The sequence below is a fragment of the Eurosta solidaginis genome, chromosome 2 (genome assembly GCF_040869045.1).
Source record: "Eurosta solidaginis isolate ZX-2024a chromosome 2, ASM4086904v1, whole genome shotgun sequence".
NCBI lineage: Eukaryota > Metazoa > Arthropoda > Insecta > Diptera > Tephritidae > Eurosta > Eurosta solidaginis.
The window spans coordinates 116946360-117018448 of NC_090320.1; the positions used below are offsets into that span (position 1 = coordinate 116946360).

The 72089-nt window shown below is 37.1% G+C and overlaps 1 protein-coding gene, 1 long non-coding RNA gene and 1 pseudogene across 3 annotated transcripts in view; 2 read left to right on the top strand and 1 right to left on the bottom strand.

The window, feature by feature from the left end:
- Positions 1-17151: 17151 nt before the first annotated feature.
- LOC137241621 (putative nuclease HARBI1) lies at positions 17152-20140 on the bottom strand (annotated as a pseudogene).
- Positions 20141-29844: 9704 nt separating this feature from the next.
- LOC137242328 (uncharacterized) lies at positions 29845-36196 on the top strand. Its single transcript, XR_010950189.1, has 3 exons — positions 29845-31056; positions 34988-35168; positions 35239-36196. It is a non-coding gene; the product is annotated as an uncharacterized lncRNA (long non-coding RNA).
- Positions 36197-67237: 31041 nt separating this feature from the next.
- Positions 67238-72089, top strand: part of gus (gustavus) — a 336617-nt gene continuing 331765 nt past the window's right edge. For both annotated transcript variants that reach the window (XM_067766117.1, XM_067766116.1), the window contains exon 1: positions 67238-67630. Coding sequence is in view for 1 of the 2 variants with exons in the window: in XM_067766116.1 (XP_067622217.1) it covers positions 67611-67630 (20 nt within the window). In the remaining variant the exon portion in view is untranslated. The remainder of the gene's footprint in view (positions 67631-72089) is intronic.

Sequence of the window (72089 nt, forward strand, 5' to 3'; positions counted from 1 at the left end):
AAAACCTCTAGTGGGTCACATTCACCACTTACCACAGCAGAATTTGTTAGCTACCATTGTCTGTATTTGTTATTTAATAATTCTTTGTACACTTTTTATTCAGCTAATGTGTTCAGAATTTTTACTTTTACTCTCTAAAACTGCAATCAGTGTATTTCTGTGCTTAAATTATGTTAAAAATTGTGTTAAAGTTTTTGGTGTGGTGGAAGTGACCTACTAGAATTTTGTCACGCTCCGCTGTTTTCCACCGAAGTTTGTGCCTGCAGCATCTTTACTCTTCGATCTATCTTTGGCGAAACTACGGTCGATCCGAAGCAGCAGCAATAAGCGGAATTTAATTTCGACACTCTTAGTTTTTTTTGTTTCTTTGTTCGTTTTTGCAATTCAAACAACATAAGAACTTTTTTTTATCGCCTTTTGCCTAAAAATTTTATATTTAAGTATTGTTATTGAAATTACTCATATTTAAGTCATGGTATTGTAGTTTCTCATACTTAATTATTGGGAGTTTCTAACAAACTTTTGCTTTAGATCTTTTTCTTATCGTTTTATCTGGTTCTCATTTTTTTCTGTTTATTTTTGATTTTCAAAGCTAAATTTTTTGTTTTCTTATTCTCTTTGTTAAAGATTATGAGAGGGGTTTTGTCTAAGGCTGAGGTAACGCTCAGTCAATCCAGAGTCGAGTAAAGGTCCCACAAACCCCTACTGAATAAATACACGATATTTATGTGTTACGAACACACGCACACACGGCTGGAGATATTAGGCGGGCAGCAGCTTTCCGTCGCAAGATGGCGAGGGGCGGAGCGGCAGCTAACGGTCGTTGGAGTAGAGGAGGTTCGGTAGGGCGGTTGAACGATCGGGTAACGGTCGGACTGGTACGGCGGTACAGAAGCAGCGGCGGGATAGAAGCAGCGGCTTAACGGCGGTAGGATGGCAAGCGGCCAGTGGCTGGTGTAGCAGCGGCGTGACGGATGCAGCAGCTTAACAGCGGTAGGATGGCAAACGGCCAACGGTCGTCGTAGCAGCGACGTGACGGATGCAGCGGCTTAACGGCGGTAGGATGGCGAACGGCCAACGGTCGTCGTAGCAGCGGCGGCTTAATGGCGATAGGACGGCGAACGGCCAGTGGTTGGTGTGGCAGCGGCGGCCCCAGCAAGGCGGGATGGGCGCGGCGGTAGTATGGCGGACGGCCAACGGTCGGCGTAGCGCCCACGGGATGGAGGCAGCGGCGGCACCAGAGGGGCGACGATGCGAAGGCAGCGGCGGTGGGCTACGAAGCGCGTGCCAGGGCCGGGGTGAGAGGGGAAGTGGGAAGTAGGCGATGGGGTTTACCTGGACAGCGGCGGCTCGTTCCGGGTGGGGTCGGTTGACGGTGTCGGCGGGAACGGCAGAATCGATAGTAGGCGGTCGGTCACCTGGGGAAGAGACTGCGAGGACTGGTTAGTGCGTAAGAGGGGCGGGGCTGTACAAGCCGATACACCGTGGATCGATCCGTGCGCGGAGGGGAAGTGCACCCTAACGGCACAGCGGTAGCCCCTTATGCGCACGCATCGGCTCACGGCCGAAACCAGAGCTGAGGGGGAGGGGTTATATAGTCATTAAGGCGTCGGGCCGCTCAACACCCAGGGGGCCGACGGGTGGCAATAGCACAAAGGCATCCGCCCCGCTCGTCCTTACCTGGGTGAAGGGTGACCCGTTCCATGACGGTGCCCCTACCATTCAACTAGCCGAAGCCAGAGCTGAGGGGGAGGGGTTATATAGTCATTAAGGCGTCGGGCCGCTCAACACTCAGGGGGGCGACGGGTGGCATTAGCACAAAGGCATCCGCCCCGCTCGTCCTTACCTGGGTGAAGGGTGACCCGCGCCATGACAGCGCCGCTTCCACTCAGCTAGCTAGCAGGAGGGAAAAGTATGTCTTTAAAAAGACATCCACTCCCGCTGGCTCACCTGCGAGGACTGAATTGCAAATTTGCAAATTCGATGTTTATATGGGTGGTGCCGCAAACTCGTTGAGAAGTCAACACACCATTATTGTGGTTTTTGTAAGGTAACCCTTACGGTAAGTGTTGCGTGACCATAAAGTCAAGCAATGCTTATTGAACACAACAATAATTCACAATAGGGGTTACCTGTCAAAGCAACATTCACAATGAGGGTTACCTCACAAAATGTCAAATTGAATGGCGCCAGATTTTTACGCGCATTCAACTGGGGCAGTCATCTAAATTTTCGCTAAGTAGTATCGTGTACGCAAAAATATAAGAAATATAGCGGCTCACCTATAAATTTGTGTGACACAAATAAAACCAACATTATTGTAAAAGTACGAGTGTTTTATTTTAATTGTGGTGATCAAATATTTCAACAGTCGTGAAATACAGTGCGTGCATGCAAACGAGTGCATACCTGCATATCAATTTGCACGATTCTATACTGTCTGAGACACATGGAAACCATTTTGGCCACGCCGGAATCGGTCTCGCCACATGGCGACCGTGACCATGCCTGCAGAAAGATGGTGGCTCCGGGGACCTGGAATAATTCCCTGCAGCACAAAATTAAAAGACACAAACACATTTGCTAAAAATTAAGTGCGTGGTGGTTGTGATGCGGTGGTGGTTGTGATAAAAAGAAAATACATACAACAGAAAAAAAAATTTACATAAAATGATATAAATTACACAAAGCTGATTGCAACAAATTTTAAAAAAGAAATTGCATGAAGTAATCTACAATTTAAAACTATAAAATCTAACTACAAAAAATTACAAAATTTCAAAAAAACACAAAATTTCAAAAAAAATTACAAAATTTCAAAAAAAAAAATTAAAAAAAATTATAAAATTACAAAAAGACTACAAAAAAATTTTTTTTACAAATTACAAAAAAAACTACAAAAAATTAAATACAAAATTTCAAAAAGACTACAAACAATTTTCAATAAAACTTCAAAAATACAAAATCATAAAAATTCAAAAACTACAAAAAAAATTATAAAATTTCAAAAACTACAAAAAAAGTATAAAATTTTAAAACCTACAAAAAAATCATAAAATTTCCAAAACCTACAAAAAAAAAAGTTATAAACTACAAAAATTAATACAATTTCGAAAATAAAACTTTTAAATGGTAAATAAAAACCAAAATTACATATACTTTTACAAACAAAACCTACGAACAAAAGTTGCGGTGGTACATGCACAAATACATATATACATGTATGAACAGAAATTTTGAACTTTTGAAAATGCTGTACCACGCCATAAATCACAACCACCCGCTACGTCTTTAATACGCACTACCGTTAATAGCGGTAAAATCATGCCAGTTACTCAATACCATAAAATCAACCAGAAAAGCATACATAACAAAAGTGAGAAGAAAAAACCAGTCGGCAACAGCATCACTTTGGACGGCAACAGCTACATAGGCAAGAAGCGGAAAAATACCAACAACGCATACACCAGCAAGCAGGAAACACAAAGAGCGGTACAGTAGAGTAGATTAGAACATACGTATATATCTAATATTTCATTTCTGTGTACAGACACTTTGCTTCTGTATGTAATCTTCTTCAATACCTGTATACTATGCATGTAGCAAATCAAGTTGACACTTTTGCCTTTGTACATATGTACTTTTTCTATAAACATTTGTATACTATGCATGTAGCAACGAAAATTGACACTTTGTTTCTAAACATTTGTATACTGCGCATGTAGCTACACATTTTTCTTCTCACAATTTAACCAAATATTTAATATAAACATTTAAATATCGAAAACTTTTTTGAATGTACATTAAAAATAATTGTAAATATACGGCCACCAAATGCATATTATCACGCATATATTACTATATTCTTTCTTTTTCGAACATTAATATGGAACTTAAAATTTTTTTTATTTCAAATGCGAACATTGCTTCGTAACAAAAATAATCGGAAAATATTTTTTCAAATTTAAATATTTTTAACCTTTTTGAAACGCAAATTATACATTAATTTTATATGTATAATACCAAAAATATCAAATCTTTTCGCCACAATTTTGCGATAATTATTCAAACCTAATCAATTTTGGAAAATTCTCATTTACTTTAAATATCAATATAGACGGTTACAGTCACATAATGGTAATGGTGAAAATTTATTTTTATAGGTGAAAACTTACTTTTTCTCTTTTTCGAATTACTTCTTCGGAAATTAAACATATTAGATAATACAAATATTTACATATTTTTCTCAACAAATACAGTGCCAACCAAATAGTTTAACAATTCCTTCGAAGTATCACACGAATACAGTGTATTTCAAATATTTCAACATACTTTACATTTGCGACTCTTTTCAAACTGTGCATCATATACAGTGTCTTTCAAATACTCCAACAGTTTTTTTTTCTTTGCATTATTAAACGAATACAGTGCGGTTAAAATATTTCAACATTCACTTGCATTTACAAAGTAAGTCATAAATACAGTGCCTTTCGAATATGCGAATCTTTACCATTTACCAATTAACTCATCGATTTTGAATATTTCGAATATTCTCTGAATTTTACAAAAAATCTTTCTTTTAAATTGCAAACCACAATTACTGAGTGAATGAATAGTTTCAAATTCATTTTTGTATAAACAGTGCCTACAGCGTTAATCTTAACATTTTTTTCTCGAATTTTTTTATAAATCAATTTTTTCTGCTACGGAGGTAAACATTTTCAATAAATGTAATAAAGTTTTCAGATGTCAGTTGTCAGATGTCAGATTTTGATTTCAATTTCAAAAATTTACGCTCTAATTTCACTAAAGTTACTAAACGATTTTTAAATAACCGATCTATCTCAGCAAAAAAGTCAATAGAATATGAAGATGCTTTAATTAAAAGCTATAACGAAATTATAATACATTTTCATAAATTCACATTTTGAAAATCGAGATAAGCCTAGTTTAATAATCGAAAGTTTGTCAAAGTGCAGAAAACAACTCACTAAATGTTTTTCTAGAATTAACTGCAATATTAAAATACCCAAAGACCTTTCTGAATTAATACAAGAAAGCGAATCAAGTTCTGATTTTGATACTGAGGAAGAAATCTCTGATGCACCGACAACTTCAGCATACAAAGCTAGTATTATCAAAAAAAGTACCGTATCTTTTCTTGACGATTTCGCTGGATTTTCCAATTCGCTTCACATAATAATTTAGATACAATTAGCGAAGAACAACCAACGATGGCGACTCCAGAGCAAAAGAAAACTTTTATTACTATGTGTGCATCCATAATTAGAGAAAACTACAGCGGCGATCCGCTTTCACTTGCATCCTTTATAGATAAAATAGTTTTGATAGAAGATATGATGGAAGAAAATTTGTCAAACACTTTCATTTCGTTTATAAAATCCAAGTTAGAAGGAAAAGCGCGTGAGGCAATTCCAAATGAAGTAACAACAATTCAACAAATTAAACATGCGTTAAAAGGTAGAATAAAACCTGACAACTCAAAAGTTGTTGCAGGAAAAATTGCATCTCTAAAAGTTTTTAATAATAATCATACTGAATTCGCCAAACGTGTTGAGGAACTTTCCGATGCTTTAGAACGATCATTAGTTATAGAAGGAATGACTCAGGAAAAAGCGCACGAGATGGCAGTCGAACAAACTCTCAACGTTTGTCGGCTTAATACTCGCTCAGACCTAGTAAAATCAATTTTAGCGTCAACTACGTTTACTGATTCTAAGGATGTAGTCGCGAAAATGATCGTAGGACAAAATAACCAAGCGAGTGAAAGGCAGGTATTAGCGTTTAGATCGCGTTATAACAGGCAAAATAGTAGTTTTCGAGGTAACTTCAGGTCAAATCAATATAATAGGAACAACTTTTCGAGGTACAACAACAATTTTAACAGAAACAACAATAACAATTATAGGCATAATAACAACAATAATTATAGCTCGCGAAGTAATGGTAATTTTCGTAATAACAATAGCAGGCCCGTAAACAGGAACAACAGCAATAACAACAGTAACAACAACAATCGACGTTCAAATACAACAAATAACGCTAATGTTCGCACTTTAAACGCCAACGGCCCTCAGGAGCGAACACTGGGGGACCAGAATCTGAATTAAACAACGTTTTTCAAAATAAATCAATTTATTGTCTAAACCTGAACTACTCAGATTTTATCGAATTGAATTGCAATGACTCTTTTAAAACATGCACTTTCTTAGTAGATACACAGGCTGATATATCAATTATAAAACTGTCAAGTTTAAAACAAAATACCTCCATAAATAACAACAATATTATAAATATAACGGGTGTTACGACAGATACAGTTTCAACATAGGGTACCATTAAAACAGAACTTTTTTATTCAAATTTTTCAATTCCACATACTCTAAATGTAGTAGATGACAAATTCAACATACCGTCAGATGGTATTTTAGGCAAAGACTTTTTGAAAAAATACAATTGCATAATAGACTATGCAAACGAGAGCATAACAATTGGCATTGGCAAAAATATTCATAGAATTTCAATTTTACATAATAAAAAAAAAAAAAAAAAAAACTGAAAAAATCTAAACATCCAGTTTTTATAGACGCACAGGAAATTTGTAGTGGTGTGTTCACCGCAAAGTGTATTGTTAACACTAACAATCCGATAGCAAAAGCGTCACCGACGAGGTAAAATACGTAAGAAATTGTAACATACTTACGGATGAAATCACCAACTATAACGTGTATAAAATCAATGATCTTTCAAAAGATTCGAAAAGGTCAGAGGAATTAAAATCAATTTTAGAAAAACAAATTCCAAACTATGACAAACCAAAACTTCTCGATTTATGTCTAAAATATGATGATATTTTTGCACTAAAGACCGATCGTATGACGCTTAACAACTTTTATGAACAGAAACTACGATTGACAGATAAAAATCCTGTTTACATAAAAAATTACCGTTTACCATATTGTCAGAGAGAGGAAATTAATAAACAAGTTGATAATTTATTGCAAAACGATCTTATAGAACACAGTTATTCCAACTATAATAGCCCGTTAATACTTGTGCCAAAGAAAAATCCAAATGGACGGATATCCTACCGCATGTGTGTCGACTTTAGAGCCGTAAACAAAAAATTGATAGCAGACAAATTCCCACTTGCACGAATAGACGATATTCTTGATAATCTAGGCAGAGCCAAATATTTTTCTACATTGGATTTGTATTCAGGTTTTCATCAAATTCCATTAAATAAAGATTCTAAAGACATCACTTCATTCAGCACTGATCGTGGTGCTTTTCGATGGAAAGTTTTACCATTCGGTTTAAACGTAGCTCCGAATTCATTCTCAAGAATGATGTCAATTGCCTTTTCAGGAATTTCTCCAAACCAAGCCTTTTTATATGTCGATGATCTTATAGTCATTGGGTGTAGCGAAGCTCACCATCTTAAACATTTAGAACAAGTCTTTCAAACATGCAAAAAATTTTATTTGTCACTTTCCTAGGACTCAAATGTTCGTCAAAAGGTCTACTTCCAGACGATTCCAAAATAATTGCAATAAAGAAATATCCGAAACCTTGCGATAAAGATGCAGTAAGACGATTTGTGGCATTCGCCAATTACTACCGAAGGTTTATACCAAATTTTGGTTCAATAGCAGCACCTTTAAATAAACTTAGCAGAAAAAGAGTAGAATTTAAATGGGATGAGTCATGTGATATAGCATTTGAAAAACTTCGAAAATCTTTGATTTTTCCTCAAATTCTCCAATACCCAGACTTCAAAAAGGAATTTATAATTACTGTCGACGCTTCAAAAATTGGTTGTGGTGCCATTTTAAGTCAAAATAAAGATGGCATTGACTTACCAATTTGTTTCGCGTCCAAATCATTTAATAATTCAGAACAAAAGAAATCAATAATTGAGTTAGAGCTTTTAGCTATATTTTTTGCAATAAAACAGTTCAGAACATACGTATATGGCACACACTTTACAGTCAAGTCCGATCATCGTCCATTAGTTTACTTGTTCAATATGAAAGATCCCTCTTCAAAACTTTCACAAATCAGACTTGAACTGGCAGAATACAACTTCACTATTGAATACATAAAAGGTAAAACGAACGTAGGAGCAGATGCACTCTCTCGCATCACAATAGAAGAAATTAAAAATTCAGGAACATCAATTTTAGCAGTACAGACAAGATCACAGACAAAACAAGAACAATTAACGCAACAACAAATAGTCAAAGAAGAAAAAGTTAAGGAAAACATAAAATTACAAGTTTATGATAATTTTTCAAACAAATTTTCAAAGAAAATACCCAGAACAAAATCCCAAATAAATTATGATAAAAGTCGTAAAATTACGAATTTTGAGATAAATGCGCATTTAAAACACAAAAAAACCCCTCCTCCTTTTTTGTGCGAGCGATCATTTCTCACCACATTGTAATTGTTGATGCAACACTGAAAATCATTGACATGTTCACTGAACCAGGTCTCAGAGATACAGATATGTCTATTAGTGACTGTTCAAATACGTAGCTTACATAATCCATTTTTCAGAGCAAAGGCTGCGTGTATTAAAATGAACAATGTTAAGACCATTCCACTGTTTGCATAATACCTCTAACATCAGCTTGTGGTTAACACATATTTGAGAGAATCTCATTTTAAGTGATTAAAAAGTGTTATCAAAAAAAAAAAAAAAATTGCGACAAGCAATAGAATAATATATCAAGAGGAATAAGTAGATGCTGATGGCAATTATAATTTGGCATAACATACACATCAGGGGCGAGAAGAGAAAAGATATAAATAAGAGAAGTTTACAAAGAATAATGAAAAGAGAACTTATGCCAACTTAATAACAAGATTGTAATAAACAACAGAACAAAAGTTAATTGATACACAATAACAATAATGTAAACATTTTAAGCTGTTCCGACAATTTCGCCAATACTTCTCTTATCATTCACTCGAATCGCCGCTTCCCCGTCTCTTTTACGAACGAACACTTGACCACGTAATGAGAATGCTGCTTTTAGATGTTTAACAGCAGATACAGCTGAGCAGCATAATGCTTTATCTCGCGGTTCACTTTGGAGAGACTTTCAAATATGTGGATGTGTGCTGTGCCGTCCACAGCGATATCGTTTAAAATGAGTGCTCTTTTTTTCTCTACAGTACAAAACTACTGACTTCAGTAGTTTACTGTGTGCATATGGGGATTGCAGTTTCACAATAATAGGCAATGATGACATGATACGAAACATTCATTCTCTCTCAATTCGTTTCCAGGAATGGGTCTTAAAGTTCATTCAATTGTAAACATTGGTTCATTCGATTGTAAACAAACTTCATTCGTTTCCAAGAATGGGTCTTGAAGATCAGAGTTGCGTAAACCGCGCAAAAAAAATCCAAGAAAATCGGTGCGTTTTCATTATTTTTCATTTCAAGTGTATTCAACTACATAAGCGGATCAAAAATTTGTAAAAAAGGTACAAGAAATAACAAAATTAAATGAGCTGTTATATTAACGCACGAAAAGAGATAAGTACATTTTATCTTAGCTATCAAAAAATTAAATTTCACGTGTCACGGAAAAATTTTTAACGGGTAAAATAAACTTTTTTTGTATTTGTGATCCTGAAAAAATTCGAGTTTTTTGATATCCCATTTGACAATCTTGAGTAAGTTTTCGGTGAAAATCATAAATTAAACCTTTACCATGTAAAATACCCCAAAGTTATTCCGAAATGCCCAAATTTGATTTTGAGGATGATGGCATCTATGGTCAATGTTATAAAAAATGCACATTTTCACGCGCTCTCAGAGAGCGAGAAGTTTCATATCATGTCATCATTGATAATAGGTGAGGTTGTAGGTATCAAAATGTTGCCGCTATTGTTTTTTTGCTTTTTAGGGGGCACTCGGAAGATTTCTGTTACTGCTGGCATCTCACTTTGCACCAAAGTGCATATGTCAGAGAAGATCTCCAAGCAACTCTTACTCACTGCATTGGGTATGCCGTTTATTATTATGTCGGTAGCAACTGCTTCGTTCTCCCGTCTATCCGACTCATTCCTCAGCATTTGCATAATTCAAATATGTTAAATTATTTATGAATGTGGAAAAATTACACTTTGTAGATATTATTCGATGCCCGCAAAACAAGTAACAAGTTTCCACACATATTTTGACTAGATTAGGAGTATTTTATGAAATTTTGCAATAGGAAAAATTTACAAAACCGACAGCACGACAAAAACACGTCTACTCTTGCATACTTTTTCGATTGTATTTTCAATCATACCGCATTTCCCTGCCGAAGCCGCAAATTTAGCAAAAGGAATGTGACCTTGCGAGACACCTCATCCCTAGAGACCCCCTTATTAGGAGTCTTAATTTGGATATCATGCGGCTGGTAAATGAATATAAACGTACCAAATGGGAGGAGCATCTAATGAACTGCAACCTCTCTGCGGGTGGTGGTAAACTGTGGTCAACCGTCAAATCCTTGTCTTATCCTACCAAACACAATGATAAAGTTTCCATAGCCGTTGGTGGTAAAACTTTATCTGATTCAAAGAAATACGAGAGCGGCTTTTGCCGACAATTTATAATGCATTCTTCTGTAGAGAAAGCCAGACGTCGTGCTAACAGACGAGCCCATAAACATAAACACGACGTCCCACCCATTAGCATCACCCCCACTGAGGTTGAAGCAGCCATCCATAAGGCCAGTCCCTCCAAGTAGATAGGCCACGACGGAATAGCCATGCCAATGCTTAAACACCTTGGCGATGAGGGAATAAAATACCTAACACATGTTTTCAACTTGCCACTGCACAGTGTAACATTTTTCACTTTTAAGGGCTGTACGCAGTTCAAAAGATATATCATATAAAATGACAGATAAGAAAAGCTCAAGAAAAATTTCGTTTGGCTAAATTTCTTACGCAGTACGCAGTTCTAAAGTAATTGCATACATTTTCTACTACTATTTTCTAAAGTTTTTTTAAGAAACAGACGCCATTACAACTCTTTTTTGCAAGAAAAAATGACTTTGCATTTATTTCTTCAAGAAAATTGAGAGTTACTGCAGGGCGTTCAAATACATTATTGCTTCAATTGAATATTTTAATACTAAAACATTTAAAAATGGAAAATATACACCCCAGCCAGCAAAGTCGCCAAAAGCGTGCATTTAACTTTTCTTCAGAATTTAATTTTCTTCAGAAGAAAAGTTAAGTCTGATTGAGGAGGTAAAGGCTAGACCACGTATCTGGAATATCGGCGAACCCTTACATTCCAACAAAAACGCGGTGGAGCAGTCTTGGGAGCAAATTGGTATCGTTCTGTCAAAGTCCGGTAAGTGAATAAAACTTTTCTAGGTAATATCCATTAACAGACGACTAAAATTTGTAGGTGAAGAATGCAAAGCAGCTTGGATTAGTTTGAGGGAGAGCTACAGATATAGGCCAAAGGTGGTTCGGAAAGCTTAAAGCGGGAGTGATGGGGGAGAACCGCTAAGTGAACCATCAGTAAGCGAAAGCGTAGATTGGGAGTTCGTTGCTGAAATGTCGTTTTTGCCAAATGTTTCGTAAAAAATAAAGTAAGCAATATGAATTTTAAATTTATATACATATTTAATTATGTTAATTTCCAGAACGTTTACGTCAACCACTGATGCCGAAGCCAGAACACCTGATGCCCCTAGTCCCCAATATGATTATATAAGTTAATGTTTAGTACAATATTTTTTGGTGAGGGAATCCAAAATTTGGGTTCCTCGAAAAAACAAAACTATACGTTCAATTATGAGTGGTGGCAGCCTCTAGTTTATCCCCCACTAGCCATCCTATAACATATTGTTACGAATATAAGGGGTGCTGCTGTCTCCAAGCCGATGCTAAGCAGTGACGTGAATTCACATCCATAGATCAATCATTATGTATCTACATAAACGAAACAATAATTGCGTCTACACATATGTACCATGTACGTATACGAGCAGCGGAGAGTCAATGCACGAACACATGCATATATCTGAGATACTCCTATAAGTATGCAATGAGAAAAACTATAAAATTGTGCAATTGTAGTTACAGCTGAGAAGTTTGAGAGTTGCTGGACTAGTAGATTCTGGAAGCGCCTAGAAGATGCGAAGGTTGAAATCAAAGAGTATAAAAGGCGGTAATTGTAGCGGCACTGGAATTCAGTTCGATTTGAGTTGTCAAGCAGTTACGACTAAGACGATATCTGGCGAGCAATAGTAGTATTGTTTTGAAAGTCAGTTTCATTTAAGCTATCAGTTTGGTTATTAAGCTATTCGTTGCACAGTTTGAGTGTTATTGTGAAGTATTTTAATAAAGGCCATTTTTCCATTATTCAATATTGGAGTTATTTATTCAACAGTTTAGCGATACGAACCTAGCAAAAGGGCAAATAAGAGGATTTGCAGCAAATTCGTTACAATATGAATGTGCCCGCGGTAGGTATGCCTGTCATAAGAGGCGACTAAAATACCAGATTCAAGGGGTTGTGTAGCGCAAACTTTTCAGGTTGCCAGCGCAAAATAAAGCTTCTCCAAACCCAATTGTCAACCTCGCCTTCGAGCTGCGAATTGCGTTTCACTAACAGACGAGGCTTTGGCGACCCCAAGCTCCTCGTGGGCCTGAAGGTTTAATTGGCCCATATAAATCGTTCCCGAGATGGTTGGGCTATCACCTTAATGGAGCTGCGTTACCGGAGCGTACCGGATCTGTATCCGGCAAAGGACCATCACATCGACAACACTACCCAAAGCCTTCAGGGAGCAACCTTATTGCTACAACAACAACAGGCGTTTGCTTACACTCAGTAAGAGTTTCACCTTTGGATTTGCTCTCATTAACCAGCACATTTCTATTGACTTGTAGTAAAATGCAATATCCTTTCACATTTATCTTTCATACAGGCTCCAACACCGACTTCACGCCCAGCACGCCAATCACAAAGCGAAGAGGTATGGAAGAAGTTTGACAGCCTTTTGCAACAGCAACAAGATCTCATAAAGGGTAGGGAACAATCCTAGTCTGAATCGCCTTTCAAGCAGACCTTTACAGGTTTTGAATATCTTCTTAAACAGCTTCCTAGGCCGGTAGCTGACGAAGCGTGCTGTGACTTCATGAACACATTATTGGAGAAGATAGCCCAGCAAAGACATAGATCGCCCCAAAACTGAATGAACTTACTTTTTTTCTACTATATAAAAAGAATGATTTAATTTATTGAAATACCCATATTATTACTGATTTAATTTTTATGTTTTTATTTATAATTGTCCAGCATTTGGATGATTAATTTTTAAATTTTTCTTCTTTTCAATACAATTTGATTACTTCTTTCGAATAAATACTGAGCTTTCATACAGTTGAACAAAATAAATGATAAAATAAAATTACTTTTAATAATCAAAAACTGAAAATCATTTTTCGATCACTTTTTTAAATCATTTTTTAATAACTTTGATGAATAAATTTAAGATTTTATAAAAATGAATATAGAGAATAATAAAACTTGTTTAATTTTTGATGATCAATAACTGAATCACAATTTGGAATAATTTTTGAATTTAATTTGTCTACCTTCTGTGATCAAAAATTTAAAATAATTTTTCAATCAACGTTCTTAATCTTTTCATACTACATTTGTTGGCTAAATGATGAATTTTATATTTATTGAAAATCGAATTTTTCTTCGTTACCTCACATTTTTTTCAATCATAAAATCCAAAAAAAATTACAAATATACAAAACATTTTCAACCAAAAAGTAATGTAAATGCTGTTCTTAACCTAAGATGTCCCCTAGCATTTTTCCAGATACATAGACAAGTTGTGATATGAGACATATATTACGTTCCATTGGTGCGTGAACCAGAACGGATAGAAATTTAACATGCAAATGCAACAACAACGTTGTGATCCTCATATTTATCTGGTTCAATTTCTGATCCGTATAGCAGTTCTATTCGTTTCGTTTTCTGTAGTAGATTTTTTGACAGCTAACCACTTTTGAGTTGGTAGCACTCATGGCTCAACTATATGGTTGGCTCATCTCTACAGCAATAACATACCTTTGTTCAAATTGCCAAAAATAGCGTGTTGGTGTTAGACGAATGGAATGAAAACATAAAGCTTAACAGCATTTGTAAGTGGTAAGAAAATGTTGTAAATTCGTTGGTTTCATTTTAAGTTTGGCATCTCCTTCTGACAATCCCTACTCCAGTGAAATGAAAAAAATAAAATCAGCTGGTGAGATGAGCCAACCATATAGTTGAGCCATTGTAGCACTGAACTAAATACGTGTACATTTGTGTATACATACATAAAAGATCTCGCCATATTTAAAAGCAAAAACACTGAAAGAGTAAACAACTTGAAGATGATGTAAGGAAAATAAATAGTTTGCTTATGTGCGAAACTATTTAAATGTTAATAATTCTATCAGTATCTTAAAATTTTGTGTACGTTTCTTCTTATTTTCCACAAAACAGATGTTTTATATTAGTGCTGCCAGCACATAAAGTTGATCCAGATCGTTCCAATGAGATTTGCGCCAGAGCCAGAGCTCGATAAACCAATGGAACGGCCTTATTGTAAAATCGTGATTTTTAAAGTGACTTCGTTACCATAACTTAAGATAACCATATGACAGATGATGTTGGGTATTTTAGTCGTGTGTGTATACATCAGTCAAGTTAATTATTGCCTGCGGCTCAAATAGCTTACTTCCGAACTTCGGGATGCTATCACCCCGTGATGAAATATGATATTTATATAGTACTAGTCTTTACCCGCGGCCCGTCCGCGAGGAGAAATAAAATATATGTGCTATTCACGTTGGCCTGCTTATCAAGTTATCTGTTTAAAATTTATTTTTGTCTAATATACATATATTTCTTGTAACAAAGTAAAAAAAAGTACTAAATGAGGTGATAACCTATGGGACACGCTTACGTGAATACTAAAATACAGTTTTTTTCGAACTACGAAAATGCATTTTGTTTTTATGTTAAATTAAATGAATTGAATTGAGGTGAAGGAATTACTATTCATAGAATAAAGGAGTGAACCTACAATTAGCTAAAAATAAAGAGAATTTTTTAGATGAAAATAGTGTTGCTTTTTCGGGTATTTAGTCATAACCGTTCGTTACAGGACTCATTTAAAAAAACTCAAAAATAGAACGAAAACGCTGTGTTAGATTTTAAAGATAAAACATACTGAATTTCAAATACAAACAATTTGCAGCAATTTCATGGTCTTGATATGACCCTGACGGGATTACAAATAAGTTAAATCTAATTATAAAAGCATGTTATAAAGGCAGCACGCGCGTTGAAGCGAATGAATAGTTACAAAAAAAAGTACAGGTAATGCTAATAAAAGCGTGCTAATAAAAACAAATAAAGGAGCGCGGATGGCGATAGGAGACGGAGAGCACCACCGATCGTTTTTCCAAAATTGTTCACATCTCGATCTGTATGAGCCAGATACCAAAAATTATTGATTTAGGAGAAAATTTACATTAATTTATAGCAATATATAGATTTTGCACCAGAGGAGGAGAAGAGGGGGGTAGAGGGTGTCATTGCTCACTTTGTAAGCCCTCGACTTATTTGACCCATTGAGTTTGTAATATTGGTGAAGGTCAGTATACGTAAAATTATAATGTGTAAAAATTATTTAAAAGTAATTATTTGAAGTGGTCGTGGGGCCTCCCCCCATGTCCGAAAAAAACTTCGCCGGTAGACTATTATCTCTATTCCAAATTTTATCAAAATCCGTGTAGCCGTTCTGGCGTGATTCAGTCAAAAAGACGAAAAAATACAATAATTAAATTATAACTGTTTCTAGAGGGCGCAGACCTCCCCTTTTTCAAAAATAAATAGCCAGCAAATCCTTCTAGACTATTGGCTATATGTGTGCCAAATTTCATCTAAATCCGTCCAGCCGTTCTTGCGTGATTGAGTAACAAAGACAAACGTCTGGACAAACATCCAAACTTTCCCATTTATAATATATATTAGATTTAGATATGTTGTATTAAATATGATGGAAAAATGAATCACAATCGAATTCACAAATGATTGAAAACCCTCATTTAATATGCCTGAAAAATGTTATTAAATGTGATCAAAAAATGACTGTGAAAAATATTCTGCCTGTGTGATATATCCGTTACCCAAAAGAAATGATCTATAATTAAATAAAAAACCATTTAAACCAATGTTAAATTCTTCTTTAATGGAATCTTACCTGATATGCATATGTATATCTGTTATTGTTGTAATTTGCTTAGCAATAAACAACGTCAAGTAAAAAGTATAAAGAATGCAATTAGTTTCAAATATTTTGTACATCTCAGGGATTATGCTGGGTGAACTCGCCTGTGCAAATATTAAAAGTAAATGATTAATTTCAATCGTACCTATAAAATATTAAGTAAAGCAGTGTTGAGAAAATTAAATGAAAAAATTATATAGTTTTTCAGTATATTGATGAAAACCCAATTTTACTTACATATTTCAATGACTATCAAGACATATAGAAACGTAAAATTTATACTGCAATTAAAAAATTGAGATAAAAAGTACACGCTACCTTTATGGGACTATTTATAGTCAAAATTAGTAGGAAATAAATTTTAGTCCCACCTATTTTGACATATCGAACATTGAAAGTTAAGACAAAAAGCTGTAACTATATTTCGGCTATTGGTACTCTTCAATGTGTTATGTTTTGGAACTTAACGTGGTAAGTTGAAAACATAATTACTTTTGTCAAAAACCAAAATGTGTAGTCTGTTGCTAATACATACCATGGTTAAACAAACGCCACATCATTTTGCCATGGGACGGATCCCTCGTTTGAGTTAACGTACTCCTTGAGCAAATCCCGTATATATTTTCCATATTCAGATGGCCTTCCATGAAAAAACCTTGATCCGTTTTGGTCCTCCCAGATTTCTTAATCTCCACGTATCCATTCCCCGCTGCTGATTTCATGACCAGAAAATGTGTTCGGACAGTATTCAGAACCAGCTTTGTTTAACAAGAAGTTGTGAAGAAAGCAACACGCTGATACTATTTCCTGAGCACGTTGATAGGTATAAAAAATATTTTCCGCAAGCATAACCATTTTGTGCTTAAAATTCCAAATGCATTTTCAATACATCTACGAGCTCGGCTCAGCCGAGGGCTTCATTATTCGTTTACTCAATGGGTAGGCGTCGTCCGCAACAATGAAATGTGGTACGTTTTTCCCGTTGATATTTGTGTCAGGGGGAAATGGCAACTGGTCTCTTATTATCTTTGAGCCGAATTCAGAGTTCTTGAAAATCTTGGAATCACCTTCACTACCGTATGCTCCTACGTCTACACAAGTAAATTTATAGTATGCGTCACAAGCAGCCAAAAGAACTATAGAGTGAAACCCCTTTCATGGAAAGAAAAAGATATAAATATATTAAATATAAATCTCATGATCACACTATTTATAATCAGGCTAAAACTTTCATGAATAGCCCAATGTAATGCGCCAGTACACGATCTAAATGTACTTAATCTGCTTAGAAATTCGTATGTTCCTGCATCTCCCCTCATACAGCATCTCTGCCCTCTCAGCAACTCCCTTAACCCTCAGGCCCTCTATGTTTTCTACCTCCCTCCCTACATCTTAAGATCTTGATGTATGGGATGACGAAAGATCGTTCAAATATACATCATTTATCCACCCTGTCAGAAAATCAACAAAACAAAATAAGTCTTTAGATCTTCTTTCCCTCGGTCTTACCTTACCCAAAATACAGCATGTCTATCGAGCTTCGCTTTTCTACCCCTTGACTCATTTTCCACCATCCCCTCTCTCTCCCGTTTTCATCCATATACAACCACCAGACTTTCAGCTCGTTTAGATAAAAAAAACTCATAAAAGTCTGTTTATTTATAGCACAACCACAACAATTGTAAGCTATGTCCGTTTTTGGTTATGAAGAGAGTATGGGCATCTCACCTTGTAATTAAAAAATATGCTTCCGCTTTTTGGTGGCGCTTTAATGGCCACATGCTTACCGTCGATGGCACCAACGCAATTTGGAAAATTCCATTTTTCTTTGTAGCCCTTAGTAATTGCGGAGATGGTTTGTTGGTTGAATGGTGGTATTTGGCTCTTCAAATCTGTGCATATAGCTTGACAGACGTGGGATATTATAGTGCCAAAATGTTGCTTACTCACTCTGTAGCAGGAGGCGATATGTCGACCCAAATCACCTGTTGCTAAGTACCTTTTTATATCATTAACTTCATGAAAAAACTTAAAAGTTAATAACTACTTACTCTAACACCATTACTAATTTTGCTTTTTCCGGTATGAAGTCGTTTGGTCTATTGTTTCGCTTCCTCCGTAAATGTGGAAGTAGTTCTTCGTACAAGATATCAAACGTTTGTGGACTCATCCGGAAATTCTCATTAAAAAGGGTAGGTGAGTGTCGCAAGCTCTCAAAATCCGTCTCAAACCTCCCTTTTTGATTTCTCTCAAGGAGGTAAGGGCTTACACGGAACCTTGGTGCTTTGTGACGAACACAATGACTCTTCATTACTTCAGCGCCAGCCATTAAAAGTCCTAGTTCAATGTTGTCATTAAATCTTCGTTTAAGCCAAAAAAAATGTATATAAGTAAATACATCTAAAGGGAACTTACTAGGTGACGATGCAAAACTTAGTTGTGTTGATAGCGGTATCAAATTACGCATTTTGGAATATTTAAAAAAAAAACAATAAAAATACTCTGAGCCAATCCAACACAGCTTGCTCGATCCATAAAGAAATAGCAGTGCACCGCCACCTAGTAAATGGCCTAACATAAACACAGTATAGGAGTTTAAATTTTACCAATGAGCCATATTGAAATTATGGAAATGTTTATTTAATAATTATTATGAATGTTTGTATTCCACTCCCTGAAGGATCTTCCACTGGTTTAACTTATATTTATTTGCAGCTTTTGAAGGTGTTTTTACTTCGTGAACGTTTCACTCGTTAATTTGCTCATTAATTTGCACAATTATTTACCTCCCGACACTTTTTCTTAATTAATATTTGTTATTTTACGAAAACTAAAAAATATACACGAATTTCACCAATTATTATGCAAATACGTTTTGTTTTTATTTCTTCTTCTTTCCTTTACTAGTCCAGCGTTCACAATGAAACGTCAATATTTCTTGGCTACTACTTTTTCATGCTGCAGAAACAATAGAAAATATTTTCTTGTGGTTTTCTTTTGAACTGAACTAATCATATTTTCTACTTTAAAAGCATTTTCCAGTGCCAATATAAATAAAATTTATTTAGATTTCTAAACTTTAGCTTACAGGCTTTTGATTAATATTTAAAAAAAAAAATTTTTTTTTCAATGTCTTATAAATAAAAAGTGATATTTTAACTGATATAAAGTTAGTCGGAGTCAATATCGTCGACATGCTCTGGTTCAGATAATAAGCCAATAACTTCACTCGTTAATGCTCGTCGCTTTGACCGAGGGGTTTTCCGCAAACTTTGTATGAACGGGTCTGACGATATCAGCAATCTGTGCAGCAAATCAAAGTTACTACAAATTTTTGACTTTTTTGTGGTGAAAAGTTCACGATAGTTTGGAAAGTTGACCAATAGGAAGAATAGCAGACACGATTATACTTTTTCCATGAAACAGAATTTTGTGTACGCTCACTGGCATATTGTACCAAGCATATTCCGATAAATATAGTACCCTTGTCTCTGTCACATAGTTGTCAAAAGCTTCAGAATTTATTTGAAACCCACATCCTATGCATGAAACTATTGTATGAAACCTTTTCAAAAGATTGATGTTTATGCCGGTTATGTCTGATGTTATTTCAGGATCTCCAACGAACCTTCTCGCACTGTTGCCATCATATGTGTTGCCAGTTTTTTGCTTTGGCATATCAATCAAAAGACCATCTTCTTTCCAGAATCTATTTTGGATATGCTCTTTCTTATTTTTCATCTTTTCCTTATTTTCTTCGCCCCGCACACACCAGGTTTTCATTTCCATAATGAATACCTACACATAAGCGATGTGTAGCATACATTCCATGCATAGTATCCAAGAATGTAAAGGGGAAATTCCGAAAGAAAACATGCTTTTGTCAACATTTTGGTCTGACACAGCTCGAATATTGTTCATATCTTTTGGAGAAACCCCACATATGTAGCACTTTTGCGATGATGTATATGCCGACAGAGCGTTGCAAACTTTGCCATCAATCATGCACAACACGAATGTTTATTTCACCAGTAAATTTAGGTTATCTGTTTGAATTGTTGTAAGACGAAGACTGGAAATTTGGTCTTTGACAGGTTGCACCTCCTTTGAAATTACATCTCGTGTTTCTTTTGTAAAAACAAATTTTATCGGGCGGTAGTATCTCGTGAAAGATGGATCAGGATTACTCCAAAATATAACCTTTCATTTGTCAACCATTGTATATATTTGAAGGAGTACTAGTGAAATGAAAAACATACTAGTGTCCGATTTGTTTTCTTCCGAAAATTGTTGTTTGTAACAGGTATGCTCAGCTCCATCACATCCCCATTTTATAATTGCATTTAGCTGTTTAACCTCAGGAATAGAAAGCAATACCTCTACTTTTGCAAGATTTGTTTAGTTCTATGCATACGGCACATTGTCATATTTTAGTGAGCTCGTAAACATACATACGTGTTACATATACACATAGACGTGTTGTGTTATCGCTCTGCAAACTTTATTTTGTTTAACCTGATTTTCTGTTTTTTCTGCCAATATTGGTGCAATGGATAGTTTCTGTGCTAAGTGCGATAAGAGTTTTGGCCGAAGTGAGACTCTAATTGTACCATGCGGTGGCTTTTGTAAAAAATTCTTCCATCGTACATGCTGTGAAGGCAACATGTCTACATACGATGTAGAATTGCTAGCTAAGAACCGACATCTCAGTTACGTGTGCACGGAATGCTTAAATGCCTATGACAAGCTTTGTAAGGCATATGACACCGTCTTAGCGTCACATAAAGTTGGCCTGGAATCTGCCTTGCTTGCAATTGATGTAAAATTAAAACTTTTGACTGAACAAATTGCTGAAATAAAAAATGATATTAACATTCATGTTAAATCAAAAGCTAATTCTCACAAAAACAATGAAGACTGTGTGGATGAGACGACTGATGGTATCAACAAAATGTCAAGTGTTGTCAGCTCTCTCAATGCTGCGAAAACATTGCGCAGTGATATTAATAGTTGCGCGCTTACACATGTGTCGTTGTCGCCGTCTCTTGTTCTCCCCGTTCAACAGTGTGTGCAATGCCATTTTTTCGACCGATCACCTGTTTTTGCAAGTATTAATACTGCTGTTAATAACGGTGGGCCATCGTCTACATTGCTTTCTACTGCTAACCCAGATAATGAAAAGAGTAATATGTCTTATGCACAACAGCTCGCGGCTCCAGCTGTAATTGTTAATAAATCTAAATCTACTGTAGCAAATGCCAATGCTGCTGATACTGTCAATGCTCTTGATACTGCTAATTATTCGACTGCAATGTCTAGTAAGAACAAGACTCCAGCTTCGAAAAACAATGCGAATGCTGTTGGGAACAGCACTAATTCTGTTAATGCTGATGATTCTGAAGCTGTTAATGTTCCTGCTATTCAACCCAATTTTGGTAAGGATTGGACTGCTGTAACAACAACCGCACTCGCAGCCCTAATCACAGCCCCTGTTTCTGAATTGGTTGCTTTAGAACCTGGTGGAGGTGACTGCTGTTCCCCCCTGTAGGTCCATTTTTGTATCACGGCTCCACGCATCGCTCACGGAAGCTAATATATCTAACTACGTATGCTCCAAGCTTGGTGTTGAACTTAACAGCAATATTAATGTTTATGAGTTAAATTTTAAGTCTGGGTGTGAGATCTCTTCTTTTAGAATCTTAGTTCCTGACAAATTTTTTGATAGGGTACTCGATTCTACTTTCTGGCCGAAACACTCTGTGGTGCATTTGTTTACTATAAAGTCGAACCGTGACTGCGCTACTTTAAATGCATCAAAAAACTTGCCAGGCAACACTCCAGAAGAGGTACAAACTTAAATTATGTCTTATCAAACGTAAATAATACCTCACTTAGTATATTTTATCAGAACGTTAGGGGGTTGAATACCAAACTAACGGAAATTTTTCTACTGAGTCATAAGAGTTCTTATGATGTACTTGTTTTTACTGAGACTTGGCTAAAACCAACAGTTTTTAATACTGAAATTTTATCGAGTTCGTTTCAAGTGTTTAGAAAAGACCGACTGGCCAGAGCTGGTGGGGGTGTGTTAATTGCCGTTCACACTAGGTTTTCCGCGGAAGAACTAAATTTTCCTGACTTTGAGGATGCTGAGCTTCTTTGTGTGAGAGTAAAACTTTCCTCAACCTATAAAAATTTTATAGCCAACTACATTCCCCCACAATCTGACATTTCCTTATATTTAAATCATTCCTCAATAGTGAAATCTGTGTGCAGCACTGCCAGGGCCTGTGATTCTGTCACTGTACTTGGCGATTTTAATCTGCCATGTGTGTCACCGAGTCTTATCGACGGGAGGCTAGTCCCTACTTCTACTCGCGCTATCCACTATGATTTCCTAAATGAGTTTGCAGATGTTGGACTCTTTCAAGTTAACAACATTCAGAATAAATTTGGTAAATGCTTGGATTTAATTTTCTCAGACGGTTTAAATTGTTTTGTAAATCGATGCGATCCCCTTGCCCTGCCTGAAGATGTGTATCATCCTGCTCCCGCGATGTTTATGGAATCTTATAATTTATCTAAGCGTTCCTCCAACGTAGTGCGAAAGACCCCTCACCGGTTTCTGTTTAGAAAAGCCAATTGGTCTAAAGTAATACTCGAAGTATCGAGAATAAATTGGCCTGATTACGATGGGGTTATTGATGAGAGTATATCCCATTTTAAAAATGTATTATACGGAATATTTAAAAAATTCATACCTACGTCCGAAGCCACTGCTAAATCATCATCGGCTTGGAGAACTAAAGAATTGAAACGCCTGAAAAATCAGAAGAGGCGTTAATTCAAACGTTACAAACTTTCTGGATCAATGACTGACTATGCCGCCTACTAAATTTTACGTCACAAATATAACACATGGAACAGAATTTTTTATAGAAACTATATCAGTAGGATTAAAAGCCAAATTTTTATCAATCCTAAGTCCTTTTACAGCTTTGTTAATTTAAAAAGGAAGATAAAAGGGTTTCCTTCTACAATGAAGCTAAATGATCAGATTTCCAACGATAGCTTCGAAATTGCTAACATGTTGGCGGATTTCTTCGAATCTAATTATTCAAACACCTATGATTATCCGCCATCGAATTATCCTTTCAGATTGTCTCCTCTGGATTCCCAGGCAATCCCATATATATGTACTGATGATGTTTTAACTTATCTGGAAAATCTAAAAATTTCTTACTCTAGTGGTCCGGATCAAATTCCGTCGGTAGTGCCGAAATCTTGTGGTCGATACTTATATCGACCTCTAGCCTGTTTGTTTAATGCGTCCCTGAAGCAAGGGGTATTCCCCCAGAAGTAGAAAAAATCATTCATTATACCACTGCATAAAAATGGAAGCAGAACGTGTGTTATAAATTATAGAGGAATAGCCAAACTCAACACTAATCCTAAGCTATTTGAATTGATTATCACAAAACAGATTGCTTTTAGAGTATCTTCATTAATTGACTTTTCACAACATGGCTTTTGCAAGTGTGAATCAACGGTGGCCAACTTGCTCAAGTTTACAACCTTTGTATCCAACACTTTTAAGACTAATTGTGAAGTTGATATTATTTATACTGATTTTAGTAAGGCATTTGATAAAGTTTCTCATTCTACACTTTTATTCAAACTTAATCGATTAGGATTTCCTCCTTTGATTCTATCTTGGGTTTCTTCTTATGTGCAGGAAGGAAAACAAACAGTTATATTTAATAATTGTTGGTCTCGGTTCATAAACGTAACTTCGGTGTTCCTCAAGGCAGCCATCTTGGTACGGCTTTGTTCCTGTTGTTCATTAATGACCTTCCTAGTGTTTTGAAGAGCTGCAAGCCGTTTATGTACGCTGATGATGTCAAACTTGTAATGCCTATCCGCTCACCCGTGGATAGGGCATGTCTTTAGGCTGATCTGAATAGTCTTGGTGACTGGTGTAATGTAAACGCCATGTCACTAAACCTACCTAAATGTAAGTTCATGTGTTTTACAAGGAAGTCCTTCCAATCCCATGATTATGTTATTGGCGACTATGAAATCAAGCAAGTCACTAATTTTATTGATTTAGGCGTTACAATGGACCCAAAACTCGATTTTAAACTTCATATTGAATCTTACGTGAATAGCGCTAAAGGTACTTTGGCTTTCGTTAAACGTTGGTCTAAAGAATTTAATGACCCATACGTTACAAAAACTCTTTTTATATCATTGGTCAGACCTACTTTGGAATATGCTTCAATAATTTGGAATCCGCGTTATCAGGTTCATTCTGACAAGCTGGAATCGGTCTAGAAACAATTTTTGTTTTTCGCTTTAAAACACTTACCATGGGATCCTTCTAAAAATCCTCCCCCCTATTGCAGCCGGTTGAAACTAATACAGCTGCCCACATTGCAGAGCCGCAGGGAGATGCTTGGTGTCTTATTTATTGTTAAATTAATAAAAGGGTCAATAAATAGTCCATTTTTGATTGGTGAAATTAAGTTTAACGTTCCTGTTAGGCCATCTAGACATTTTCAATCAATTTTTGTAGCTACATGCAGGTCGAATTATGAAATGCACGAACCACTTCACTGTTTATGTCGTGATTTTAATAAACACTGTAAAAATTTAGAAGCCTGCGACTCGTTTCTTGGTATGAAAAAATACCTTTTAACTACATTAAATTTGTAATTCGAAATGAAGCAAAGAACGCTAAACCGTGATATACTGTTCAACCCTCTGTTTCAAATTTGAAGTACCAGTTACTTGTAACTTGTTTGCAAAATTGCGTTGTGATCATTATTTTTATATGTATGCAATCAAATTTACTCTGTATAAATTCTATTCTGTATATATTTTATCTATAATTAATTTGCTTTATTGTCAATTTCATAAATTATTATTTACTAGTCCTTTCATGAGTACATTTTAACACATTTACAACATTTTAACTTTTGCTTACTTCTAAGTTTTTAATTGAAATTGTCAAGCGTTTACTTCAATACTGTTTAAATATTACTTTAAAATTGATGACTGCTTATGTTGTTTATATCGTGTATTACATAGGAGAATTAAGTGTCGGTATAATTGTTTAATTTGTAGACTGATAAATAAATAAATAAAAAGACACAATCTTCGTAAGCTGTGATCAATTAGCAATTCAATTTCAACATAGGTTTACGCTTATTTTTCAGGATAGCATAAATTCTTTGATTCTTTTAAGCAGTTATATGAAGGATATATTTTTCTGTTAACTTCTGAAGTGTGCTGCCAGATCAGGGACTATTCATATGTTGAAAGATTTGAGTCAACTATCATCGCTTTTGCTTGATCTGGTGACAAACTTTTCTTATTTTCTTCCGATAGTCGGGACTTTTTGATTGCAGTTCCTCTTGATGGTGCTGCCGTGGACAACTGCTCAATTTTTTTTGCAGAATTTGTTTTCCCTGATGATCGTAATTCCAATTCCGCTGCCATTAACAGTTGATCATTGTCGACATTGTTCCTTAGCTTTTCGTTTTTTGTGCGCATAGATGACTCAGAGAAGTTTTTTGTTGGCCTCCCCGGCTTAGGAATATCTCGAGAAGTGCATGGCTCAACATCAAGCATATAATCTGTAAAATACAGATTTTCTGATGAATTTTTCTCAATAAATCTACTTGTAGATCGAAAACAACATGTCCATCTCTTACGAATATTATAAGTTAGCTTGATGGTATATTTTTTTAATTTTGAATGATCCATATCTCAGCCAATTATACTAAAAATATGGTTTAGTATGGCCTTGTCCGTTACTCCATCTTTGCTTTTTAGCCAAACTTCAAAGAGTGCATTTCGTGAAATAGCCATAACTAGTTGATGATATAGGAAATAGTATTGTAGACTTGAATTGAGGACATTCTATTGTTAGGTCACTGCGCTTCTTTTTCTGGAACTATATGAAATTCTCTTTAATGTGTATGTATTCGTTCAATGGAATTGTGCGGAATCAGGCAAGTTTTATTCTACTGAAAACGAAAAATTAGACAACTTTAGAAACTTTTAGTGGCTGTCTAAAACAAAAAAAAATAATAATAATAAAATGCCTACGTGGCTGAAACTTACCAATGCTGCTATAAACTACCCAAGTATGTTAAATAAAATAGTTTGAAATCAAAACAGTTATCGAAAAATCAACCGCGTGGCCACAAAGTTTTTCAAACATTTTGGACTGTGAAATAATTTTTACACTTGTTTCAATCATCCAAGTTGCATTACATTTTCTTAAAAGTTGGTTATTAATCTGTTGCATGTCAAAACATTTTTGAAATTGGAGAACATTGTTTTTTGGACTTTTGGCATCCTAAAAGTGAAAAGAGTTACACTGTGCACTGGAATCCTTCGGCATTTACGAAAAATAGAAAATGGCAATGATAATCCCGCTACTTAAACCTGGCAAACCTGTCAACGAAGGCAAGTCGTATCGACCGATATCACTGCTTTCCCCAGTAGCTAAGACAAATGTTCGCCTGGCCACGCACCAATATGGCTGCCGTAAAATGCACAGCACCACCACCGCGCTCAATGCCAGATTAATTACGGGTTAAGTCAACAAAAACCCCATCATAGGACGGTGCTCGTGGCACTTGACCTGTCAAAAGCTTTTGACACAGTCAACCACGGCACGCTACTCCAAGACAAAGAAGGCTCACACCTTCCTGCTTGTCTAAAAAGATGAACCGCTAATTACCTGAGTGGTCGTCAGGCGTCGGCTGAATTTAGGAACGAAATTTCTAAACCAAGAAAAATTAAACAGGGGGTTCCACAGGGTGGTGTCCTATCCACGCTTCTGTTTAATTTTTACATATCAAAACTCCCTTTCCCACCAGAAGGAGTCACAATAATTTCCTTTGCTGATGACTGCACGAATGGATACAGGACCTAGCCCTTCAGTTGTTGAATTAGTTTCTAAAATAAACAGCTATCTCCCCGATCTTTCCGGTCATCCACCCAAAGATCTTAGGGGTAACGTTCGATAATACTCTAACCTTCAAGGCTCATGCCACCGAGATTATTTCTAAAGTACAAAGTCGGAACAAAATCCTCAAGTCGCTTGCCGGCAGCACATGGAAAAAAGATAAAGAAACGTTGCTAACCACGTACAAAGCAATTGGCCGGCCGTTCATGAGCTATGCGCCACCAGTCTGGTCGCCTGGTCTTAAAAATACACACTGCTAAAAGCTACAGGCCTATCAAAATGCCGCAATCAGAACTGTCACCGCATGTCTCCTTATGACTCCCGAACACGATTTACATAGTGAGACCAAATAACTCAATAGGGGGACTCATGAAAGCATATAAACTTATAAGGTGTAAAATTATATCGTTTTGCACACACTGTTATATGAACGCACCTAGTAATATTCTTGATAAACTTGATTGTTTATCAGCTGTATTATTGCCAAACAAAAATTTTTTGATTGTTATACAAATTAAAAATGCCAAGAATAAGTGAAAAATCAAAGCTAAAACGTCTTTACTTGCTGATGTTGGAGATTTCTGATGAAAATGCCTGCTGTAATGTCTGCAAGGGGGACTCATGTAACCGTATAAATGCCTTATAAAGTGTGTAAACGTATAAATTTATCTAGTGCGTAAACGAGCTGTCAAATTTTGTATGAAAAATCATTTACACAATTTGTATACATTTACGCGCACATTTCATTGTGTAAACGCGGTAAACTCAAAGGAATGCAACATTGCAGACACTACAGCAGGCATTTTCATCAGAAATCTCCAACAACAGCAAGTAAATGCGTTTTAGTTTTGATTTTTCACTTAATCTTAGCATTTTTTAATTTGTATAACAATCAAAAAAATTTTGTTCGGCAATAATACATCTGATAAACAATCAAGTTTATCAAGAGTATTACTAGGTGCGTTCATATAACAGCGTGTGTAAATGGATATAATTTTACACCTTATAAGTTTATATGCTTTCATGAGTCCCCCTAATGAAATGTGCGCGTAAATTTATACAAATTGTGTAAATGGTTTTTCATACAAAATTTGACAGCTCGTTTACGCACTAGATAAATTTATACGTTTACACACTTTATAAGGCATTTATAAGGTTACATGAGTCCCCTAATATCAAAGAACACAATGAAATGCTAATTACCAATTTGCACAAGGATTTGCCCGGTGTGTGCACTGGTTGCGCTATTTGCGCAAAGAACTGCGCTAAAATCAAAACGATTTTGATATTTACGCATGTCTGCAAATATTTATTCAATAATAAATAATAATTTTTTTATACAATTAGACCACATGTTTCATTTGTTGCGCTAGTTGAAAAATGAATATTGTGCAGTGCTGCAATGAGTTGAGCTGGTCTTGTAATTAAAATATATATTTTATAAATACAATGGAAAATAAACGCTTATGTGCGAGTTTTTCGACTTATACCGTGAATTACCAGCACTGTGGAAAATAAATAGTGAATTTTTATACAATTAATGCCTTTTTTATACAATTAAAATACATGTTTCATTTATTGCGCTACTTTAAAAATGAATATTGCGCAGTGTTTTTGAGCCGTGTATGTCAAAATTTCCATTTGCACAAATTTCGTCGTTTTATATTTGCGCATGGTTTTTGTGTCATGTATGGGCCGTATAAGGGTCAATTAATGGTGACTTAAGGGCTAATTAAACTTCCTTAACCCTAACGGCATAGTTCTAACAATACCCATATCCATAACCATCTCTAATGTGATCGATTAATGGTGCCTTAACCTAAAAATCGTGAAAATTTCATAAAAATGAAGAAAACGAAAAATATTACAAACAATCCCACAAAAAATTTGTCTCTTAGTCATAACGTATCCAAAACAATGAATAAATTCTACAAAAAAGTTATTAAATTCACCAACTCAAATATTTTTAGGTTATGGATATGGCGAGAAATCAAAAACCACCCTACAAGACGGAAGTAACCAGTTCACTCACACATTCAAAGCTTTTTTCGCTCTCCACTAACACATCGACGTTTCATGCTGTCATCGAAATGACAGTTCATTAATTATTCCGGAAAACATTGAAACGCAAAAAAAATATATTTGTTTACAACGAAAAATATCTTGTGCTTTTAGTTGTGACATGTGACGGAAATTAAAAATTTTGTTCCAGAGAACACGTTTTTGCGTTGGCGGCCTTCGCCCAAAATAACATTAAGTTAATTTTAGTTGTGACATGTGACGGAAATTAAAAATTTTGCTGCAGAGACCATCTTTTTGCGTTGGCGGCATTCGCCCAAAATAATATTAAGGGTAACGTTTTACAAGACGGTACACCACCTAATTTAAAAATATCAAATAATAATAAAAACGGAGATCGAGGCGCGCCTTTTGATTCCACGTTTGATAATTTTTGATAAAAATTAGGTGGTGAACCGTCTTTTAATTCGTTACCATATTAAGTTGTATAGAATCGACGGGATGGCCTACAAGGTTTCATGTCAACTAAATCGCTCCCGATATGGTCGAGCTAGTACCTTAATGGTTCGCGGAACGTACCCGATCTGCATCCGGCAAAGGACCAACAAAGTCGATAACGGGGAGTGTCCTTATCGCTACAACAACAACAACATTATTTACCTTCTGATTTTCATTCATACGTATGTGCATTTTTAAATAATAAAAAAAATGTTATATTATTCTAATAGATAGCATCTCCGCCGGGTTGCGATTCAGCTCAGAATATGCCAAAATCAGAGGAAATCTAGGTAATAGTGCAGTTTACGGTACCCACCGAAATTTGGGCCAAAATTTTCGAGTGAGGTATCAGAAGACGCTTATTCACGTCTAGATCAAGAATCCGAAAAAGGAAAAAGACCCCGGGTCCATCCGAAACCAGAGGTGGGATCCATAGTATTTTTGCGCAGAACACCTTTCTGCGTTGGCGGCCTTCGGCCGCGCTTATAAAAAATAACCCTGGGCTACGCCATGCCAAGTCCGGGTGTGTGGTATAGACGTGGCTACCGCCACGGTGATGCACAATTTTTTTTGTGGGTATAACACAACAACAACCACATTAAAATCGCCAACTTCAACTGCAAATATCTCCGGACAGAGATAAAATTTTTCTTTTCCGCCTTCGGATTATTGTTCTCGAGATTAATACGCGTCTTTTGATACCTCACTCGAAAATCTTGGCCCAACTTTAGGGTGGGTACCGTAAACTGCACTACTACCGAAATCTACAACTAAATGCAGATTCACGAGTCATTTGCCAAGGATACAAGGTACTTTACAAGCAACAAGCTTTGGAATACGGTACCAAACTGGTTGGATGTATTTCCCTAAAAAAGTGTGGAACTACGCATCTTGGTTTGCCAGTATTTGCTTCGGTAATTTATATTGATTTGTAGTGATTAAAAATTGCATTAGTAGATAATGTAATGTGAATTAAAATTGAATAGGTAGCCGGAGCAAAAAAGGCAACTGATCGGCATGTAACTGTTATTTATGTGGCGCCACCGGGAGCTGCTGCTGCTATCCCAGAAGCAGAAATGGCTTTGATTTTTTGCATCACCAAAGGTGTGCCATAACATGATATGGTTCGCGTTAAGCACGCTCTCTTAAGGCAAAAAAATCGCGTCTAGTCAGGCCCGATTGTCCAGGAATCATCGCACCAGAAAGGGTAAGTAAATTGGCTACCATATTAAATAATTTGTCATGCTTTTGTTGATAATCAAATGAAGAATGCAAATACGACAGAGTTCGAAGTTCATGAGAAAACCAATTAATTTTTTTAATTAGCGTTTGGAGAGAAAAATACATATGTATGTATGCATAGAACTGCATAGAAGGGGAGGCATTAATTAATTATTATCAGTAGATTTGCAAGATTTTTGTCATTTTTCCTGCATCGCAGTTGTCATTACATTGCGTTAAGAGAGGACATCAACACCTTACTACCCACAGCCAGTTAAAATTTTTGTAAATTTTGCTCTTTTCATCACTGTTTCAAAACGTGGAAAGTTATATATCGAGCATTCCATGGAGAATGGTACATTTCAGCAGACTTTCGCATTGCCGGCATTATTAATATTCAATCCCTAGAAGGTTTAATGTAGTCATATCAATAGTTCCCGAGATGGTGGGGCTAGTACCACAATGGTGCTTGTTACCGGAACGTAGATAGATAGATAATTTATTGAGGATTGCACAGTGACTTACACATCTCCTTCACAGCACCTCATCCTAGCCGACTTCCTTGATGAACCCCAGCAGCGTTCTTTGCTTGAGTGATTAAATGTGGGAATGCTCTGGCCATGGTGAGCCCATAAACTTAGCCCTACGTCTTAAAATTGCGCCGCAATATAGAAGGATATGGTCCACCGTCTGCTGATCCATCACAAAATCGGTATGTGTTGTTCGATATATAGTGTCTTGTAAGAATAGGCGTTAGGGTTCTTAGGTTATCTTTTTGAGAGACCTATTAATACCCTAATTCGAGTTGTGCTGTAACCCCCTAACAGTAACTTAGATTGACTCAGGCCTGGCATATTGCGCCAGGGTTCTCTCTTTTCCCTCCCTTCTGCTAATAAATGCCCCTGTGCGCCAACTGGCAGGAACGGCTGGGGATCGATGGGTCATGCAGTTGCTGCCTCTCTTTCCGTGTTGTCCGCCTGCTGTTGTTGTAGAAGCAGTGCTTCGCCCCATCCAATAGGTGCGACCGATCATAAATTGTCATCAATGTCCTTTAACGGGAGTCCAAAGAAACTTTCTGTTTCAACAGAGGTGGACCATAATGAGAGGAGTGTTAGAGGCGTTGGTTCCACAATACAGTTAAAGAGATGGTTGGTGACATGTGGGGACACATTACAAGCAGGACAATGTTTTGTATGTCGGGGTTGATTCTGGATAGGTAAGAGTTTAACCTGTTACGTTGTGTGCTCCTAATTGATTCAGCTTTTCTACGCACTGAAGGACCAGTGCTGACTTTATTTCGAACGCCGCAAATGCCTTTAGTGGAACCTGACTGCCTGACTTAGTATAGCAATTGTTTCATTGGGATATCAGCGCTGAAGGTTCAGCTTAGCGCACTAACTTATGGCGAATACTTCCGCTCGAAAATGCTCGGATGTGCTTTTAGAGTTACTGATATTTTGGTTCTGGGTCCGAAAACTCTGGCTCCAATCCCCTCTGGCGTCTTCGAGCCATCTATGTACCATACGATCTTAGGCAGACTAGTAATACATTGCACCCGCCTATACCTATACAGGCGTACCAAGAGACGGAGCAGCCCATTACATATTGGCACAACCAGAGCACTGCTGGACATCCATCCTATATGAAAGCTATGCATTCAAAAGTGTTGGTACCAGTGGCTGGTGCACACCGAACTGAACCAATGTATGCTATATTGAGGCCTGCACAAATACCAAGCTATGTTTATGTAAATAATATTACTGCTAATGTCAATTTGCACGGTTGAGCACATACAGTACCTACGTTTATACAAGGTGGAACACCACACTACCTACATGGCGATGTAGCCACCGCTCAGGTTGTTGTAAGAGATTAATTAAAATATGTTATTCATAAACACTGATTCTTATATTTTCATTATCATTAAACTGTAGACTAGACTCATGACGGGTATTCTTACTGGACACTGCTTTATGGCGTCACATGCCTTTAAATTAGGCTTGGTCAATGATAGCAGATGTAGGAAGTGTGGGTTGGAGGAGGAAACGATCGATTACGTTCTGTGCTCGTGCCCTGCGCTTGCCGGGCTAAGACTCCAGCTGACAGCTGTCAGATCTAGAAGCAGCAAGTGGCTTAAGTTCTAGGAAGCCGCTAACCCGCTGGAGCCATCGTGAGTGCACTTTGGGTGTCCCAAGACAAGTTCCGTACCTGCTCCGAATAATTTGTAGCTATCTAAGCGACAAAGTACTCCCTTTTGATACAGATGAGGGACTAAGAAAGCACAACACCACGGGCGGTGTCCCTCAGGGATCTGTTCTAGGTCCAACTCTTTGGAATGCGATGTATGGCGGGGTGCTACAAATCGACCTTCCCGGAGGCACGGAAATTGTCGGCTATGCAGATGATATTGTCGTAGTAGCATTATGTAATGACGCCGTGGGAAGAATAAAGGAATGGTTGACGAACACGGGGCTGGAGATGGCTAGCAATAAGACAGAAGTGGTTCTGATGAGCTCAAAACGGACTGTGGATGAGTTGGTCCTAACCATAGGCGATTATTAAATAAATTCAAAGCCCTCCTTGAAATATCTAGGAGTAATCATTGACTCAAAACTAACTTTTAGGGAGCACTTCAGGGCGGTGTGGTACAAAGTTTCTAGAGTTAGTGGAACCCTAACGCGAATAATGTCCAACATCGGCGGCCCAAGCGAAGCTACCCGTCAGCTATTATCCAACGTAACCAGCTCTATAATATTATATGCAGCACCAATATGGCACAGATCTAAAATGGCCCACCAAAAAGATATATTAGCAGCCTACCGCATTACTGCTATACGAATATCATGTGCTGTTCCGACGACGCGATCCATGTTTTATCCAGGAAAATCCCAGTAGATCTACTCTCAAGTGAAATGGCCGATCTGTATGCCATTGGATTCAGCCGACCATCTGAAGATGCTAAGAAAATCGCAAGGTCACGAACAATAGTTAAGTGGCAAGAACGGTGGGAAGATTCGAGAAAAGAGCGCTGGACCTTCATGCTAGTCCGGAATATAGCGGAATGGTACGAGCGAAAACACGGCAAACTAAATTACCATCTCACTCAGATATTGAGCGGGCACGGTGGCTTCAAGGAATATCTACATAAGCGTGGGATAGAGGAGGATCCTTTCTGTCCAAGCTGTCCGTCCGAATTGGAAAGCGCAGAACATGTAATATTTCACTGCCCTCGTTTTCACAGCGAAAGACTGTCTGTAAACAGAGTTTTTGGAGAGGAACCTTCCATTAGGAATTTAGTTCCACGAATTTGCGGACAAATAGATTGTTGGATTGCTGTGAGCAAGATGGCCTTTATAGTAATGACGAAATTGATGATGAATGCCGAAAGGGAGCGCAGAGAAATGCGCATACGAAGTAGTGGCGCCTAAATCACACCAAACGTTTATTTTCCTGTCCAAAACAGATGTGGTGCACGGCACTGCTGCTAAAGAAGGATAGGCATAGTCATATCAATTCGTTCCCGGGTTAGTCGGGGAAAGCAATTTTAGCATTAATTTGTCCTTTTCAATTTGAACATCCATTCAAAAACTTCGCATAATAGATTAAACAGTCATCTGTATTTATTTGTTATTGTTTGTATATTCGTAACATCAATCAATTGTCCCTTGTTACAATTTTATGTTCTCTATGAATGCAACAGCAAAGTATCTTTGGGTACCCCTGCCAACGGAAGATGCATAGGCATGGTGGAGGTTCATTTGAAGTTACTTTACCAGGTCCTGATTCTAGTTATCTGAAATATCTCTTGTGCCTTTGGAAAAGAGCTATGTGTGGAGCCCTATTTATGGAACACTTTTCGGCTTATATTAAAAACTTTTAATCTATTCTTACTGATATGAGTTTCTTTTTCATTCTAGGTAATTTGATTTTGACGATGTGAGGATAGAAATATCCCAAATATTCCAGCTGTGGCTGTAAGAACATACATTTGCTCAAATTAGACGAAAACTACACGGTTGAGCATATCCAGTACCTACGTTTATACAAGGAGGAACACCACACTACTTTCACGGGGATGTAGCCACCGATCACGTTGTTGTAAGAGCTTATTTTAAATATGTTATTCATAAACACTGATTCTAATATTTTGTTTTGGTTTTTACTATAGAGCCAACCTGTTATATAAGCGATGTCAGCTATGCCTGTAACTTAAGCGCCTTCAGATGTAATAGTTACCGCGGACGCGGTCACAGGAGTAGTTCACTACGTGGGGATTACACTAGTCAAGGACTTTCAATATCGGAAGGTTTTCCAGCACCATAACAACACCAGCAATATGTGCAATCACCCGAATAAATTGTACAACAAACGTTAACACCACATCATCAGCCAGCAACAACAACAACAATCGCAACAAGTTGAAACTTCTAAACAATTAATGACTAGTGAACCACCAACATATCCGCAATATGCGCAAACATCAACACCAACATATGTCGCCTACTTTGCAACACGGTGAAGATGGCTAAGGCCATTCTGATTCTAATATTGATAAAGGCGAACCATTGGCAAATTTAAAAACTCAAACAGACCACGAAAAATGTAGATGATGGTATTAATTCTAGTACGGATAGTAAAGAATTTAAACCTAGGAAAAAAGCTAAACTTGATAAAAACTTAACCGAAGATGACAATGTTTCTAATTCTAATACTAAGGAAGATAAACCTTTGATAAATATGAAGCTTAAAACAGGGTTATCAAAAAATGACGATGATGATAATGATGTTGATGCAAAGTCCAATGTTGAATATGATGAAAATTATGAAACAGAATATGAAAATAGTATGTGTGTGGATTATAACTTGAAGCAAAACTGTCATATCCGGTACGACCAGAATTAGATGTTAAGAAAAGAGCCTACATAAAGAGGCTCAGTATATTTATGGAAAATTTATCATGAGACAATGCCCAATGTATGTATTTCAATTAAATTCACCACATTGTTGGAAAAAGCATCTTAACTTTATGCATCGTGTAGAGAAACCAGAACATTTACAATTTAAATATAACGAACGTCGTGCAAAATGTTAATTTTGTGATATTCAAGCAGCTACACCAAGCTTCAAAAAATTATTGGACCATGAGATTTCTCATATGCCTAATAGTTATTATTTAAAATGTAAATTATGCGATTGGAATACGAAAATACATTCAAGTATGAATTTTCATTTACGTGTACAACACGCTGAAACAATTGATGTAACAACGAAAAGTTTAGATTTGACTATTTTTCCATATTGTACTCACAATGGTATTTACGCAAACACTTAATACAGGAACATGAGAAATCAGTGGATGAAAGAACATCTTTTCTATGTTTAGAATGTGGTGAACAATTTAAGACAAATACAAGTTTACGTGTACATGTTTATGAAAAGTTTGCTCATTGTACACCACAAGATTTGAACGGAAAGATCTTGAGGGTATGGTTACACCTATGTGGCATCTACAAGCTATTTATAATGACTAGTATGGAATGAATCCGGATATGGAAGAAAACCGAGGTGATGCTTCTTTGGATTCTGGTGATACTCCTGACATGCTTCCTAATTTCGCTACGTCTGATGTTACTATACCTACCAAACTAATATGACTCTGCAAACTGATGCGCAACACTACCAGCGTAGGAAAAATAAGAACTTCAAAACAAGGTTTCGGAAAGGGAACGACTATGAATAGACGTTAAAGTATTTATATAGTTTATAAATATAAAAATTCATATATGTAAAGTTCACTAGAGTAATAAGGGAATAATTTAAATTGTAAAAAAACATTGTATATATGAATAATTTATAATTAAATATTATCTGAACATAAAGGACGCGTTTCATTCATAGAAAAAGCGATTTGACAGAAGGTAACCGATACGGGTAACCGATAGGCCAGTTACCCGTGTTGTTGTTGTTGCATATGTTTTGGTTAGCGATAACGAAAACATACCTAATGAAGTAACTTAAAAATGTAAATAACATCGAGCGAGAAGGGATGTCGAAAACACAATAGGTAAGAGCGAGAAAGCGAGTCACACGTACACTATTTTGAGAGAGCGCATGCGTTACCTTTTTCCCGACAGCAATGTAAAAGTTGTTAAGACGATAATTGGTGACCAAGTTATTGGTAACGATTAAGTAATCGATTTGGTAACGGGTACCTGTCTTGTAGGGCAATTGGTTGACTATGGTATGGTTATGGGGTTAAGCTGGAGACATTGGTGCTTTATCGGTAACCGTATCGGTAACCTTATAACAGCTGATTCGACCAACCTTATGAGGATCAATGCAATCGATTATTGGTGCCGCTAAGGTCGTAACCGTATCGTAGCCAACCAATTGGGTTTTGGTTTACCGTCGTAACGATAAAAAGCTGATTACGTTAGGGATACGGATACAGCGATACGACATACGGCACCAATGACTCCAGCTTTAGTGTTATGGTATGGCACCATTAATCGATTACATTGATTTCCATAAGGTAGTTTCGATCAGCTGTTTTGTCTCGTTATGGTTATAAGTCATCATTAATTAGCCCTTTATAACCGTATAACCATAACCAGATAAAACAGTTGATCGAACCTACCTTATGGAAATCAATGTAATCGATTAATGGTGCCATACATGGTACAATTACCAGGTAGAAGCATACGCGAAAATGCAACCCTTCCGTGTATTTTGTTGTTGCCGCTCGAACATAAACTGTCAATCAAATTGTACTGTCAAAAGTGATGTATGAAGAGATATGACACTATTTTTTCCGTCAAAACAAAAAAACAACATTCTGGAAAAAAAGAAAATCAACAAATAAATGTTGGTTTTCTGATAAACAGACTTATTTAACGCAAAAGAAAGGTAATGAGCTGTTTCTTCATTCTTACTCTTGTTTTATTCACTTTTTGTCATTTTGCAGATATCAATGAGATATTAATAATATTTATTATACGTGCCACACTGACAAGAGTGTGACCGTCCTAGAAATATTTTTTTCCGGCGAACGCAGCAAAGCTTTCTCTGGACCGGGATCAAGTACAGGTTCGGTATTGGGTTCGATAAATTCCCGGAGCAAGAGAATATGGTGCACTCCCGCTGCAAGGGGGTTATTTAATTATTAGGGAGCACTGGAGCTGGCTAAAAGAGATGGTAAGAACCAAAGCACACAAACTCAAAGGCAATATAAATTCACAACAAGCTCCATATTTAAAGCATTAATTAAACTACAGTTCGCCTCTGCATCACAATGGGCTGTCATCCAACGTATTGCAACGAATTCAACGAGAACCCAGAAAAATATTGTGGTACTTTAGAGGAGGCGGACAAATTTATTACAATATATAAATGTACACTTTCCATTGACGTAAATGGTTGCTCCCCAAAGACGGAGAATAATTCAGAAGTAGTGAAAAGATTGCCGAATGAAGACAGAATGTTGTTAACCGATTGTCCTTGGTGTGGTATATGTCCTTCACATACGGTGATGATTGCTACCACTCAAGGTCTCTATGGCCATTGTATAGTCGTACCGGTGCTTCAAGGATGACATTTATCGAGAAGGGGTCCAAAGGGTTATGTAGCGCAACTCTTTCGATGGGTTGAAAGCGCATTTTATAGCTTCCGTAACCCAATCGTCAACCTTTAGAAGAATCTGGCGGCCAAAACAAAAGAAGGGTGGAATGAGATAGAAGAATACCTGATATCTCATACACAAATCAAACCAGCGATCAACTCAAAAAGGCATTCAAAGAGTTGATAAACGCAATACAAAGCTATATTAAATGGTGCTTGTTACCGGATCTATATCCGGCAAAGGGGCAATACGAAGCATGTAGATAGATTATATACCCGCTTAATATTTTTAGTTTGTTAATATTTGAGGGATAACTTCTTAAAAAATTAATCATTTAATTATTTTAGTATATATATGTATGTTAAATCAATGACCTTTTACAAATTGTTCGATGTATTTTAATGCAACAAAAATATGTACATACAAATGTATAATATGCATGTAGTATGAATATTAATAAAAATGCAAGCTTACTATGTAGCAGAGTATGTTTTCCTTTCAATTATTTTTTGTTTGTGTAATCAATTTGGAGCTTCCTCACAAAATGTTTTTCCGAGACTAAAACTCATTTCCGCGTAAAAATTAGATTGATATTTATTTTTAATATGTATTTCAAATTTAATCTCTGCGCTCCCACGGTAAGGTCACAGTCTTGAAAAGCGATCAAATGGAGCGAGCAAATGAAGCCATTTTGCGTAAGCTTAACGCCACAACCTTTTTCCAAATTTTTCCTCTTCTTTGGATCTTGCGGGACTGTGAAAAGCTTCACACCCGCTTTCTCCCTTCTAATATTGCACACAAAACACAAGTAAATTCTGTTTTTTTTTTACAAAAATTTGCAAAACTTCATTTTTATGAAATTTTCATAATTTTTAGGTTAAGGCCCCGGTAATTGTGCAGTTTAATGGTACCCACCAAAATTTGGGCCTTTTTTTCGAGTGTATCAAAATACGCGTATTCACGTCTAGATTACGAATCCGAAAGCGGAACTTAACTTTTTTTTTACCAGTTTAAAAGTTATCCGCGATTGTATGTTTATTTAAATTTATGTTGAGCCGCCACCGCCTTATATTAATCCTAACAGAGAACAACAAAAGGAATTGCCAGCGTTGCTGAGCTGGCAACACTGTTTACTTTCATGTGTTTTCATTTCGACAGAAATTTGTTGCAACATTTGTTTTGATATTTTATAAGTAAATTAGTGAAATTTAACATAATTTGTTCGTTAATTCGTGCAAGTTAGATTATGTTAATATAAAAAAAAAAAAAAAAAAAATTAATTGTGATGTGTGCGCTTAAAATATTGTAAACGTGGGGGAACAATATGTATCACACAAACCTGTTTTTCGCGGATAACTTTTAAACGGGTAAAAAAAGTTAACTTTCGCTTTCGAATTCTTATTCTAGACGTGAATGCGCGTCTTTTAATACCTCACCCGAAAATTTTGGCCCTAATTTCGGTGGGTACCATAAACACACTACTACCAAATTTTGGCCTGCATTGTGTTTTGAATAGACGAAATGTCTGCGCGTAATATGAGAAATTTCAGCGCCCGACGCTGTGTATAATTGTGAATCGAACTAAGTGTGATCTTCTGCATAGACGTCAAAATTCGAAAGTTATTGGATCACCTGATTTGTATTGACTATCGCTCTGTCATTCTGTATCTCTTTCTATCACTCGCTGAATATAGCCGGCCCTATGCTCCACCATATTGAACATCTTGTTAAAACGCTAAAAAGTAGCCACATTGCATGGCGGAACGATACAAGGTGATAGCATGGGACAGCTGATTATAAACTGTTTTTGTTTGATTAGTAAGATTATGACATTTGTCCATCGAATTTACAAAAAAACAAAGTACATGGAATTTTTTTTAATGTTTGTAGGCATGTCTCCATGCTGCCACCTTGTATCGTTCCGCCATGCCATATTGAACCACCTGTCAGGCAATTGACAGATAAGATATCACCCTTAGTTTGATTGACAATGCTGTGTATAGCGTCGTCGCTCGGGATAAAGCGGGAGTCATTGGTGCCGTATGTCGTATCGCTGTAGTCGTATCCCTAACGTAATCAGCTGTTTATCGTTACGACGGTAAACCAAAAACCAATTGCCCTACAAGACGGAGGTAACTAGTTCACCCACACATTCAAAGCTTTTTTCGCTCTCCACTAACACATCGACGTTTCTTGCTGTCATCTTAATACGAAAATTTATTAATTATTCCGGGAAACATTTTAAAACGATGAAAAACTATAATTGTGGTAATTAAACTAAAAAACTAAAAAAGTGCTTGTGCTACGGGCTTTTAGGTGTGACGTGTGTTAGCTGTTTAGGCACTTCTAAATTAACCTGGCGCATTAACTAGAGGCATCCAAGTCCTCTTGCCACCAATTGGAATTGGAAGATTCGATTTCCAAAACTAAAAAAGGTAACGTTTTCAAGACAGTGCACAACCTAAACAAAGGTGGTATCAAAAGACGCGTGTCGAGATCAGTTTTTAGAATCTGAAAGTTGTATAGAATCGACGGGATGGCCTAGAAGGTTTCAGGTGGTTATACTAAATCGCTCCCGGGGAGTGTCTTTATCGCTACAACCAAAGCAACATTATTTACTCTCTTCTTTTCATTCATACGTATGTGTATTTTTAAATAATAAAAAAAAATGTTATATTATTCTAATATATATCATCTCTGCCGGGGTGCGATTCAGCTCAGGATATGCCAAAACAACAAGAAACCTACAAATAAATGCAGATTCACGTGTCATTTGCCAAGGATTTACCGGTAAACAAGGTACTTTCCACAACCAACATACTTTGGAATACGGTAGAAAATTGGTTGGATGTATTTTCCCAAAAAAGGGTGGAACTACGCATATTGGTTTGCCAGTATTTGCTTCGGTAATTTATATTGATTTGTATTGATTAAAAATTGCAATAGTAGATAATGTAATGTGAATTAAAATTGAATAGGTAGCCGAAGCAAAAAATGCAACTGATCCGCATGCAACTGTTGTTTATGTGCCGCCACCGGGAACTGCTGCTGCTATCATAGCAGTATTACAAGCACGACATTTCTTTGATTGGTTGCATAATCGAAATTGTGCCCAGCGTTAAGCACGCTATGTTAAAGCAAAATAAATCTCGTCTAGTCAGGCCCGATTGTCCAGGATCATCGCACCAGAAAGGGTAAGTAAATTGCCTACCATATTAAATATATAAACAAATGTATGAATTTGTTAGTGATAATTTGTCATGCTTTTGTTGATAATCAACTAAAGAAGGCAAATACCAAAGAGTTCGAAGTTCATGTAAATACCAATTGATTTCTTTAAATAAAGTTTGGAGAACAAAATCCATATGTAAGTATGCATACAACTGCATAGAAAGGGAGGGATTAATTAATTATGATCAGTAGATTTATAGGATTTTTATTATTTTCCCTGCGTCGCCGTTGCCATTACATTGCGTTAAGAGAGGACATCAATACCTTACCCACAACCAGTTACAATTTTAGTAAATTTTGCTCTTTTCATTACTGATTCAAAACGTGGGAAGTTATATATGTAGCATTCCATGGAGAATGGTAAATTTTAACAGACTTTCGCATTGCGGTCATTATTAATATTCAATCCCTAGAAGGTTCAATGTAGTCATATCAATAGGTCCAGAGATGGTCGGGTTAGTACCTCAATGGTGCTTGTGTTATGATATCCATTGACTGAGTGTGCGATAGGCACATTCAAAGACAAAAGAGCAGCAGTGCTTGTGGCAAGGTGCAATGACCACGGCGTGTGCACTGGCGTTCAGGCCCGGAGCTTCAGCTTCGTGGATTCCTTAAGGTGATCACTGCACAGCACTACTCTCCCCATTCAATGACCAAACAGAATAATTTAGTTTGCACACTGGGATACACTAGCATAAGGAAACATAGAAACAGAAAAAAACAACAAACGCACTTGCATGCCACACTTCATCAATATGACATACCTACCTCTATGCATGGCAGCTCATTGTTGCAACGATTGGTGGCTGCCTCTGTACCCGCCCTACCGTTGGCCTCATTGATGTTATTGAGGCCCCGATACATTACCACTAACTCCCGTGTCTCAAACCAAAGCAAACACAAATTATCTACCCATTTTAACAATTATTATTTTATCAAAATCAATCCATTACAACATTAGGGATCTTAGCTTGGTTTGCCTACTATTTCATAAAAATACAAAAATACAGGTGGCAGAACTGTCATGATTCCTATAAGCCTACTCGCTTTCTTTCTTTAACTTCAAATTCAATAAAAAGCTTTATACATATGTATGTAATTTGTATGTGTGTAGATGCAAAAAAAAACTCACTTTGCAAAAACAAAATATTTATCATTAAAAACCATCGAATTTCACTTAAGTTGAAATTGCATTCGTATATGCGCACATGCTTATGTACATACAATATGTATGTACAACAACAAAATAAATATGTTTTACGAAAAATATGTATTTAAGTAACATTAATAAAATCTTATAACTAGATATGCATATGTATGTGGTGCGCTTGAATATTTAGGGGCATCAAAAAAGTAGATATAGGTATATATTATATATACAAATATATATATATATATATTGCATTGCTACGTAGCATCGAAGGCCTTCACGCTTGCAGTTGCTGCATTAGGAATATTGTAAACATTCAAATATTCTTTTAAATATAAATTACCCATCTATAATAAATTTGCGAATGACGGTAACCATCCGAATTCAAACAAAATGTTTAAGAGAGATCGCAACAAAAAATTATTTAGCTACAATTTGGGTTGAAACGACGTCATACAACTCTCTCTCAAACATGTTCAATCATTCTCATTCCTTACAATTTATATTTGTCACATGTTTGAGAGGCTGCTGTACACGAACAACAACATAGGCATATGTTGATGAGCGATCGCTAGTTACATTGCATACTCACGTTGATAATTATTATATGAGAAATGATTATGAAAATCTAATGGATATTTTAAATTTAACCTTTTTTGTTTTCCACAGTGGGTTTAATTCTAAATGGGACTAAATCTAGGTATTATTTTAATTTAATTGAATAATCCTTCTTAGATTGATGTTTTTATTCGGAATTAATAATAATTTCAATTTCGCAACATCTTTCTCTCATATACATTCTTATTAGCAACCTTTTGCTCCAAGTTTTGTTGCATTTAATGACTCTTCTTTTCGGTATACTAACTTTTAACTTCTTCTTCTTCTCCGTACATTGTAACTATATGCCAAATTTTACATTTTTACATATTTTAATATTTATGCAAATACTTGAGAAGATTTGCTATTCATTTATTTTGAAAATTCCAAAGCTGGGGGGGAAAACTCGATCAAGCTGGACTTGGATATAGGTCAAGAGTGGCCCTAGGTGGATCTCAGCAACTTTTGCAGCGTTTTAGTAGAATTATGTTTTGATGGCGAAATGCAAGGAGATGAGGGAGACTTGTGCTATAACTTCCTAACAGTAACTTAGATTGTCTCAAACCTGGCGTATTGCTCCAGTGTTCTTCTCTCTTTTCACCCCCTTCTCCTAATAAATGCCCCTGTGAGCCAACTGACAGGAACGGCTCGGAATCGATGGGTCATGCAGTTCCTGCCTCTCTTTCCGGGTTGTCCGCCTGCTCTTGTTGTAGCAGTGCTTCGCCCCATCCAATAGGTGCGACAGATCACAAATTGTCATCAATGTCCTCTAACGGGAGTCCAAGGAAACAGAAGGTTTCAACAGGGGTGGACCATAATGAGAGGAGTGTTAGAGGCGTTGATTCCACAATACAGCTACAGAGATGGTTGGTGTCATGTGGGGCACATTATAACCAGGACATATGTTTTGTATGTCGGGGTTGATTCTGGATAGGTAAGAGTTTAACCGTTTACAGTATCCAGATCGAATTTGGCCTAGAGTGACTCCCGTTTCCTTAGGGAGAGTGCGTTCCTACTCTGCTAGTTTTTTTCTTTGAGTGCAGGATTCACCGGGCAATTCCTGGCATAGAGGTCCGACGCCTGTTTGTGGAGTTCACTGAGGACCTGCTTGTGTTTTTCAGCTTCATACGGCTGTATTCTCAGGTGCCGTATTTTCTCATAATGTAATGAGGGCGTGAACAACAAGAAGCCACAAAAGATTTGTAAAAGTTACGAGGACGTCTGGTTTTGGGATCAAGCCCAGAGCAACCTGTCCGATGCAACAATCCCTTGCACGTGACACACTGACAAGAGTATGACCGTCCTAAAAAGATTCTTTTCCGGCAAACGCAGCAAAACCATTTCTCATGACCGGGGTCAGGAGAAGGACACGGATTGGGTTCGATACCTTCCCGGAGGAGGAGAGTATGGCGCAGACCCGCTGCATGGATCTGCTGGGAGGATGATAATTTGTGGGAGGGACGCAACAAACTAAACACTACAGTCCGCTTGTTCATTACCCTGTACTCCCCTGTGGCCTGGGACCCAGTGCAACAGTACTACGTTTTACACCCAAGGACCAGTGCTGACTTTATTTCGAACGCCAGAATTGCCTTTAGTGGGGCCTGACTGTCTGACTGAGTATGACAATTGTTTCATTGGAGTATCAGCGCTGAAGGTTCAGCTTAGCGCACCAACATATGGCGAATACTTCCGCTTGAAAGCTGCTCGTATGTGCTTTTAGAGGTACTGATATTTTGGCTCTGGGTCCGGAGACTCTGGCTTCAATCCCCTCTGGCGTCTTCGAACCAGGGACGTAGAGAGAAAATCCGGGCCCGGGACTAAAAAATTTACGGGCCCCCTATAAAAAATCCACTAATACATTTGATTAACGTGAATTAATGACGTTTCATTGATAAATCATTACATAAAACAAAATTTTTGCCACATCAACTAAATGATTTTTGGCTAAGAGCTGACAATGAAATTAACACAGAATATTTACTATTTGTTTTATTTTATTGTAACGTAGAAATAAAATTCTCTTTTAACAGCCACATATTATTTAAAATAATCTTTTCTAGTTATTTGGTAACATTTTCATACATTTCTGATAAATTTAATGATGATTATAAATTTTAATTATTCAATATAGAATGTTCGGATATCAAAGAGTGGCTTTACTTGCTTTTTTCGCTGCAAAATTTTTTATAATAATATCTTGCCAAAACGGATGCAACACAAAGCGTGGCAAGTCCTAAAACTCGCTCTTCAGATGAACACGATCTATCAAAGCTTTCATTCTGGAAAGGACGCTGAAGGAACGTTCTGCACTAGATACAGTGACAGGTAAAGTGCAAAAGGTACGTAAACCAATACAAAAGTTGGGGGAAAATTGTATACATATTTTGAAAATAGACGACATTTAGCAATTCCAATGGTGACAGACCTTTATCAAAATTTGCTTCGTAAATGTGTTTCAAGTGAACTATTTCACATTCTAAGCTTTGAGAAATATCCGACTTGTATTTTTCGACAAATTTTGCTGCGCTCGCCCGAACCGTAGTTTCATCCATGTCTTAAATTGCCACAAAAAGGAAAACTTTTCGTTCAAATTTCTCATAGCTGCAAATCGTTCAGTAATGCCAGTGATTACCGAATCAACGATCACCAAGAATGTATTGTTTTTGAAATCAGACTCTGAATCATCCGTAGTCATCTCATTTAAAATATCTTCAGAACGCCTTTTGGGTTTTCTCTTTCGAATGTCCGGGAACTTTGGCGAGATGTTCAATTGAATAGCAACTGTTTTGCGTTCGTTTAAAATTGTTTCCTATTGGTTCCTGATCAACTTCAAATCAGCTAATAAGGCATCTAGATGTCGGACCTCAACATCTGTGGTGGCATCTCTCGCTTGGAGGACCACGCTTCTTTCATTAATGGTAGGGTTTTGAACCTAATTGAGGACAGCAAGATACATTCGAACTTGTTGATGTACTTGAGAATGCCGGTAACATCGCCGTATGCTTGCGCAGTCAAATTTGGATTTTGGCTGAAAGACTATGAAGAGAGCTAGGTACATTTTTTTTGAGGATGTCACATCGTTGTGGAGTGCTGCCGAAGAAAATAATTGCAGCCGTACAACATTCTGCAGCATCAACACCACATAAATTGATAGCGTTTTCTTTTCTGAAATAAATTGTTGCCTAAGTAAATGGTAATACTCTACCCCATCGGGTTAGGGGGTCAGAATATACCCGCGGTAGGTATGCCTGTCGTATGCGCAAGAGGTACTAAAATATCAGATTCCAGGGGCTGTGTAGCGCAACCCTACAGGTTGCCAGCGCAATATATAGCTTCCCCAAACCTAATTGTCAACCTCACCTATCCGCGGCGAATCCTGTTTCACTAACAGACAAGTGTTGCGTACCTTCGGTTGACTGTTTGTGGTCTTCGGATGAACGCCATGTGGCGTTCCCTGCTCGGATATGGCTATCTTGGAGGACGACGCCTCCATATCGTAGCCATGGCGTAAATTGCCACTAAATCAATAATATTTGCCTATGTGTCGTGGAGGCCGTCTCCGCCACACTTTCACTTCCATTAAAACAAAGCAAGAATTGAATTTAAATATAAGTTTTAATGATTACTTTATTTTTAAAGTAACTTGGAAAAAGTCTCTATGAAAAAATAGTACTCCGTTTGTCACAGCTGCCGAAAATTATATGATGGCGGTGAAACATGAAAATGTCGATGTCACTCTTGCCAATCGTTTTTCATGTTTCACCCCACATATATCCGGTTCACTTTTACACACTACATTACAATATCTCATGACGTATTATGTTTATATTTTATTCTTTCTGTTTTAATATTCACAATTAAATATCATTGTGAGTAACAATGTTGAGATGTTGCCAGATGATTGTTAAAAAGTTAATTTGGGGGATATTATCCTCACATCACCCTTTTTGGGGAAAAGAAGAATTGACAAAGTGATCAATTTTGCCACATTCTTCTTTGGCCAAAAACTTATAAAAATTGTTGCGAACAAACGAATATATTTATATTAGGGTGTTCCTCCCCTTTTTAATTCGTTGGTTCGGAACCATTTTTATTAATAATTGAAAAAAGATTTTATACATCGAATAGTTAAACTTTAGCTACATTTTTATAGTTCATTGTAACTTAAACGAAAGGTATAAATATTAATATTTTAATTTACGTGAAAATATGCTGAATGTTTTTTTTTTGTAAATATTTGTGTTTTACAGATACAATTTAAAGTTTTACATTTTGTATTACATATCAAATATGTATTTTTTTTTTGTTACGGAACATTATATAAAAAGTTTATTTGAATATACAAAATTTGTGCTTTTTTTTTCTTTTTTTTTTGTTGTTTTAACAGTTTTCAAGCCTTCGTGGCTGCTTACATGCTAGTAAGTAAATTTTGGATTTGTTTTTTTTTTTTCAAATTTAAAGTAAAAATATTGAAGTAATGTTAGTTTACTTTATTTAGGCGGTTTTTATGTACCACTTTTTCTTTGTTTTTAACTTCATCGAAAATAGTTACGATAGGTTCGTTAATTTTAGTTATAATAAACGGACCTTGATAAATATTTTCGTGCTTATGATGCGGTTCTTTTTGTAAGAGCACTCTATCTCCGATTTTTATAATTAAATGTCGTGCCGTTTTATCGTACAGATTTTTACTTTGTAATTTATTTTTATTAATTAGATTTTGTGCCATTTTGTGCGTTTTCTGCATCCTAAACTTAACTTCTTTGGCATAGTTTTCGACGCTATAGATCGGGTAAATTTTTTCTTTTGTCAATTCATTAGGCAAAGTTGCCTTTTTTCCAAAAACTAACTCGTAAGGCGAAAATTGATTATCGAAAACTGTGCTACTCGTAGTGTTGTGTAGGAAGGCAAAATATTTTAAATAAACATCCCAATCAGAAAAATTGTCTTTTAAATATGCACGTAAGTATTCATTAAAAACTCTATGATTACGTTCAATCGTGCCAACAGTTTCATGATGGTATGCAGTTGAAAAATTATGTTGGATATTTAAAGTTTAGTTAATTCTTCAAATAATTCGTTTTTAAATTCAGTACCTAAATCTGATTTTATGGTATTCATTGTGCCGTATGTTAAAATGAATCCTTTAAAAATAGCTGAAGCGATTGTTTTTGCCGATTTGTCTGGTACAGCGACTGTTACCAGATATTTAGTCATGTCGCAAATCATGGTAAGTGCGAACTTGTTACCATATTTGGACTCAGGTAGGGGTCCTATTGTGTCAATTACTAGTATATCAAATGGTTTACAAGGAGTTGGTGTTAAAACAAGTTTTTCTTTTGTTGTAGGTTTAACCTTGTTTAAAAGACAATCCTTACAATTTTTGATATATTTCGATATATCACGAGTCATGTTCTTCCAATAAAATTTTGTTCGAAATTTTGCGTAAAGTCTTTTCATTCCGCAATGTCCACCGGAAATGGGATCATTGTGGTAAATTTTCATAAGTTTTAATTTTGTATCCTCGTCTGTTACTGTCTCCACTGGATCTGTCAGTATAATTTCTAATGATTTTAAAATTTTATTTCCAATATTTTTGAAATTCGTAATAGCATAATGTTCGAACATAATATCGTTTTTAGGCCATTCAATGTGCTTAATTTTGCGTTTGCCGGCTTCTGATTCAAGCCTCGAAAGTAATTTCTCTAAAGTCATTATTTCGTTAACAAGCTCAAAACTAAGTAACTCGAGTTTCTTATGTTTAATATGCGCAAAGACTCTTAAATTTGTTGTTTTATTATTTTTATTGTACGTAATTGCAGATCTTATTCGTGGGACTTTTTTCGAAAAATTAAATGAAAATTTGTCGTAGACATGTAAAGTAAGTTGTTTTTCGTCGTTTTTGTCTGTTTTCCTATGTAAATTTTTGTCGATTGCCTTTTTTGTCATGGCTCTTGTCTGTACTGCCAAAATTTGTTTATTAGCTTCTTTAATCTCATCGATTGTTATACGCGATAGTGCATCAGCACACACATTTGATTTACCTTTTATATATACAATAGTAAAGTTATATTCAGATAGTTCCAGTCTTATTCTGGAAAGTTTTGAAGATGGGTCTTTCATATTGAATAAGAATACTAGAGGTCTATGATCTGACTTTACAATGAAATGGGTGCCATAAACGTATGGTCGAAATTGCTTGATTGCAAAGTAAATAGCTAAAAGCTCTAATTCTATAATAGGTTTTTTCTGTTCTGCTTTATTAAATGCTTTAGAAGCGAAACAAATTGGTAAATCACTACCTTGCTGTTCTTGACTTAAAATAGCGCCACATCCAGTTGTGGAAGCATCAACAGTGATAATGAATTGTTTAGTAAAATCTGGATATTGAAGTAATTAATAAATAAGAATGCTCTTTCGCATTCAACATCCCATACAAATTCAACTCTTTTTCTGCTTAATCGGTTTAGAGGCGCTGCCAGAGACGCAAAATTAGGTATAAACCGTCTGTAATAGTTTGCAAACGCGACGAATCGTCGTACCGCGTCTTTGTCAGTCGGTTTTGTATATTTTTTAATTGCGTTTATCTTAGAGTCGTCTGGCAACAAACCTTTGGCTGAGCATTTATGACCTAAAAATGTAAATTCTGGTCGTAAAAAGTTGCATTTATTTGGGTTAAGTTTGAGATTAAAAGATCTACAAGTATCGAAGACTTTTGAAAGATTTTTAATGTGGTGTGCTTCGCTACACCCTATGACGATAATATCGTCGACGTACAAAAATGCTACATTGGGTGGTATACCCGAAAAAGCTATGGTCATCATTCGTGAGAATGAGTTAGGTGCTATATTTAAGCCGAATGGAAGCACTTTCCATCTAAATGCGCCACGGTCAGTGCTGAAAGACGTAATGTCCCGAGAGTCAGGATGCAAGGGGATTTGGTGAAATCCTGAAAAAAGATCTAATGTGGAAAAATACTTTGCTCTACCGAGATTGTCTAAAATATCGTCAACTCTAGCTAGTGGAAATTTATCAGCAATCAGTTTTTTGTTTACCGCGCGAAAATCTACGCACATACGATATGCTTTTTGACCATTAGTATCTTTCTTTGGGACTACAACCAAAGGACTATTGTAATTCGAATAACTAGGTTCAATCAAATCGTTGTCTAACAATTTATTTACTTGGCGATTTATTTCTTCGCGTTGAGAATATGGCAATCTATAATTTTTAACATATACCGGATCGTTGTCTGTCAATCTTAGTTTTTGCTCGTAAATGTTATTTAAAGTCATTTTGTCCGTGTCAAGAGCGAAAATGTCGGCATAATCTATGCAAAGGTCAATTAATTTACTATGAGCATGTTGAGGTATTTGATTTTTTAAAATCGAAGTTAGTTTTTTCGTACGTTTGTCTTCTGTTTCTGTTTTGTTAATTGTATAAACATTGTAGTTTGAAGGTGTTTCTGTCCGAATACTTTTTCTTTTCACATACTTTATATCATCTGTGGTATTTATAACTTTAATAATTGGGTTACTGGAATTAACAATGCACCTAGCTGTGAAAACACCTTTTTCGATTTCCTGCGAGTCCACGAAAAGTGGTTCGGGTGAATTTCCTAAATCAAAAAGTCTGAATATTTCGCATCTTGGAGGAATGATACAACTGTCGCTTTCTGTTCCGTGTAGGATTGGTATCGCGACTTTTTCATTACCTACCCAAAAGGAAATACTATTTCTTTCATAATTAATAATGCATTTGTTAATTTTCAGAAAATCTTTACCCAGTATGCCATCGGATGGAATATTAAAGTCTTCATTTACTACGTGTAAAGTATGTTTAATAGAAAAGTTTGAAAAATTTAAATTTGCGGTAATTTTACCTTAAAGATACAAGAATCAACTAAAAATCCTTACAGTGAAAATAAGTACAAGAAAACAAAAAGGAGACAAGCATCAGCAAAACTTACCGAGCCCAAATGAAGTAGTGGTTGTAAGTAACAAATCGTAAGCCTCATTGTATATCTTTTCATTCCAGCATGAATCCAGAAAAGATGAAAAACTCCTTAACGGAAATGAATGACGCCGTTAACGCCATTCTCGCCCAACTTAGAAGGTTCGAAGAGCATTAGATGTGTTCATTAGAGGTCTAAATGGTGACCTCCCCACTCGGCTACTAGTGCAAAACCCAAATCGTCGCCCGAGGCCTACTCGGCATGCCTCACGTTCATGAACGTCAACCGCAGGAACGCCATATATCGCCAGCCCCGCCCAAATACGTATTTCAATAACAACTCCCAATCGATAGCCCCTCGGTATTATGTAAACCCAAATATAATGACGCCGGTCAAGTTAGGGCAGCTCCAAATCAACCAGGAGCATTTACAAATTTCTCAGGTATACACCAAGGCCGGGCAGGACCAAACTGCAACTACCCGAACTCCGGTCAAACGAGAAATAGCAATCAGACTACGCGAAATTGGCGTAGCAACTCTACCCCTTCAGGGTTTATTAGAACAAACCCTAGTCCTTCCCGCCAAACCAGAATATCTAAAATACCGGCCAAATACAGGACTTTAACAATTTAAAAAGGGGCACACGTTCGGGAAGGTTTTTATTCCAATCAGGCAGGGGGCCAAGCAAACAATAGAAGTTGTTTCAGTTAATACCAGTGGATGAGGAAGCAGGAGAAGACACTACGATCGAACACGGTCAGGAGCAAGGCGATGGCGATCAACTAAATTTTACGGCAGGTGCCTCGTGTCCGGTGTACGATACTTAGAGTATGCCACTCCACATCAGGGAACTCTAGAATTCTTGGTATACATGGGGGATAACAAGAATTACATTAGCGAACGAGTTGCACAAAATTCCACAGCGGTGGAAAAACCATTCACAATCATTTCGGCGGGGGGAATATTAAAATACATAGAAAAGTTCGTGGACATTTTTTAACGTTTGTGGGAAAGGACATCCCCACTACATTCTTTAACCTTCCGGGGCTAAAGTCCTTTGATGGAATCCTTGGAGACGATACGCTGACAGAAGTCAGAGCAGTTCTTGGGGGGGAATTGAACATATTGATATTAAAACCAGACACAGTAATATCTCTTAAGCGCAAAACGGCACATGTTAATAGTATCTACACGGACCTCCCTATCGATCCTAACATTTCAAAGCCTACAAAAGAGGAAATCCGTAGAATCCTTAGCAAGCACGAAGAGATGTTTGGCCAATTAGATAGGAGCATAAGAGGGCTCACCGCAATGCCACTGAAAATAGCAGATTTTAGAGCGGTATTATTTCCCGAGAATGCGTGCTCAAAATTAGGAAATATGTACTGGCTTGTGAAACATGCAAGTTTAGTAAGTACGATAGACACCCTAATAAACCAGAGTTACAGGCTACATCAATCCCATCACAACCTTGCGAGATCCTTCACATAGATATTTTTGAAACAAAAAATGTTTAAGTTTTATTGACAAATTTTCAAAATTAGCAAAGCTTTTTCACGTTAGGAACAAAGGAACTCTGCACCTTAAACACAAAATTGTGAAGCTTCTCCACTATTTTACAACTCCAAAAATTTTAGTCAGTGATAATGAACGGGGATTGATTAACCCAATAATACAGAACTTATTAGAATCATTGGGAATTCAGCTTTACCGCACTTCATCTCAGAGAAGTGAGGTAAATGACCAAATTGAGAGATTCCACTCCACGTGGCTAAGGTTGAGAGACATAATAGGAAAAGGACCATACAGAAGCGTTATACCAAAAATGATGTTATATACGTTAAGGATAAGCAAATAAAGGGGAAACAAAAATAAATTTATAAAAAGGAAATAGTTGCCAAGGAGAACGAAGTTTCTGTAACCACACTTAGTGGGAAAAAAATTATAAAGCACATATAAAAAATGTAAAAAGAAGGGGACAAAATACCCCCACATAATAAAACAAACAAACATACAAAAAACATGAAAAGAAATTATAAAAGATCTGGCACCAAGAGGGAGTTTATCTAACAAGAGCGGGCTTGTAAGTGGGACAAATCGTGCCTTAGTAGGCTCGTAGTGCCATCGAATTTGACAAATGGCTACACTACTTCCAAACGGGATTCTGGCGATCTCTCCATAGCTGGTTCGAGAAATGTTAACACCTCTGGTCCAGGAGAAAAGAGGAAAATTCGAGCTTATGCGCCTAATCCGCTAAGCAAATATTTATTTAATTCTCTGCGCCTAATCCGTAGATGAAAACAGGAAAAAAAAGAAAAATGTGAGCTTATGCGCCTAATCCGCTAAGCAAATATTTGTTTAATTCTCTGCGCCTAATCCGTAGATAAAACAAAAAAAAAAGAAGAAAAATTTGAGCTTATGCGCCTAATCCGCTAAGCAAATATTTATTTAATTCTCTGCGCCTAATCCGTAGATGAAACAGAAAAAAGAAAAATTTGAGCTTATGCGCCTAATCCGCTAAGCAAATGCATATTTAATTCTCTGCGCCTAATCCGTAGAATGAAAAAAAAACAATTTTAAGCTTATACGCTTAATCAGCTAAGCAAATCTATGAAATTTGAATACTCTGCGCCTAATCCGTAGAAAGAAAAAAAAATAATAATAATAAAAAATTTAAGCTTATGCGCCTAATCCGCTAAGCCAATATATGAAATTATAATACTCTGCGCCTAATCCGCAGAAAAAAAAAAAAAATGTTAAGCTTATGCGCCAAATCAGCTAAGCAAGTATATGAAATTTTAAAATTAATATATTTTGCGCCTCATCCGTGAAATGACTAAAAGAAAAAATTATAACACTTGCGCCTAATCCGCAAAGTAAAACAAAACAAAAAAACGAACAAAAAAGAAAAAAAGGAATAATTTTTTGTTCTTGTCTTTCTGCGCTTGATCCGCAAATTAAACAGAAAAAAATAACCTTTGCCTAATGCGCATGAAAGGACATACCTTTTTTAACATTCTAAATTCCAGTTATCTTTTTTTTTTCTTTTTTCCTCTACTAACCATAATAACAACTAGATCATCCTTCAAAATTCTTTTAAGTAATACTGTAAATTTAGTTGAGGCAAACTAAAAAATTCAAAATAAGAAACATCTCTCTTTCTTACTCAAATATTCTAAGAAACAAAAAAAAAAAAAGAAAAAATGAACGACAATACCTTTTTTCTACATTTAATTTTTTCCTAAGTAAACAAACTAACGATTGTAACTATTCTTGTAACAATGCCTCAATACTAGCACACTAACAAAAATAAGAAAACGAAAAAATTAAAAGCTCTAGGAATTTTGCATGTTAACAAAAAATAAGAGCGAAACTAACTTTTGTAAACCTAGCCCTAACATACTTAAATAGTTAAAAATAATCTATAAGTAGTAGAAAGAATTTTTGCTAACTCAATAACAAAAACTTATATTCATAGAATCTAATAATTACTAACCCACTAACAACATTAAATTAGGAATAACGTTTTAAAGAAACAGAAATATATTTTGGAAACCTCTACTAACACATTTAACCAAATAAAAAACCTAGTCTTTACATACTTAAATAGTCAACAAGTGAAAGGAAAAATTGTTTGCTAACCCAATAACAATAACCTACATTCATAGAATCGAATGATTACTAACCCACTAACAACATTAAATTAGATATAACATTTGACGTTGCAAATTCCCACTGCTGGCATCGGCCATCAGCGGATTCCATATTTTCAATTACAAGGCACCAATCGCAACAATCCAGGACGGAATTGGATGAATCATCGGTGGGTGATTTAAGCTGGTACACGTCGTCAACCTCCAACAATATATCACAGTTCTGATGCAAATGCAGTACTTACAAACGGGACACTACTCATCTACGTCTTCCCAATGCCCAAAGTTACGCGTAACAAATATAACCTCCTAATTACTCGCGCCGGAATCTACGAAGGAAAACTTGACCTGCGTGACCTAGAACTCAGCAGGATGCTCGCCAATCAAAAAGGAACATACTGATTGACGAAGGATTGTTTAATGATCAGCTCAACCACAGTATGTAAATCAGAATCCTTGATCAAAATGGAGGAAAGCGACTGCTTGCCACGATTGCTAAAACAAGGACAAGCTAGATGCAAATTTAAGAGGCGGAATGACACGCATATAGAATTCTTAAACGAAAAAGACATTTCTACCTCTAACTACCAAGGCATAGTCAGGAGTAATAATGGTTCAAAGGTAATAAATGCGAGGCGGTTACAACGCATGCCCTGCCATCTGTACTATCTAACGTAAAGAATCATACCACGAAGATAAACTTGGAATATATTCACGACATCACTATGAAGAACGTAAAGTATCTAGGCCTGCTATGGAGATGCTACACCAAAAGACTAGATCTTCCACCGGTTCAAATTCCTACACATTGGACGGGAAACGTCAGCGTTAACAAAACCGCTAAAGGAAAATCCGCACCCGAACTATATTGATTAGATAAAAGCCTACCAGTTACAGCTATCAGGACCAACATAACATCAGAAAGCCAAAACCACTCACTGCAAAATTTTACCCCTTCACGATTTTCAACTTTTGATCTACGAGACGCAGATCTTTAAAGGGGGAGGGGTTATGTCACCTGTAATCCCAATACTAACTAATGGCGCACCCTTTACTCACGTTGCCAGGCATGTGATCATATTGTTCCACTTACTAACTTCGCTGACGCAGCACACGCGCAACCAACGATCAGGTCAGGTATCGAAATTATTGAAATCATGGGAAATGCAATATAAGCAATTCCTGTCTACACGCGCAAGCGTTCGACTTGCGAAATATGGGAACTGCAACCGCAGCATAAAAAGTTAGCAGTAATAGGTTAGCTAATAAGTTAATTTGGATGTTTACTTCAGTTAATTTTGGGACGTGCAAGTGGCACGTAATAAATTGTGATTAATTTAAATTGAAGTTGTTCGTGTTTTACTCTTAAATCAGTATCGGCGAACAGTGGGTTCGCGGTACCTTTAATTTTTTATATCTCTCAGGACACGAGAGATTAACTTACATATATAATTTTAAAGAAAAGTACCCGTAGGCAAAAGAAATGTTTGATACATATATGTATACTTATTTTGTCACTGCTGCTGCTGCGCTGGCAGACCTGAATCGCTGCTGGTGTTGTTGCTGCTGGTGTTGTTGCTGCTGCTGGTGTGTCTTCGTGTGTTAAAGTTGGTGGTGGTGGAGAATTTTGTATGTTTTTGGGTGCCGTTACCTTCGCCGTTATGCGTGGCGTGATGCGAGTGCCGTTATGGAAATTTATGAAATTTATAAAATTTTTCGTTAGATTTTATTTATTAAATTGTATTTTAGTTTTGTTGAATTTGATTAGCATTTTCTTTGTGGTTTATTAGACTCAATGTAGAAAATTTGTATTGTCGTTTTTAAATTTGATTTGTAAAATTGAATCGTAGAATTTTTTAAATTTGTGTTAGAAGAACATATTTTAGGTTTGTTAAATTTTATTTTAAGAAATTATAAAGAAATTTTTAAATTTGATTTGTAAAATTGAATCGTAGAATTTTTTAAATTTGTACTAGAAGAACATATTTTAGGTTTGTTAAATTTTATTTTAAGAAATTATATCGTAGTTTAGTAGAATTTAGATAGAAAATTATGTATTGTATTTTTATTGTTAAATTGTAATGTAGGAAATTATATATTTATATATTTAGTAGAATTTTATTTTAGAAAATTGTATATTGAGGTTTTATTGAGTTTTAGTTTGGAAATTGCACGGTAGTTTATTAAAAATGTATTTAGAAAATTATGTGTTGAAAATTAGTTGGATTCCATTTAGAAAAATATATCGTAGAATAGTGAATAGTGTTGTAGTTTATTGAAAATTTATTTAGAAGAAATTTAGTTGAATTTATTTAGAAAATTACGCCGTAGGTTAGAATTTTAATTAGCAATTTAAGTATTGAAATTTATTAGAAAATTGTATTTTTAATTTTGCACATTTTTCGCACCACACTCACTTTTGCCTTTTCGACCACTTGGAAAAAATTTTCGCACTCACCACTTACAAGGACGTCCGGTTCGTTCCGCTGCCAAAATAAAAAGAAAAAAGCAAAGACCGGGCTCCAGCCTCACGGTCGCCATGTTGCGTACCTTCGGTTGACTGTTTGTGGTCTTCGGATGAACGCCATGTGGCGTTCCCTGCTCGGATATGGCTATCTTGGAGGACGCCGCCTCCATATCGTAGCCATGGCGTAAATTGCCACTAAATCAATAATATTTGCCTATGTGTCGTGGAGGCCGTCTCCGCCACACTTTCACTTCCATTAAAACAAAGCAAGAATTGAATTTAAATTTAAGTTTGAATGATTACTTTATTTTTAAAGTAACTTGGAAAAAGTCTCTATGAAAAAATAGTACTCCGTTTGTCACAGCTGCCGAAAATTATATGATGGCGGTGAAACATAAAAATGTCGATGTCACTCTTGCCAATCGTTTTTCATGTTTCACCCCACATATATCTGGTTCACTTTTACACACTACATTACAATATCTCATGACGTATTATGTTTATATTTTATTCTTTCTGTTTTAATATTCACAATTAAATATCATTGTGAGTAACAATGTTGAGATGTTGCCAGATGATTATTAAAAAGTTAATTTGGGGGATTTTATCCTCACACAAGGCTCTGGCGACCCCAAGCGCCTCATGGAACTTGGGATGGGGAGGGAGGGGATGACCTGAAGGTTTAATGTGGTCACATAAATCGTTCCCGATATTGTCGGGCTAGCACCTTAATGGTGCTGTGGTACCGGAGCGTACCGGATCTGTATCCGGCAAAGGACCATCACATCGATAATACTCCTCAAAGCCTTCGGGGAGCAACCTTATCGCTACAACAACAACAACAACAATAGAGTTACTCCTACCCCAGAAAATGTCAACATTTATAGTGCATACAAAGAACATTTCAACTCATCAAATTCACTCATATTAACAGAGTATATGTGGAACTTAAGAGCGAATTGAGAGTTTCACAAAGTTGCACTGCCACACCGCCATTTTATACAGGGTAAAAGTGTAACGCTTTTGCGTTGCGAGCAGGCAAGAATTTTCACAAAAGAACGAAATACCCCGTAAAGGCGTGCCTGTTTTTTTTAGAATAGAATAACAACGCTTGCGTAACACTTTAAGCTGGAGACATTGGTGCTTTATCGGTAACCGTATCGGTAACCTTTTAACAGCTGATTCGACCAACCTTATGAGAATCAATGCAATCGATTATTGGTGCCGCTAAGGTCGTAACCGTATCGTAGCCAATCAATTGGGTTTTGGTTTACCGTCGTAACGATAAACAGCTGATTATGTTAGGGATACGACTACAGCGATACGACAAACGGCACCAATGACTCCAGCTTTATCCAGAAAAGAAAACGCTATCGGTTGCACAAGGCGAGTAATCAGCATTTGAGTTTTTGTCGAGAATGTGACGTAGTGCTCCGTTGTAAGCTCCTTTCATATTGGCGCCGTTATCGTACCCTTGTGCACGACAATCTTCAATCATGTATGGCAAATTAGATCAGCGATTTTCTGAGCAGTTTTTTTGGTTACAATTCACGAAAGCCAACATCTGTTCTGGAATTGTAAATTTGTTGCTTTCGAATTGAAATGGAGTGAGCGCAAAATGAACGTAGTCAACGTGACTAGCATCAAGCATAGCATCAACGATAATAGCAAAATACTTAGCTTTCTTGCCTTGATCTAATATAGTTTCCCTCACATGCTTTGCACAAATTTCTATAAACTCGTTCTGAATGTCTGGGGAAAGTGAACTTGTAAACGTTTGTGCTGCTATTGTGAAATCCTAACTTTCTCCAAATGATGATCTAAGTATCGGATCATAATGGCTTATGAGATCTTAGATGCCCAAAAAATGTCCATTCTTTCGCTTTTTGAAAAAAAATAGTGTCCAAAATTCTATATAAAATTTCTTTCCACTTTTGAGTTTCAGTGATTAGCTGTTCATTGATAAGTGTATCAATTGTAGCCTCCTTTCAAATTAGGTTTTGTAAAGATCGCCATTGAATATAACATTTAATGTGATCTTCAGTATTTTCGTGTGATGGCGGTTTAGCGTATAGCTTCTTCCATACCTGGAATTTCGCCAGGACAACAAATTTTAGGTCGATTTAAAGTATTGGTGCTTAATTATTAATTTTCTTTAAAACGGTACGGCTGTGTGTTTATTTCTGCTCCTTGAATTTTACATTTTAAAATGGTAAAACTATATTCAAATACTTTTTAAGAATAAATAATGTGTGAGACAGAGACTCAAAAAGCGGAAGCAGAAGTTGGTTTCAAGAATATTATACCAAATAAAGTTTGATTTTTAAAAATTTAATATATTTGCTAGAAAGTGACTCTAAATAAAGAAAGCAAAACGCATAGACTTACAAAGTTTGATACATATATATACATATATTCATTCTGTATAAAAAATGGAGAGTAAATGCGACAAGTGCAAAAGTACAATACGTGGAGAAGTGTCAAAAATTCGTTGCGAAGGGGTATGTGGGAGATATTATCATTTAGCACCAAAATGCTCTGGCATAGACCAATACAGTGTTAATAAATTAGACGAATGTGAAATGCTTAGATTTATGTGTAATGATTGTGTGCAGTATGTGCATAACGTAGATGACATTCTAAAAGACATGCAGATGGTAGTGAGCAAAAATGGCAAACAACTATCTGAGTACAGGAATGAATTTGATAATGCTCTCAAGAAACATGAAAGAGAAATAAAGCAAGTTTTAAAAGCAGTGGAAGTTGCATTTAGCGACAGAATTAAGGCAATGCAAAAAGCGCAAGAATCATGCGAAAAGAGTGTTGTAGAAGTAAACAAAATACGGGAAATTGCTGAAGGCTTCAAGCGAAGCAGCGAGCAGGTCTGTGATGAGTTGAAAACAAACAAGGATGACAATAAGAAAATGATTGAAGAAATAAGTAAAGAGAATAAAAAAATGTGCAATGAAATAAAGAAAAATGTTAATAGTGTTGAAGCCAAAGTGACATACGCAGCGATAACAAAAAATGATGGACAAAAAAAAGAAGTGTTACCAGACATTAGAAAGAATCATCCCCTAATTGTCAAGCCGAATAAAAAGCAAAATATAGAAATAACCAAAACTGACCTAAACCCGAAAGTTGATCCTAAAGGGCTGCAAATAACTAATATAGTATCAAGGCAAAGCGGAGTTGTTATTGTTGAAAGCGAAAATGACCATGAGCGTGACAAAATAAAAAATGCCATTGAGAACAATCTGGGAAATAACTATGAGGTTAAGATTCCCAAAAAAGTGAAACCAGCAGTCATGGTGACTGGTATAAATTTTAAATATAGCGACGAGGAACTGGTGCAAAGAATTAAACGACAAAACATTTGTTTAAGTGAAACGGACATCAAAATTGTTAAGCAATATGAAGTGAAAAAGAATTCGAAAAACTATTATAATGCTGTGATAGAAATGATTGTTGAAGCGTTCACAAATGTACTAGCTGGAGAGAGGCTTAATGTAGGTTGGGAACGTTGCCGAGTATATGATGCAGTGCAGGTATTGTGTTGTTTTAAATGCAAAGGCTTCAATCACAAAGCGGCTGACTGCAAGGAAAAGGAAGTATGCACAAAATGCTTGGGTGAGCATAAACATACACAATGCATAAAGGATGCAGTAAACAAGTGCATTAACTGCATACGAGCAAACAAGGAGCTGAATCTAGGACTTGACGAAAACCATGATACTCTGGATAGAACTTGTCCCGTATACCAACAAAAGCTAGATGCAAGGAAAAGGAAAGTTGTTTATTAGCAACCAAAGAAAATCCTTACAGCAGCGCAAAAGTCAAAATATTATTTAAATCGAGATAGCAATATATACAACTTGGAATGCATTTATCTTAATATTAGTAGTATCATAGCGAATAAAATCGAGCTGGAACGTCTTATTGAAATAAGAAGACCAAGTATTGTGTTATGTACGGAAACGTGTACAACAGAACATATCTTGGATTCTGAACTTAGTATTCCGACATACAAATGCATTCGTTGCGACTCTCGAAGTAGGCACACTGGCGGTGTTGTCATGTATGTGAATGAAAATATACAATTTAGCATAGTTTGTAATAAAGCTATCAACATGAATGTGTGGTGCATTATTGTAAAAATAAACAAATGCGCGTTAAAATGGAAAATCGGTGTACTATATCACTCACCAAGTAGCAGTGACTCCACATTTATTACTTATCTAAATGAAATCATCACTGAACATCTCAAGGAGGCGGATAATAATTTAATAATTGGTGATTTTAATATCAATGTAAATGTATCGTCAACATACTCAACCCAGCTAACAAGTTTATTTGCACAAATGGCAATGATACAAAGGATAAACTTCGACACAAGGATAACAGAGTACTCGTCTACAAGAATTGATTTGCTATTCAGTAACAATGATAAAGTTAAAGCAGTAAATATAGGTGAACATCGCATTTCTGACCATGAGACAATCCACTTCGAAGTGCCAACAACAAAGCTTTGTAAAATGAGAAGGTATGCTACTGTTACATGTTGGGAGTACTATAGTGCTGAAAATCTTTTAACTTTGCTACGAACATGCGATTTCAGCTTTATGTCAATTTCCGGAGTAGAAACTAAAACTAAAGCCCTAAACGAAGTTGTAACTGTGGCTATGCAAGCACTGACTTATATAAAGAGGACCCAAATACAGATAAGAAATAAGTGGTACGACCGAGAATTAACAAACCTGCATAAAAGAAAAATAGAATCTTATAAAACTGCTCGAAATACTGGATTTTGGGACGAATATAACGTCATTAAGAAAATATATAAAAGAACCATAATTTATAAAAAAAAGAAATACATGGAAGATAGAGTAAATCATAACAATGGCGATATGAAACGTATGTGGAAGTGTCTAAAAGACCTCGTCGAGCTTAATGATGTTAAAAAACATATCACTAAAATTGTAATTAACAGTGAATGCCTGGAAAATGAATATGATAGCTAATGCCCTAAATAACTTTTTTATACAAAGTATTGTTGAAATTAATGATAGCATCGAAGAAATTGTAAATGGGGATGAAATAAGCGCAAATCATAGTAATCCATTTGAAACATTTAAATTTACTGACATTGTAGTGGACGATATTATTATTATCACAAAATCACTTAAAAACAAATATGGCGGCGACAAGCTTTTATCGGAGGGTGTCGTTAAAGATGCCATGACATATACTGCTAATTTCTACAAAGACATAATTAACGAATCCTTAAACAGCGGTATTGTACCTAGTTACTGGAAAATTTCAACAATAATACCTGTTGAAAAAGTAAAAAATACAATGAAACCTGAGGAACTACGTCCAATTAACACGTTACCTACAGATGAAAAAATTATGGAGACAGTGGTGAAGGATCAACTTGTGGCATACTTAGAGAAGCACAATGTGATTATCCCAGAACAATCGGGATTCAGGAAGAGCCATTCTTGTGAAACAGCGTTGAATATGGTAATTGCAGATTGGAAAGAAGACATGGCGGACAAAAAATTTACGGTGTCTGTCTTCTTGGATTTAAAACGGGCTTTTGAAACTGTCGATAGATCTGAGCTATTGGACGTTATGTTTAAAATTGGTATAAGAGGAAAGGCTTTGGAATGGTTCCGGAGTTATTTGGGTGACAGAAAACAGAGAACGATAATTGGAAAGGAGGTTTCATCAGTGGTGGATGTTAACATTGGTTTACCACAAGGCTCGGTCTTGGCGCCAATATTGTTTACATTGTATATCAATGATATCAAAAGATGCTTAAAATATTGTAAAATACGTCTATTTGCGGATGATGCATTGCTTATCATAAGTGAAAAATATGCACAATGTGCCATGCTGAAAGTACAAGAAGACCTGGACTCGCTATACAAATGGTTATGCCTTAGAAAACTGAAATTAAATGTCGAAAAAACGTAAGTTCATGATATTTTGTAAAAACACCAATATCATAAGTAACAATAGTTTAAATAATATTACGCTGAAGGTAAAAAACATGGAAATCCAAAGAGTAGACAAAATTAAGTATTTAGGAGTTTTGATTGATGATAATCTAAATTTTGGAGAGCATGTAACTTATCTGGAAAGGAAAATTGCACAGAAAATAGGCTTCATGTATAGAACATGTAAACATATCAGTCAAAGTCATAAAATATTGGTATATCGTTCAATTATTGAACCACACTTTATTTATTGTCCTACTATTCTGCTATTAAGTAATGATATATATATTAAGAAACTTCAAATACAGCAAAACAAGGCAATGCGATTTATTTTAAAATGTCCTCCAAGAACGCCAAAAATTGTAATGCTCAATAGATTAAACTGGCTTAGTATTAAACAGTCAGTTAGTTATTTCACATTGAAATTTATACACCAACTTAGGTTAGGAATGTTACCGAATTACCTGAGTAGTAAAATACATTATAATCATGAAATCCACAATTATGGAACAAGAAATTGCAATAATATAAGACTGCCTAGAATAAGAACTGAGTTCGCCAAAAGGTCTCTTGAATATTTAGGGTATAAAATGTATAATGAGTTACCTTCTGATTTGAAAGACTGTGAAAATATTAGTAAGTTCAAAGAAAAATTGTTTTTATATTGTACGTCACTAAATGTGACATGAGTAGTTATGTTTAATTTCTTATTTTAACCTAAACTAGGTCTTAAAGACCGTAATAATAAATAAATAAATAATAAAAATAAATAACAGACGACATGGTAGGCAATAAAAAGCATTGCTACTGGCACTCCACACCAACCAGTGACGCTCCACTTTCTCTCCATTTGGCAAGATTCTGTTTAACAACGAGGTAGGAAATGCCTCGTCATGACAATCACGTGGAAAAATAACAGGGCACTTTTGATGACCTCGACGAATTATTTCGTTGACTTCTTCAGATCGCAAAAACTCATTATTCACGGTACCGATATCGAAGTCGTTTAAATAATCTAGACTTTGATACAGAGTTGGTGGTATTGTTGGAAGGCTTTTTAGGCTGTTACCACGAAAACTTTACGATTTCGGATTCATGTAAACATATATTTTTGTTTGATGTTTTTATTGTCTCCTCACTGTTCGAGGGACCAAGTAAAAAATCATTATCAATATTCGTTGCTTTTGAAATTCGGCTTAAAATTTCCACATGGAACAACTTAAGACTCCTGAATTAAAAAAAATGTCTTAGTACCTCTAAAGCGCGGGCCCCCCGAGAAATACCGGGCCCCTGAGAAATATCGTGCCCTCCGCTTACCAGGCTAAGGTTCCAGCTATTAGGAGTGATAAAGCTGTCAGATCTAGAAGCAGCAAGTGGCTTAAGTCCTAGGAAGCTTCTAGTATTTGTCAAGAGGACGGAGTTTTTTTATAACATAGGTCCTGGGTCTTGATAGGGTTTCCAGCTTGGTCGTTAAAACAAACTTCTGGTAACACTACGGACTCATTCAGTCTATGTGAGATCCTCATGAACCGGCCACTTCAACCTAACCTATATTTTGTGTTTTGGTTTTTACTTTAGAATCTACCGGTTAAGTAAGCGATGTCAGCTAACTAAGCGCCTTCAAATGTAGATCCATAAGGAACATGAGGTCGCCAGAACCTCGGCTGTTAAAGAAACAGGATTCGCCACGGGTAGGTGACGTTGACAATTGGGTTGGAGAGGCCATATATTGCGCTGGCAACCCATTGAAAGGATTGCGCTACAAAACCCCTTGAATCAATTTGGTATTTTAGTCGCCTCTTATGACAGGCATAGCTACCACGGGTATACTCTAAGCCCACTAACCCGCTGGAGCCATGAGAAGCGTGAGTGCACTTTGGGTGTCGCAAGGCAAGTTCCGTCGTGCCTGGTATTGGTGGGTGAGCGGCCAGGCAAGGCAGCAGGGTAAACATGCACCATTCAGGAGGATACCCTCGCTGAGCCCAGAAAATCTGGGAAAATTAGATGTACTGCTCAGATCCAGCAAACGAGTATGTTCTGTACTGGCATATGATAAACTTGCAGACAACCAAACGTTTATTTTCCTGTCCAAAAGGGAATTGGTGCTCGGCACTGCTGCTAAAGAAGAATATACGTAGTCATATCAATTCGTTCCCGGGTTACTCGGGGAAAGCAGTTTTAGCAGTACTTTGCCCGTTTCAATTTGCACATCCATTCAAAGGACTTCGCATAATGGATTAAACAGTCATCTGCATTTATTCGTTTTTGTTTTTGTAGCACGCCTAATTTACTATCTATTACCCCAACATCTATCAATTATCCCTTGTTATAATCTTCCGGTACCCCCGCTACCGGAAGATGCCTTGGCATGGTGGAGGTTCACTTGAATTTACTTTACAAGTCCTGATTCTGGTTATCTGAAATTCCCTTGAGTATCTTGTATTTATTAAGAACTTCCGGTTATATTAAAAACTTATTATCTATCCTTACTGATATTCGTTTCTTTTTCATTCTAGGTAATTCGATTTGACGATGTGGGCATAGCAATATTCCAGCTGTGGCTGTAAGAAGAACGTACATTTGCTCAAACTACAAGAAAACTTCGACAACTGTCCCTCGGCCTTTTTAGTATCACATATAAGGCCCTACCACGCATATTATGGGAAAGGGTCAAGTTCAAAGGCTCAACATCACCTGCAAATCGACTTTGATAGCACGAAATGGGGCTGCATATATTCCGGTATTATATCTACAACACTCATATCTATGCAAACTGAAACTAACAGCACCACTCGCGCAAGAAAAATTGAGCACCATCCGTGTGAGCTTCGAAACTCAAAATGGTTTCAGAAAGGGCACGATACGAATGAGTTTATGTCTTTACATATGTAGTTTGTACATATAAATATGCACATATGTAAGGTTTACTAGAAAATTAAGGGTAATTGTTTGAAAAACCATTGTATACATAATTTATTCATAATTAAATATTATTTAAACAAAAGGGACGCGTATCATTCATATTTAAAGCGAATTGACAGAAGGTAACTGGTACGGGTAACCGATAGGCCAGTTACCCGTGTTGTTGTTGTTGCATATGTTTTCGTTAGCGATAACGAAAACATACCCAATAAAGTAACTTAAAAATGTAAATAACATCGAGCGAGAAGGAATGTCGAAAACACAATAGGTAAGAGCGAGAAAGCGAGTCATACGTACACTATTTTGAGAGAGCGCATGCGTTACCTTTTTTAAGACAGTAATGTAAAAGTCACTAAGACGATAATTGGTGACCAAGTTATTGGTAACGATTAAGTAATCGATTAGGTAACGGGTACCTTTCTTGTAGGGTGGTTGTCTACGATACGGTTACGACCTTAGCGGCACCAATAATCGATTGCATTGATTCCCATAAGGTTGGTCGAATCAGCTGTTGTAAGGTTACTGATACGGTTACCGATAAAGCACCATGTTATATATAATGTTAACAGCTTAAATGAACAACTTTAACATGACGGGGCCTTAACTCTGCGCAGGGTTCTTCCCCAAAACTTTTGCTTGGTTGGGTGGTTCGTATATGTGGTTTTGTTTTTAAGATTATATATCCAGCTTCTCTTATTCACAAAATTCATATTTGAATATGATTTATATCAAGAAATGAATATAATGTATACCAGAAATTAAAGCAAAAACTTTGCAACGTGAAACTTCATTTGGATTTGTGACTATGGTACTAGAGCAGAAGTTTACCGTTGTGCTAAGCGCAAGTTTATTATTTCTATCATTGAATTATTGGGACAAGAAGGATTTTTTTGTGCAGCATTCTGAAGCCCGCCAAGTGATACATTTCTTTGGATATCAATAGATGGACATGAAAAAAAAGAGGTAACGTTGAAATTGTTCAGATATTTGGTAATAGTATGGAACAGCGGCCCACTGCACGCCAAAACATTTCCCAGATATTTGGAAAAAAATGTTTTAAAATTTGGTATTCATTTACAACAAGGACAAACTGGTAGTGCGACCCTCAGCGGGTTAGGGGGTTAGAATTTACCCGCGGTAGGTATGCCTGTCGAAAGAGACGAATAAAATACCGGATTCAAGGGGTTTGTGTATCGCAGCCTTTTCAGGTTGCCAGCGCAATACATAGCTTCTACAAACCCAATTGTCAACCTCACCTATCCATGGTGAATCCTGTTCCATTAACAGCCGAGGCTCTGGCGACCCCGAACTCCACGGATCTAGGGGTTGGGAGGGCGGTATGGCCTAGATGGTTGTTGTTGTTGGTGTTGTTGTTGTTGTTGTTGTAGTAGTGCTTCGCTCTATCCAATAGGTGCGACCGATCACAAATTGTCATCAATATCCTGTAACGGCAGTCCAAGGAAACTTGCTGTGTCAACAGGGGTGTGAGGGGTGCTGGAGGCGTTCGTTCCACATTACAATTAAAGAGATGGTTGGTGTCATGTGGGGACACTTTGCAAATAGGGCATACATTTTGTATGTCGGGGTTGATTCTGGATAGGCAAGAGTTTAACCTGATACAGTATCCAGATCGAAGTTGAGCTAGAGTGACTCGCGTTTCCCTGGGAAGTGTGCGTTCCTCTTCCGCAAGTTTTGGATACTGTTCTTTGAGTACTGGATTCACTGGGTAATTCCTGGCATGAAGGTCCGACGCCTGTTTGTGAAGTTCACTGAGGACCTGCTTGTGTTTTTTTTGCTCCATACGGCTAAGTTCTCAGGTGCCGTTGTTGTTGTTGTTGTTGGTGTTGTTGTAGCGATAAGGTTGCTCCGCGAAGGCTTTGGCGAGTGTTATCGATGTGATGGTCCTTTGCCGGATACAGATCCGGTACGCTCCGGTAACACAGCTCCATTAAGGAGCTAGGATACAGCTCAGGTGCCATATTTCCGCATAATGCTTACGGAGATGACTCCTTAAGCCCCTGGGCGGTGTTGGCTCATCAATCAGATGTCTGTTGGGATGCCCAGGTTTCTGGGTTTGTTAGTGGTAATGAGCGTTTCTTTGTCTTTTACCCTGTCATGAGGTCAGGTAGAAAAGGTTTACCAAGGATGGCCAACCTACGCCTACTAAGCGCTGGACAATGACAGAAGGTACTGGACACTCTCTTCCTCTTCTGTACATCTGCAGCTACGACAATAGTCGAAGGACGTTACCCCCATTCTAGCATGATAGAACTGATTTGTTTAAGATCAGAACCGCTCCTGTGCGCCCCTTGTCATATGAGAGCCAGGTTTGCCTGGATGTCTCACACGATGATATGGCTGAAGATAGTCCATTTGCAATTCTTATAGTGCTTGTAATCACACGAAGCCTGAAAGTGGCCATGGGTATCACTACCGAATCATTTCACGGAAGGATATGGTCGGTGGTGCCTCTTCTGGCCAGCTCGTCTGCTCTGCAAACGCCTTCAATATCCCTGTGCCCAGGTACCCATATAAGGGTTATACTGAAGTGCTGAGCCATCTCGTTAAGAGATCTGCGGCATTCAGTGACCGACTTTGCATTGTCGACGAATGAGTCCAGGGCCTTTAATGCGGCCTGGCTGTCTGAGGAAATAAACACCCGTTTACCATCCTTAGGCATAGACCCGAGATGGTTCACAGCCCTGTGGATTGCCAGCATTTTCGCTTGGTAAACACTACAGTGATCTGGTAGGCGAAAAGAGACCTCTAGACCCAGATCCGGCGAAAAGAGGCCTGCTCCCACCTTCCCGTCAATCTTAGAACCATCCATGAATTTGTTGATGGCATCCGGTACCGTATGTTATCTGGTATTCCAGTTCTGTCGCGATGGTATATATATACTATAGTTTTTAACGAAAACGTTCTTTGGCGTACAGTAGTCAGTGCGTACCGGTATTGGGACTGGGGAGTTCGTGCCCAAGATTGCTGCGTGTCCACTAGATCCATTTGACCAGAGACCCGTTTCCCTTATGCGTAGAGCGGCGATGACCGCTATTTCCTTCGCCACCATGTCAAGAGATGGAAGGTATAGCATTGTGTTAAGTGCTTCAGATGGAGTGGAGCCCGGAGCCCCGGTGATGCAGAGCTCCGAACTCCATTCCACCTTTTAAAGAGTTTTAAGATAGGTAGTTTTAGCTAGTGCAGGCCACCAGACCACGGCACCATAAAGAAGAATCGGGCGTACAATGGCTGTATAAATCCAGTAGGTCACCTTAGGGGAGAATCAACAGGAGGTGCTAATTTCCCTCTTGCAGGTGAACAGCGCTGCTGCTGCCTTCTTGCATCGCTCCACAATATGGTCACTCCATAATAGCTTCCTATCCAGATTGACTCCCAAATACTTGACTTGATCGCTAAACGCTAAAAACGTACCCCTAATTCTTGGCGGTGTTGTTGTTGTTGTTGTAGCGATAAGGTTGCTCCCCGAAGGCTTTGGGGAGTGTTATCGATGTGATGGTCCTTTGCCGGATACAGATCCGATACGCTCCGGTACCACAGCACCATTAAGGTGCTGGCCCGACCATCTCGGGAACGATTTATGTCGCCACATTAAACCTTCAGGCCATCCCCTCCCTCCCCTTCCCCAAGTTCCATAAGGAGCTTAGGGTCGCCAGAGCCTCGTCTGTTAGTGAAACAGGTTTCGCCGCGGTTAGGTGAGGTTGACAATTGGGTTTGGAGAAGCTATATGTTGCGCTGGCAACCTGCAGGGTTGCGCTACACAGCCCCTTGAATCTGGTATTTTAGTCGCCTCTTACGACAGGTATACCTGCCGCGGGTATATTGACGGTAACCACCCAAAGTAGCGGAGAGAGAACGCCTCCCTACGGAGTGCCTCTGCCAACCGGTCTGCGGATCACGCATCCACCTAGCTCAGTTTTAATCTGCCTACCGTAAGCAGATTGTATATACTCCACCAGGCACGCGTCCACCCCCGGATCGGTCAGCGCCGAGGTGATGGCGTCCGGGAGAAGAAATGCCACCAATGTTTATTCCTTGAGGTCTAGTGACCTTTCGATAACGGATACCTTTGAGTGCAAGGCCGTGTCAGTTGACCTGCCCTTAGTATAGGCATGTTGAGCTTGCGAAAGAAGCGACGGCTCAATCCTTCTCCTGATGTAGTCCTCTAGGAGTCTTTCGAGTGATTTAAGCAGAAAAGAAGATAAGCTTACAGGCTTATAATCATTTTTTATAGAGTGGGAGGGCTTCCCTGCCTTGGGGATAAAGACCACGTTGACTTCCCTCCACGATACTGGTACTAATTGAGCCTAAGACAACCTAGAAACATCCCTTTTATCCAGGGCCTTATAAGTTCGGCAGTATACTGTAGCTGAGTTGGAAAAATTACATCCGGCCCCGGCGATTTATAGGGCTTGAAGGTCTGTAAAGCCCAATCTATCCTTTTATCATCTGTGATTTCGGTTATCCGCTGATCATTAGGTGACCCTCCGCTGAAAATACTTGAAGACACGCCCGCACTTGCTGGGAAGTGTGTATCCATTAGCAAGTTTATGGTTTCAGCGCTGGAGTCCGTCCAGTTCCCATCCGGCTTTTGGACGTAACTTAACTGGAGTTGGAGATTTCGATAGCACCTTCAATCCTGCCGCAGAAATCCCTCAAGGAAGATCGCTTTCCATTTCGGATTGCTTTTTTATATATATTTATTTTCGCTTTATAAGCAGCCCATGAGGATTCATGTCCATCATGCTTTGCTTTATTAAAGGCCGCCCTGCATGACTTCCTAAGCTTGTCAAGATCGGACGACCACCATGGTGGTCTGTGGGTTTCCAAAACCTTTTTAGTCGGGAAGCCCTATCTAAAGCATTCCTACATTTTTGAATGCAATTTACAAACACGTCTAGCTCCTCCTGGCTTTCTGGGGCTCGCACCTCTTCAGATAGCTTTTTACCTATTATCTTCTTATAGTAGCCCCAGTTCGTTCTTCTAATATTTTGTATGTACTTAGGACTTGTATGCGCCTGTGATATAGACAAGATTATCTATATATAGTCAGAAAAGGAGTGCTCCTTTAGAACTCTCCATGAAACGATAAGGTCACTGAAAGAGTCTATGACCAAGGTTATGTCAAGGACCTCTTAGCGGTTCCTCGTAATGAAAGTGGGGTCATTTTCCCTATTACATATACTTTGATATGTAGAAGTTAAACAAAAGTGAGGATAGGACACCACCCTGTGGCACCCCTTGTTTAATTCTTTGGGGTTTTGATGTTTCGTTTCTAAATTGCATCGATGCCTGCCGACCACCCAGATAATTTGTGGCCCAACTTTGAAGACATGGGGGAAGGGTACACCCTTCCAGGTCTTGCAGTAACGTGCCATGGTTGACCGTATCAAAAGCTTTTGAT